Source organism: Lonchura striata, chromosome 1, assembly GCF_046129695.1.
Source record: "Lonchura striata isolate bLonStr1 chromosome 1, bLonStr1.mat, whole genome shotgun sequence".
NCBI classification, from domain to species: domain Eukaryota; kingdom Metazoa; phylum Chordata; class Aves; order Passeriformes; family Estrildidae; genus Lonchura; species Lonchura striata.
This window is the reverse complement of record NC_134603.1, coordinates 12,417,721-12,488,574: the sequence shown is the minus strand read 5'-3', so window position 1 is coordinate 12,488,574 and position 70,854 is coordinate 12,417,721. Positions and strand designations below refer to the sequence as shown.

Below are 70,854 nucleotides of genomic sequence, written 5' to 3'. Positions count from 1 at the left end.
GGAGCTGATGAACTTTTAGAGCACTCCCTGATTTGAAAAAATGTGGCAGGTGCTCAACCCTTCTAGAAGTTGCAAGAAAAAAATCTGTTTAAAAACCCTCTTTTCCATGGCTTGCATGGTTATTAAATGAAGAGCAACAAATCCCCACCTCTTCATGGGGTCGTCATTGCTTTGTGAAGCACCTTGTTGCTCTCTCTTAGGGGATTCCCATCTAGATGAATACTCAAACGCTTGAATATTTAGATGCTCAGACCTCTGAAAAAGCATGTAAAAGTGTATCAGGTAGTGACAACCTTGCAGATCCTGCTACAAAAATTCACCTCCTGAAAATGGAGAAAGAGGTACCTTGGCCAACTCTTGCTAGGAGTGCTTTTGCAACTGTAAAGAAGTGAGGATGGTATTAGGTACTGGTCTAGGAGGGCCAGGTGGTGGTCAGCACCTGATTAGAAAGGGAACATCCCTTCTCCCCATCATGCCCACCCAGAGGCGAGTATCCCATCCTGGAGCTGCATGTGCTGCTCCCTACCCATGACCGAGCAACCTTCCCTCATCTGCCCTGGAAAGGCTCAATGCTGTTTTCTGATTTCAACCCCTCTTCTTCAAAGGGTCCCAAAAGCTTTGTCAGGGTTTGCATCAAAACTCACACAAGACAAAAGCCTATTAGAAATCAGGTTTTGAATTTAATGCCCAGCAACCCCAAATTCCTTGAATTATGGGCATGAGATGAGAGGTTTGTGCAGGAAAGGAGCACAAGGTTGCAGCCAGAGCAGAGATGGCCATAACCCTTGGCATCTCCAAGGACCTAGGGGTCAAGTGAGGGCTCCCCAAGAGTTGGGGGGAAGATGCTGTGTTCAATCCTGCCGCAACCCTGCCTCTTTTTTGCATTCCCCATTTCCTGCCCAGCTGTGCAAGGTACTGCTTGGTCCCACATGAACAAAGAGAAAATCACTAGTTATATGATATAGGAATTAAAAAAAAAAATATCTATTTGCTTTTAAGTGTAAACCTATTACTGAGGCAATGATTTGCAAACATGGGATTATGGCCCCAAGTCAACTTTTTCCCCCCTCAGTTTTGGGTACAGTCATGAGCCTGGCAGGAATCTGTGTCAGCTAAAATGCAAGGCAGCAACTGGCATCTCCTGGAGTTTGGAGCTGAGTGGGGTCACAACAGGATGGAGTTTGGGAAGGCAGCACTGCAGGGTTAGGAATAAACATCTCCCTGGGGCAGACTTTCCATAATTGGCCATGACAAGGCTTCTTTCTCCAGAGAGCTGGAGCTGGTCTGTGAGGAAGCAGGATGAATCACTGCTCCAGCTCAATTTGGCAAATGCCATGATTTAGTTCTGTTTTACACAGGGAGGAGATAATGATATAGACTGAAAGACAGAAGAGAAATCTAGCCAAAGGCTTCTGAGCTGGGAGAGGAGTTTGAGTTCCCACTCATTTTTCACAGGTTTACTCAGGTCCTTAGAAGGAAACCCTGGCAATACCCACTGGTGTAAAAACAATTCCCTTTATCAACAAAGGGAGGGAACAATGGGGACTCCTGAACACAAAGCTCATGCAAACAATAATAGCCCTTTTATTTTCCATTGTTAAACCAGCAGTTGATACTAAATACTTCCTTCCAGCCCTCTACTTCATTAACTATTTCTGTCACTCTTTGCTCAGTTTATGGGAGGGGATCTTAATGTCTGGAGCTGGTTTTCTGTTCAGCCTTTTGTGAAGAGGAAGGTTGAGCATGGTTTCCTCATGCTATTCTGTACCCTTTGAAAAGTTCCACTTTCTTTCAAATATGAAGAAAAAGGGTGTTGTTTCTGCCAGGCTTTCTCTGGATGGTGGTCATCTGTAAAGCTCCTTGCTATCTCAGCAATCTTACCAAGCCCAGTGACCTAACAGCAGTTCACAGCCTGATTATTAATCCCCTCCCTTTAAAAGTATGCACTTAGTGGCAGAACCCCACGAAAATATTGACGGAGCAGAGCTGTTTTGCCAAGTGGCAGATTTAGACTTGCTCTTCTTGGAAAGCTGGCTTCCTGTCACTGGCGTTGTCTCATGGGCTTTTTTCCAGTGGTTTGGAGAGAGGAGAAAGGGAAAAGGAAATTGTTCCTCCCAAATACCTCTTCTCTTTTACATCCCCTTTCCTTCATGTGTCCTCTCTGCTAGTCTACATTTCAGGAACTCCATCAGCCAAAGTCATCCTAACTAACTCCACTGCTATTCCTCATGCCAAAGGAGAAGGAAGATCCCTGCAAAATAAGATTCCTTGAAAAAGAAGGTGCAGACAATCTTAATTTCCATCCCATCTTCTCCTGATTCTTCACAGGCCAGGCAGATGGAACAAAAATCTTCCCTGCACTGTGGAAGAATGTTAGCTCTGAAAAGTCAAATCTGCTTCTTGTTGCAATATGAGAGTTCAGATCAAAGCATCAGTCTTTTACTAATTTCTAATTAGCTGATAGGAAAATTAAAATTTTATTTCTTATGAACTGACTACCACAGCTAACTCAGGTAGCTGCTCCTGGGCTGGCTACAAGACTGGAGCTTGAGGCTTCCTATTCTAAACACTCCCACCGCTGGAAATGGAAAGCTCAGTCAGCAATGAGCAGCACAGGGCTGTGGCAGGCAGCTGAGTTTGCATGACAGCAAAGATCTTGCTTTCCCTGAAGATAGCAGCATCCCCCTTCTCTTTTAAAGTCTGTACAAGGACAAATCCCACACCAGGTTCTTAGCCAGTATCTTTTTCCTGTTTCCTCTTGAGATGCTGGGTAAGGCCTCCAGACTGGACTCAGCAGCACCAACGTCAGCCAGGTGAATACAGTGTGAGCAGAGCTCACCATGGCCTTTCTGGCACAGGGTCTGGAAGGACTAACGCTGCTAGTGCTTTCAAGGTCAAGACTTTGTGTGACCCCATGAAGATTCCCCATATGCTCTCTGCAGAGTGAGGTGGGTCCTTTTTGGGAAGAAAAGCACAAAATATCAAGGTAATACCAAAAGTCATTTAGAGAAGATTAGAACAGGGGACACACTGGAGTGTCAGGCACCCATGGTCAAAGAGTTTGTGCGGCAGTTTTCCCTTTGGTGTCCATGTGTCAGTCTCTGGATCATAGCAGTCCAAGGAATCCAGGTCCTTGATGACATTGTCTGAGGTGAGACATCGTCCTCCTGTAACATACATCTTGTTCTTGATGACAGTGGCTCCATGATGCATTCGTCTGTCCTTCATGTCTGCACATTTAACAAACTTGTTGCCTTTTGTATCATAAGCAATTATTCTCCGGGTGTACCCTGAATGCAAAGCCAAAGAGGTGGAAGAGACAGATGGGAATTAAGCTCTTATGGCCAGCAGAAGGAATAATAATATATTTCATGCTGGTCTTCAATAAAACATATTATAGTAGTACATAATTTGGCAGAATTAAGATATCTAAACTAAGAAGTGATGATTCCTAAGACAGGAATGCCTGGCTGTCTATCTTCCTTTCCTGTCTGTCCTCATCCTCATTGTAGCACCTTGGCCGCCAAGGCTTGATGAGCACCATAAAGCCCATCAATCAGGAAACCAATCTGCAAACACAGTTGGGGCTTGCAGTTACCTGCACATGCCTTCAAACACCTGAAAATATTCCTTTTTACTAAACAGACTCCTAGAGCTTCACTTGGAAATACAGAAAGCAGCAGCAGATGGGATGGGCCTTGTTGGGTTGGAGTTGTAGCTGTCTGCTGACTGAGCTGGTTATGCAACAGCACGGTGCCATCAGTGCTCACTCCACTCCTGAAGCCCTCAGCAGCACATTTGTGCTGGCCACCATGCCAGTGGCCCAGTGGACAGCTCTTCTTCTGAGGGGTGATACAACCTTGTATCAGCTGAGAGGCAAGGGCTAGTAAGATGGCCACTGCCCTGCAGCAGTGGAGGTGTGGAAGCTTGGTACCAACAGTACCTTGCCCATGTAGAAAAACATGAGTGTGGTCTGAGGTGAGGGCAATCTGCCTTACAGGAGCTTGATAGTCTTGGACCTTTGGACTCAGCCCTCCCCTCTTCTCACTGCAAAGGACAGCAGTGACCTCTCCCTGAGGGGTGACACCACCTTGAAGTCCTGTGCAGTTTGGGTTCAATCCTCTGCTTTGCTAAAGATTCTGTGTATCTCATTTTTCCTTAAATAATTCAACACATGCTTCCTCCTGGCAGTCTGTAGTCAGGGAAGCGGCATTAAGGACTGTAGAGGGCCAAATTATCAATGACATGACATACCCGACTGCCATGGGCAGAGGTTGGTCCTCAGGTTGAAAAAGACAGACACAGAGAAGCTTCTTCTTTCCAAGTATTTTGCATTCTTTTTGGGATATTTCTCAATTACTTCCAGGGGGTAGCTAAAAGACCAACCAACACCTCATAGACCTACAGCCCACCCATCCTGACAAGCCATCCATGGCCTTGTGGCAGCTGTGCTTTCCATTCTTCCAAGTGGAGCAGACAGGGAGGACCAGGCTGCGAGTCAGCAAGGGAGGGTCAGGAGCTCCATGCTCCTGGCTTCCTCCTGAGAGCAGTAACTTGCATTGGCTTTTCCTCAGTTTTCTCCACTCAGGTGCTGCTACTTGGGGTAAGAAAATGCCTCATGGAGAACTTATCTTAACTTCAATCACCATGAGGCTCCAGAAGAGAAGTGTATGGAGGGTGGGCACACTTCTTCTCCTTTCCTTCCCAAGATCCAGGTGCTTTTTGAGGGACCACCCCAAACAGGAAGGCTGTGAAAACCCCCAGGACCTGGGCAGGGGAGGGAGAGGGAAAGTGAAACAGAGCCCTTACCACCTACGATGATAATCTGGTCTCCAATCACAACAGCTGGTGCACAGACATTCTTTACTACTCTGGTCTCCATGCGAAACCACGTATTCCTGGAGACATGGTAAACCTGACAAAAAACCAAAGATGTTCACACAGCTGTTTATGTTTCATTTAAACTGACATCTGTAATTACAGAGGAACTTCTGAGTTTTATTTTGCCCAATTTGAGCCAATCTTCTGGCTCAAAACTGCTGGAAATCTGAGAATGTACCCACTTTTTTTTCCTATGTCCCCTTGGAAAGCATTCTGGATCCCCAAGATTTTCTGCTCAGGAGATGCTAGCACAAAGCACTAAAGCAGTGTTTCTGTCATATGAAGGCTTCTTGCACGGCCATTAAATTACTGTAACTGTTCTCCCAAAGGGCAAGCTGATTCATTTCATTTTCCAGTTATCCTGTGTATTCCTTATTAGTCTTAGCAATTTCCTGGGCAAACAAACCTCAGCTTCAGCTAGCTCTGCTGGCAGCCACTGTGTTTGCCCAACTGCTATATATATGCTAGTGACTGGTATGCACTCAGACTGGCAAAGGAACTTAGAGTGGTATCTAAGTTATCGATTTATGTGAGAAAAAGAGCTGTTGCCAGATGATGATCATTCAATCATTTGCATCTGGGTGACACAAACCTTTATGTCATGTTATCTGCTTCTTAATATAGCAAATATTACCAGGGCATCTCCCCACTAACTGATAAATACATTTCCTTCACTCTGATAATGAAGTACTGTTATAAAGCATTTCTCATGTCCTGGTTTCCATCTTAGCTTAATGATCCTTCTTAGTTAAAGCACTTTGAACAGTGAAAAACACTCATGAGAAAATAACATTTCAATGTTGCTAAAGCATCAAATCAGATAAGAAAAAATGTAAGGTATGTTTTTCCTCCTAGTAGAGTGTAATGTCTGAAAGCAGGCAAAGAGCCAGCAACATGTGGCAGGAGCCACATTTTTAACACAACTGTTTATCCAAAATGACTGTCAGTTTAAGTTCTGGCCCTTTGATGAGTGAGTATCTAATCTCTCTAATGATCGTGAGTGTTTGCGTTTGCTGCGAGCGAGCAGGTGCACGGCTGGGACCCCAGCTCAGCGCCAAGTGGAAAGCACTGATTTTGGTGTGATTGGCTACAGGCATGGAGCCAGGCAGGGGGAACTGCTGCTGCCTGCCATGGCATCACCTGCAGCAGCCCTGGCCCTAGGGCCCACCAGTGGCACAGCTGACTGACACCCAAAGCAGTGCCTCTGGGGCTGCTGCCTGGGAAACATTCAGAAGGGGAATATGAAAGAGCTGCAATGCTGCTTGAGGCCATGGATCAACTCATCCTGCCTCTTGCTGCAACACACAATGAAGTTTTTTGAGTGGTTTGATTTCCTCATGAAGGTGATAGACTGCTGAATACCTTAGAAGAATTGCAAGCAGGACTGACCATTACCTGGATAAGCCGAACAGGGTTTTGCATTATATCTTCTCCCCCAAAGAGGTAAACCCTCTGATCTTTGGCAGCAACAGCAGGGTGAAGGACAGCAACAGGCATGTTTGCCATGCTCTCACAGGTGTTGTAGACACTATCATATCTTTCCACAGAATTCAGGACTTCCTGGTTTTCACCAATTCCACCGAATGATAAAATATAATTTTTATATGCCAGGCTTCTGTGGGAGTAACGTGGAACAAGCATGTGCTCAACCAACCTCCACTGATTGAGTTTGAGGGAGTAAATGTAAATATTACCACTGACCAGACTTTTCTTATTGCTAACAGGCATCCCTCCGAGCACAAAAATATTGCTGTGTAAACTCACTGCAGAAGCTTTGTAGAGGCGCATGGGAAGTTTGGCCAGGCTCAGCCATTGGCTCGTCTTGTCATCATATAGCAGGACATCCCTCATTGTCTGCTGGCTGTCCTTCCTGCCACCAATGATGATGAGGAATTCTTGGTTGGAGTACCTGCGAGGAACATGCATCATGGGTTTGATGTCAGGCGTGTTGGTGCTGTACAAAGAAAACATCTGTCTCCGGGCCGACTCCAGGATGCTCCTGCAAGTGGGTGAGGACTGAACGAGTGAGTCATTAGCAATGAAATGGAAGAGGAAAGTTGGATGGACGTACTGAAGTCGGACCTTCTTGAACAACTCTTGGATGTAGCCTTGTCGTGCCTGGAGGTCATGCCGGATCCAGACCGTCAGTGCCTCAAAGACCTGCTCCTCTTCCCCACAGAGTTCATCATCCCCAAGGTAATCGATGAGCTCCATGAGACAGAGGTCCTTCAGGTCCTCGGAAGAGGCCACCACAGGAAAACATTTCAAAGCCATAGCCTTGGCTTTCTTATTCAAGCTTTGGCAGTTCAAGACTTTTGCCAGTCTGATCATGCTCAGACAGTTGTCAGGGGTCAGCTTGTCTTGCAGGTAGGTAGAGCAGGCCTCAAAGAGCTTAGTGTACTGCAGCATGGATGCAGTCTCCAAGAGGCACAAGACATTCTCAGTGGATATTAGAATCTCCCCAGTGTAAACATAAAGGATAATCTGATCCAAAATATCAGCATCGATGCCCTTTAGAATGACTTTAGGCTGGTGACTCTCCCTGAAGTTGTTACAGAACATTGCCTTGAAGTATGGACTGCTGGAAGCCAGCACATTTCGGTGGCAGGGGATTTCAAAGCCCCCGGAGCAGAGGGTAACATCGGTCAGCATCCTGCTCTGCCGCAGAGCATTCAGCTGCCTCAGCAGTTCAGAGGAGAAGTCCTGGTCTTTGAAGACAAAGTCTTCAGTGGATCCCTCTTCCATAGCAAAATATGAGAGAGATGAATTCTGGACTTGGCAGAAAAAGCCCCAAGTTCTTAGCAGCTTTTATTGAAAAATTCAGCTCCAAGGGAACAAATAAGGACTTTGATGTTGCTGTAAATATCCGTTCACTATTACACATAAAAATGGAACATGGTTTAAGCACAGTGGGAAAATAATAAAGAAGCCAAAAAGTCGCTAAGACCCTTTAAAACTTTCATAAAGTTATCAGATAGGTTGCAAGTCTGAGGTCAGCACTGCCTGTGTCATTGGCAAGAAGCAAAAGCACTGAAGTTATCTCACTGATTTTGGATTAAAGCTGGAGGGCTGAAGCAATTGTTTTGTCCATTTCCATCATGTTGAATAAACGCACTTAGACATTTATTCACTATTTTAAAGTATTAGCAGTTTAGTAGCTTGTGCCTCTTTCCTCTAGAGTTAGTCACTCCCAAAGAATGCAAATCTGGCAGAGCTGAGCTCTGCAGCAGGACGAATGGAACCCTAGAGGCTGGGAATCTGCATTAAAAGTTATTTATTAACTCTGCTTAGCTGTGGATTTTTTATGTTAATCAGACACACAATGACTAAATTAGGTACCACGCAGAACAATATGATGAGTATCTACGGTCATGGCTTAACTGCTCAACCTGCAGTGGAACCGAAGGGTAGAAACGTTTACCTTCTGTTGTCCTTCACTGCATGCACTTACTCTCTGTCGTTTATTCTCTGCTGAGTTTTTCCACAGCTAGAGCCTGGACAAAAACCTATAAACCCACGGGAGGTTTCTTTCGGTAGGTAGGTGACTCATAGAGGGCGATTTCTGGCCGTGTTTATGCCGCAGTCCGTTTGCCCGCTGCCGGGCGCTGCGCGGCATTGTGCACATTCCAGCGCTAAGAATAGGCGCGCAGCGCTCCGCGCTCCGAGCGCATGTGACATTGCCGCCGCTGCCTTTTGCAATGACCTGGCTGCTTCTGAGCATGCCCGAGTGGTGTTTTTCTGGCAAATGTTTACATATAATAAATAGACACGGAGAGGAAAGTTCACTTATAAAAGTCCTGGCTGTCCGTTTGGAAACAGTGGCAGGACGCTGTCCTAAAGTGCCTGGGAACTCTAGAAGCCTGTAAACAGTCTGCAATGCCTGGCGCTACGCTGTCACCGTCGTTTCATGGAGAAAGGCGGAGAAAGAAGGGCTTCGAGGGACTCCGGTGGGACGGACAGTGTCTCCACCCTATGGAGCATCAGCCTGTTGCAGTGTGGTGGGAGACGCTGATGCACTGGCACCCCTGCATCCAGCACTGCTCCAAGGTGGGAAGGGAACGCCCAGCTACCTTCATCAAGCAGAAAGGGAAGTTCACTCTTGGAGCGATTTATCTTTATGATGCCGCTTGATATTTCATATAGAAAACACCAGGTTGTGGCCTTTTGTCTAAGGACCTCAGCTCTCTGAAACCCCTAGCAAAGAACATCTCAATCAGATGGCTTGAGGAAGCTCAGTGTTACAGGTGGGAGGACTGGAGTAGGTTGCTGCAGTGAGTAGCAAGCTGGAAACCAAGATTTCAGAGTGGTAATTCCCAGGGTGGAACAGAGCTCCCCAGGGCACACACCTTGATGGGGTCCCTCACTGCAGATGGCTGCACATGAACAAGCTAAGCTCCTTTTGCAGGCAGTGAGGTCTAGTCAATACAACTGAGTCTGCCAAGTAATTCAGGTCACCAGTATGTGCAACCTGTATTTGGGCAGGTGAACAGTCCTCCAGGCACTGCTGGGTGTCCACAGGTGCTCAGCTGCCTCAATCACACGTAGGTGCCCACATTTAACACTCCCATGGTAGGCATCTATGATGATGAGCCTAAATCCATTCTCAGGGCTGGGATCATTCAAATGTCTTGTGCCAGGGGAGGATTCTCCAGAACCCCAGCTGGTGACTTGTCAGGGTCTTCAGCAGGTCAAGTGTGATGTGTTCCAGCTCTATACCACATTCCTTCATGTTTCAAGAGAAATAGAGTTGGCTGCCCTTGCCTGGGTAACTGGATTGGGCTCCTCATCTCTGCTGAGATTTCTCCCTTTGTTCTAGGGTGGGGTTGAATCCAAAATGTAGTTTCTAAGCATCAGTACAACAGGGAAACACAAAGTTAAAGCAAAAGTCCTTCTCATATTTTCAAAGGCAAAGCTCACGGGTGAGTCATGTCTGTATTTAGTCACAGCAAGGCAGATGAGCAAAAATCATTAGGAGTCACAGTGCCCTCATATCAACTCCCATGCCATGCTGGTGTTTGCAGTCCTCCAGATGTACCTGCCTTGGTGTCCATGGTGCAGCAGATCACAGGGATGTGTACAGCCTGTTCCTCTAAAACTGGCAGCTTTGCATCATGGGCATGCTGTACATGGCCTTTCTGAAGTGGTGAAATGCCTGAAGGCAATCAAAACCCTGAAGACCCAGCCCCATGTTAAAGACAGAGTGCAGTCTGGCTGATGTAGCTTTTTGGAGGCTGCCCACACAATCTGTGTGTGTGTGCTCACATGTGTATGAGGTGAAGTGAGGGAGGGGAAGAGAAGGAGCCAGGATTTGAGTCTTGTAGATGAGTCACTTTGAGGGTAAACATGGCAATCGACAGCCTTTTCCCTTCTTCTTAAGTAAAGAAATGACCCAAGAATGATGTTGAGGTGCTGGGGAAAATGTACCCTCCCTCCCTACTCCCTGCTGCTAACTCACCAGCTGGACATGATCTTGCTATAAATATTTAGAGTGGCATTAAAAACCAAAGGAAAATTTTTTCTCTCCTTGTCCAGGGAACATTAGCTACCCAAACAAAACGCCCTCTCGCTTTCTTTCTTGTACTGTATGCATATGCTCTTGTTGCAGTCCATTCTGATGATTGATGTAGCTTTATATCTCTCTTCTGGCTCCTTGTTGCCTGCTTAGTTCTGCCTCTTCCTGGCAGTGGCTGTGGATTACTCTCTTAACCCTTAAAGAAAGAAAAGATGCTATCTGACTTTATTAATGACACAGGTTTATGGGGTTGGGGAAGGCTAGGTAGGATGTTCTTGTGCTTCAGACACTGATAAATGTGGCATTTATTTAGAAGATCCCAGGCTCGATGGCTTTGCACAGTTACGTAAATTCCTGCTAGCCCAGAGTACAGAGTGTGCTGCTTAAATAGCTTATTGCTTTGGGGAGGGTGGTGTTGCTCCTTGCTGAATCCCCACACAGGTCCCTGCCAATTTAGAGCCAGGGCAGCTGAGCAATGAAGCTCCGGCTGCTTGCCTTACAGCTCTCTTCATATTTTTTCCCAGAGATTATGGCTTCAGACACATCTACAACAAAGTGGGCACATCAGCACCGCTTAGTTAGGATTTTCTTTATAAATAGACTAGAAATCACTTTTCATGCCAAGGACAATATGTCCTATATGGCCCCCACTCTATGGGGGATGGGGGGAGGGAAGGGGAGGTGAGGCATGCGCCCTGCTGAGAGGGTAGAACTGTTTCTGCTGGGGGACACTCTAAATTGTCAGATAAAATCTGTTTCTAAATTATTTCTTGAGGAAAGTTTTCTAGGAATGTATGGTATTGACTGAACCAGACCTGAGTGGTCTTTCTTTTAGGAAGACAAAATTACCATGAGAATGAGATCTTGCACAGATAATGGTCTTGTCTGAACAGAAATGGGAAAATGGCCTCATTTACAGGGTATGTGACCCAGCAGCACCTTGAGTTGTGATGCTGCAGGTGCCCCATAGCCCCTGGTGGTCTGGAGCTACCAGGGGCTATTAAAAACGGTGACCCTCTATAATTGCTGCTGTACAAGCTCCATCCGTGGCCAATTTCTAGAAAATAGAAGCATCTACCAAACAACAAACACGTTGTTGTAATGCTGTATACTCATTCTGCTACTTCTGCTCTTTCTCTTTAAGTGTTTAAGAGGCATCATTCAGTTTTGGAATTATGGTGATTGAACCTTTGATCTGACCCAGAGAAGCTCTTCTTGAGTTTTAATGGGATGATGAAATGTCATGCACTAAGCAACAGAGCGGAAAAAAAGCTGTAATCTGACCAGCCAGCAGACAGGTGCACAGAGATTGGTGATGTCAGACAACTTCTAAAACTCATATACTGATCCTATTACAACTCAGGTGAAAATGAACAAATATGGATAAAGAAAAAAGAATGCTCAAGACAGAGACTTCACTGAGCTCATTCAGTATTATGTGCACTGTCATGTGGTCTCAGTGACCACCAGCCCTCACAGTAATCAAGAGACAGATCATACCTTTACCCAAATTTTCAGTCTAAATTGACAGGGGTCAAGAAAAAATATTCCTTATTATGGTCTTAATAAAACTGGGAGAGGGAACAAAACCCAGGATTAACATTTCTCATTGTATAAAGAGACAATTACAGGGTTCATAATTAATCAGATGCCACGGAGAGGATGGGAAGATGACTCGGGCACCAGTGGTGGCTGGTTGGGGTGACAGATCAGCCTAGGCTGGGAGAATATTAGCTTGCTCAGGGACTTGTTCAGATGAACTTTTGAAATCTTGAAGGATTCAGATTTCACAACCTCTCTGGACAACCTGCTTCCATATGTCCAATCAGAATTTCTTGTTTTGCAATTTATGCATGCTGTCTCTTGCCCACAGAAAAATCTGCTAACTTTCTTCTGCCGCTGCTACTTGCCAGCTATCTGATCTCTCCCTATTCTTTTAAGTCCAGATATCCTTATGGTCTTTCTCTCTCATTCTTCTGTAACTATTATGTTATTAATTTTCTATTTAGCTCCTCAGGAAACATGTTTTCCCTGAGTTCTATTGCCACAGCTGCCATTCACATGGATAGAATACTTAATGCTGAACTAAGGCTTATTTTAAGCATCTGGGCTTGGTTATGATTTTGTAGGCAAGGGCAACAGGCTACATCTATAGATACCGGTCTTGAACCCCTGACCTAAACTTATAGAGGCATGGTGACAAATTTTATAGCATTGGAGTCACAGAGAAACATCCCAAGAGTCACTGTTTGCATTGTGTACAGATAGAGAGATACAGCATGTAATTCAATAATGACTTTGGCCCAGTATACGTGGGTGTGAAGATATGTGGGCTTCTGGCTTGGTTTTAGGCCAATCTCTAATTAAAGAGTGAAAGATTAAGATGAAAGCAATTGCACTCTTCTTTAGTCAGAATGACCTACTAGCGTTAATTAAAACACTCCTCAGGCAAAAATAAATTTGGCCGCCAAAGTTCTGTGCTTCACATTAAATAAGGATGTAGCTGGTTTACAGGGTGCTGAGCTTCTAGAGGTTTCACAGAAACCACTCATACAGCTTTGGGCACTTTTGCTGGAATATTTTAAAACAAGTCCTTTGCCTAAACCAGCTACTTCATGTGTATTTCAGACACTCACTGGCTTTTTCTTCGAACTACATAATTTGAGAATGGGTATCTTATCTTGGTGTACAGCATACAGTGTGCTGGAGGATAAAGTATCACCCTATCATTGGACACCAAAGTATCTTCATCCATCCTTTCTATAGTCTCTGGTTACAGACCCATGGCAACAGTAACAAGAAGATACTTAGATCCTATATTGCTCTGTTCTTGCTGAGTCTGAACACTAAAATGCCTATGAAAAAAGGCATTCAAGTATTCAGGATCTGCCCCTGCTATTTTTAGGTACTAGAAATGTTCCCAAAGAAGGATCAGGCCTTTAAAATGCCATAACATCCTATTACACCTGTGTAAGCCACCAATCATTGTTCTTAAAAGCTACACATCTTTCCCATCTTTCATTTGTACTGCTCCATCTTACAACTAAATGGCCAGGTGTTACTACTGTGACATTGATCCAAGAGGGAACCAGGTCCAGTGCTTCAGAAATACTGTTTTCAATGGGAATATGATACCATCGATCATCACACCTCAGAGGGCCTGAAAGACCCTTCATCATGAAGATTGGTGGTGCATTTAAGAGACAGAAGGCGCCAAAGAGAAACACTCATGAACCCATCTCCTTGTCCTAAATTCTTCACTCTCCTCTTCTTAGTTGTCAGGTTCTCTTATATTATTTTTTATCTACATCTTCTCTCATATGATTATCAGATCTTAGGGTAATTCAGGGAGGAAGGGAACTCCAGCGGTCTCTAATTGAAGCTCCTGCTCAAAGCAGGGTGAGCCATGAGATCAGACCAGGAAATATCCCAGGATGAAGACCATGCATCTGTCCAGAGGCCCATGTCTTCCCCTTAGGGAACAGCATTTCCTGCCTGACATCTACCTCATGAAAGATCCTCCTCTTGCCCTGTGATGCTCCTGTACCATATGCCAGGATGTGGTGCTAGTGGGGACTGCAAGTCTTTCCTTCATGGGATAATTTAGGAGGTGACTGCTGAGAGAACAACTCACAGATAGGGAAATCACTCTAGTCTTCCTTGTTGACAGCAGGACTTTAATCAAGACCTGACTTAAATCATTAATTCACAGCCCTCCGGTTGTTTAAAGAGCTGTGATAATGAGCTGAGAAGAAAATACTATCCATTTTCTCTTGGCAGGACTGTAATGGCATGACATGACATTCATTGAATTTAGGAAAGAGAAGGGATAGTCTTCAGAATGACAGAAAGACAGAAAATCTACCCAGAAAAAACAATGACAGAAGATTCCTCCACATATGCAAACACAAAGAGGTCCATTTATATCTAGTTTTTCCAACATGTCTTTATTGCTTAAGGGTATTTGGCAAGACAGCCATAACATAAACTTCATGTCCAACATTACTTGGCAACATATTTCCCAGCTGGAAAGAAAATAAATTGGATTTTTTTCTTTGTGCTAATGCCACATTTTTTGGATGTTTTTTTTGGAAATTAATCAAGAGATGGCTGCTCAGCATGCCTCTTCATTCTTGATGGGCTTTTAGTGCAAAATTGCCAGCAGCAATTGTCTGAAGTCCCCAGAGGTGTCAGATCGGACAGCTTCAGCTAACGGCTTCTTGTACATTTGCTGGAACTTCTCCTTTATTGCTGGCAGGTCACTCTGAGGAGACATCAAGAGCTTCTTTAGAAGAGTGGTGAATGCTTTGAGTAACATGCCCTGCTCCTGCCAGCACCCCTGGGGTCTGATTCAAGGCACACCACACCAAGTGGGAGTAGGAGAGGAGAACGCAGGAGGTTTAAAAAATTTGGAGGACTTTCAGTTTAACATTTGAATTTGAGGTAATCCCATGTCAGATAGTGGTGAGAGGATGCTAACTGTGAAGAGGGCCTGCAAGGAAAGTTATGCCAAGGCTGGGAGAATCTCTGCCCAGCAATGCTGTGCCAGCACAGCCTTGGTACTGGAAAAACTCACACAGGTTGCTGTGAACTCTGAGGTCATCCCCTGGTGGCAAACAGGGAAAGAGGCATGTCCCAGGAGTATGGCTAAAAAAGGGTGTTGTTCCACCTACAGAAGTAATTTTCTGGTTACTGGTGGAGGAGAAACAAAATCCTTGTCTTGAGCTGTCCTGTAAAACTGCACCTAAAGCACAGGTCTGATCTTTATCACTGTGGGTTTTAAATGTTATAATGACTGGACTGTGTCTTAATAGAGAGAATACCCTGGAGCGTAATTTTTTTCACTGTGGATCATTGAGAAATATGCTTTCTTCATGCCTGTGAAAGGCTCCTCCTCTGTGTCGATTGAAACAGCCCTGGGGTTATAACCTACACAACTTACAAGGAATACTTAAAGACTGTGCTTAAATATCTCAACTGTCTTGTGAAGTTTTGTGCTTTTTAAAATGACAGTTAAGTCCTTTGGCTTTTTATTTCTCTTTCCTTGTCCCCATCTGTTTTTCCCAGCTGGAATCAGAGAAAATTGGCAACATATGTTTATAAGCAATTCTCAAATTGGAAACTGCTGCTTTATCATTAATTAACTAAGAATTACTTATACACATCCTACTGGGGCCAGACCTCCCCATGGGTTAGTTTTAACCAGGTACAGTTGATTCCACTTGAAATTGCCTACATGCTTCCTGGTTTAGTTCCTTTGAAAACAGAAATAGATACAATATCAAAATTAGAGGTGCCTGGGTACAGAAGCAGAGTGTGACCACTGATGTCACTGGGCTGAAAAGGGTTTGCAGAGCACATGATCTATCAGGACTCACTCCATACCCTCTAGATTTGTATTCTCTCAGAGCTGATGTGGAGCATTACAGAACACAGGGTACCCTACCTCAGCCCTTGTCACAAGGATGCGAATCAAGGTCTCTTCATCAGTCCCAGCTCCTTTCATCGACTTGTGCAAAAGTGTGGCAAAGTAACCTGGGCAATCTTTGGCACAACTGACTATAGAAAACAGTAAGAGGCCTGGTTATATTTGTACATTTACAGTTTGTGATACAACTTCAAGCAGAATTAAATAAGTAAGAAAGAAAAGGAAACTCTGGTGTTTATACTTAGATGTATGAGCTGGCAGGGCTTTTAATTTGAGACTGATCTCCTATCAGTATGCAAGAAGAAATGTCCATTTTCCCACAAGAGATTACCAGCACTGAGTACTCAGCCATTCCACAGTGAAAATGACATGAATAAGAATGAGCATTTACTCCTACGGGGTTCCTCTTGCCCATCTATTCTTGGGGTAGCTGCTCACTCTGCAGATCACAGCAGGAAGATCTGTGAGAGCTTAAATCCAGGTGGGTAACAGCAATATCAGTGGGCTAACTGGAGACAGGGTACAGGTTTAAATACTGGTCAAAGCCAACCCTAGTACTAAATGGCTGTCAAGGACCCTGTACATTTTTGTGGTGGCTGGCTAGCACACTTCTCATGGTGCCCAAGCATCTGCTGGAATTTATCACCAGCCGTGGTCTCAGGGGCAGCTTGGAGGTGGCTACCCTGTGTTAGATAGCAAAAAAAATCAGCTTTTCCTGTGGAAAGGAGCTATGTCTGGTAAGTTTCAGTTTTAAAACCAAGGAGTCCTACTCACTACTGGAAACTGTCTCTTTTTTCCCTGGCAGATATGTTAGCTCAGTTTAGGGGTAGCAGAATGGCTGTTGCCAGGCTGCACACAGACCCCCAACAATCAATGTCAGGTGACAGGAAGAACTAGAAAAGAAAGGTCTTGAAACTATTGCTTTTTACCTAGAGTCAGATAAGCCTTCTCCAGATCTCCAGATGTTTCACTTTTAATGGACTCTTCTATGTCCTTCCCACATACCTATAAGAACAAAGAGGAGCATAAGAGCTTCTGTCTGCACATGTCTTCTTCCTACTGTCCGAACCAGCATCAGATTTGGGATCCAATGGCAAAAGGTCAATCCAGATCCTTTAGAACCTTTCAAAAAGAGTAATTTGAGGGTAAATGAAGTTCTCTTGTATAAGTGCTCATAGAGTCACTGGCACCAAGAGAAGGTCTATGCAGCCAGGTAAGGCACAATGGTTAAGTGATGGATAATCTACATTATGCACTCCCAGGTACCTGATGGCTTCTAGGACAAAGAAGCTGCAGCTTCTTCTTGAGTGACCTCTGGTCAGCAGAAACTGTTCGAGCTTTCTTTAGCCCCTCTATCAAAGGATTTGGATGATTCCCACATAAATAAGGTAATTTTTGGAGCTTTATCAACTCTGTGAAGTTCTGTTACTTATTGTCTTTGGCTTCCCAGGCAAAGTTTACAAGCACTGTGGTTGTCCCAAAGTTTTTGTATTATTCTGTAGGGAACTGGAGAAGCAGACTGTCTCTTCAAAACAGAGTTTATCCTGACCTTTGTGAACTTCAGGAATGTCAAAGACTTTTACTTTTCTCTACTTTGTATAGCAGGATGTCCCTGCACAATTCAAGACTCTGACTTTTAGGTCAGAGATGGGAGACTGTGTACAAGGCAGCAAGGGCACCACATGAGGCTTTTGGGCATAAGTTCTGTAAAGCACCAATCTGGTTTAGATCTTGCCCTGTGTATCTCTCCAGCTGAAGAGAAGGGCATGTTTGCAAGATTTGGGCTCTGATCTTGGCCTACTTCTACTTCGAGTGCAGCCAGGCAGGATGTGGTGGGTTGGTTTGGGCAACCTGATCTGCTTGGCTTTAGGAATCAAAAGCCAAGGTAGCTTGGCTATAGGAGCACTGAACTGAACCCCCAGGGTTTGGACCACTCCAAGGGAGAGAGTATCAGTTTGTGACTGGGTTTGTTCTCCTGCCAGCAGCAGCCCAAACCTTGGATTAAGCTGCAAACATTTTTGTAGCTATTGGTTCCTTATTATGCTGACATTGAAATATGGCTTTGACTTGAGCTCTTTTCATCTTCAGTGCCTAAGACTACAGTTTTCTGATGAACTCAGAGTCTTCCCAGGGAAGTTCAGGACTGAGAGCCAGTGGCTGGAGGGAGACTCTTTCCTGAGATGCCACTGCTGAGCTTCCACCTTGCTGCTAGGAGGACCTTGGAACTCCCATTGCTTTGACTTTCAGAGGTAATTTCCAAGCAAGATATCTCCATATCAGGTCAGGTTCAGGCCCAGGCATGAGTAAAATGTCCCTGCTGGGTGACACAGGGAGAAGTACTAAATAGCCAGGATCCTGCTGCCTACTTTGCCTTGTGCCTGGAGACAGTAGAAAGCACAGCAGAGCACCTGCACAGCCATCTGTCCAGTGTGGGCAGAGAGGAAAAGGCTGGAGATAAACTTCTCCTCAGCCAGTATGAGTGTGTGAAGTGGTGGGAACAGGGGGAGACACCTTGCCAGGCTCTGTTTAGGAGAAGAAGAAAAGACCAGAAAAGTAAATCCTTCCTTCAGGGCAGGAGTTTGTGAACCTGTTCCTCCAGGAGGAGGTTCACTGCCTTGCATCTGTGGGAAGGAACAGACATTGTGACATTTATTTGGCTGAGTATTGTGTAGGTTATGAAGGGGAACGGGATCTTCACTGGCAGAAGATACAGCTTCTCCTGTAAATCACCTATGTCTGTATGCTCAGGATACAGTTGTATAAATATGTTTTCCAAGATTCTTAAAGCATTCAAGAAGTTATAAATGGCAGAGAAAGGATTGTCCACTCTACATAGAATAATTTAGGTTGGAAAAGTCTCTTCTGATCATTACATGTTGTTGTAGGGTCTGCACCTTTATGTCAGGGCCTATGCAACCTACATTGCAAAAAATAAACTCACCTTTTCATAGGCTTGAAATGTAGCTCTCAGCTGGCTATAGCTTCTCTTTGCTAGAACCACATTGAAAGCCAGCTCCTCTGTTCCCCAACGGCCTTCTCCTGCCTTCAAAATCACATGTCATTTTAGGGAAGCATTTGTTCATACACAGTATGAGTGAGGTCAGCCAGAGCCCTTGGCCCATCCAGCTCCAGCCCGTGCTCGTCTCCTTGCTGTCATCATCCCCGTGCTTGGTTTGCTTAGTCCCCCTGAGGCAGCCCTTGCTGCACAGCACAGGGGAAAAGGGAATTTTGCACAACTGCACTTACTTTATACAGATCTGAGGCGTCTTGCTCAGCAAGCTCTGCATTGACCTGTTGGGTCTCGTCTCGGGCTGCCTGCCGAAAAGGAGAGAACGGTGAGAAGCACCCACCGAGCGCAGGTATTCGGGCTGGGGCGCTGCTGCCATCTGCTGACACGAGCCCGGCTGAGCCCTCGGGCCAGGCTGGTCCCCGGCTCCGCGCTGGGCCCTGGCGAGGTCGCAGCGCGGATGCTCCGGGGCAGGAAGGTGCCCGGTACCTGCGGTGAGGCGCTGATGGTTTTGTTCTTCACAGGGCCGGATAGGCCCTGGTAACTGTGACACGCTTTCCTAACCTGTGTGCTCTGAGCATTCACCAACACGGACATCACCGCGACAAATTATCAGTGAAAAAAAGGAAAAGGCAATAATGTATTTGCCACTCCTGAAAGTCTACAGGAGGTTGCGAAGAGCTGTACCAATGCTTTCCAGAATGAGAATCTAAACTGATGTAGTCAGTGATGTGACTGTTACGTCATTAAAGCTTCTTTTATCTATTCAGTCTTTTCATTTCCCAGGGCTGTCAGATCAGATGACCAACACATTGCATTTCTTGATGTGCTCCCTTTTTCTTAGTTATAATGTGTCTTTATGAAGGTGTTGATTTTTTGCTTTATATTATGAAAGGGGTTACAAATAAAATGTGTTCTAATGGAAAATAAGATTTTTGATGAATGAAAAACTAACATAACAGCAATTTCTTTCTTAGTTGTTCTGTATCTAAATTCTAAATACCTTAGCTGAGATGCAAATAAGATTTAGTGGTTTGGGGAAAATTCAGAATAATGGGCCATGACCTTGAATGAATATTCCAGCCTTTACCATGGTATGAATAACAGTAAAACAATAATTTTATTTTCAAAGGATCTATTTATAAAATTATCTGTGGTTTCATAAAAAAAAATACATATTAAAAAGCCATAGATATGAAAGGCTCTTATATTGAAGAATGCCTTTTGTTTACTGTAATTGCCTCATTATTATATTACATATCATTACTGCATTATTATAGATACCAGACAATACTTATTATTATTATTCATGGAAAAAAGGAAATATCTCTGTCAGACAGGAAAGTCCCCAGCCTTACCTCTAGCACCATGACTAATATCTTCCGTAGGGACCCACTGGTTTCACTTTTAACATCAGACTCTAGATCCTTATCAAACACTGGGAAGAAAAAAAAATCTGTGAGAGTTCAACCAGTAAGAAAGGATTGAAATGAAGAGATTTGAAAGATAAAACTACTTACTACGTTTGTAGGCCTCCTTTATGTTTACAATTTCCTAGGAAAACAAAACAAACCAACCAACTAACCAACCAAACAAAATATGTCTTATTAATTAATAAATAAATGAGCAAACAAAACACCAACAAGTCAGCACCATGCCTGTAGTATGTGAGGTGCAGCAACCATGGGAGTGGGAGAACCCATGATGTGCTCCCAGTCCCCATTGAGGACAGCGCTTTGAGGGGTACCTGATCCATGCAGGTGTCCCTCTGGTTTTCCCTGCATTTAGGCAAGAGATAACTATTTTTTTTTTTTTTTTTTCACAAGGATCATGTTCCTGTACCTCTGAACCATCAGAGCAGTGTCAAAGCTGCCCTTTAACATGTATCCAGGGATTCTTCTCACCAGTGTTGCCTCTGTGCCATCCAAGGCAGGTAGGAGTAGGAAAAAGGAAGGAATGTGAATTTTATTGGTCTTAACTCCTGTTAGTTTCAGCTCTAGTATGGCAATCTTACTGCTGCAAACACTGGCAAGAAGAATTTCAGCCACAGAAGCTGGACTGATCCCTGTTCCTCCTCACAGGGATCCTCTGGGTGAGCTGCCCTGCTGCCCAAGGAAGGTCACACGTGGTGGCCCAACCTTATTGTTCCGTGTGCAGAGAATCTCAATCAGCAGCGACTCATCTGTCCCAGCGCCCTTCATCGCCTTCCGAAGCTCTCGGGCCTCGTACTCGCAGGGCAAGTCCAGCAAAGCCAACACAGCCTTTCCAAAATTCCCACTCAGGTCTCCTTTCAGGTCTTCTTCCATCTCCTGTGGGGACAGTCAGAAGGGTTAGTGCAAAAGCTGAGGTGAAGTTAGAGGATTTCTTAATTTGTTTCAGGAAATCTAATGATTTAAAAGCTCCTTCTGTACCAAAAAGTGACTAAACCATTTTTAAAAGGCCTTACAATACACAGACTTTATTTTTACAATATAAGTTCCCTAAAAATTTAGGCTTCAGATTGGCTGAAATGATTGTCCCATCTTCAAATACCAGCCAATATCAGTCCAGTTATGACTCTTATGTAAACAAATGCAAACTAGTGTTTTGAAAAGCTGAACAGAAATTTACTCTGAAACAAAATGCAGAAGCTTCCTCCTTCGAAAGAGCTGCCACATGGATCAAAGGACCTTCTCTGTCAGTTTTGATTAAAACTGACTTCCTGGAAAAAGCAGCAGATTTCTGCAAGGTGCTTTTGTGCCGAGCAAACAGCATTTTTATACACATACACCTGCATCAACCTTAAATCAAAATTCAGTAAGACCCTAGAGGAGAGCTGGCTAGAGCATGCCAAGGATGCCAGCTGAGGATGTATTTGAACTCCTGTCTGCAGCAGACATTTCCTGCAGAATGGGAAGCACTTGACAAGGTCAGAGCACTGGATGAGAAGTCCAGCTCTAAGTCTCTTATTCTCAAGTTCCTGCTTGCACAACCACACGTGAACACGCGACTGCTCAGGTCAGAGGCTGCCATCTGTGTTGCAGCAGTTTCAACACACACACCACAAATGCTGCAAGTTCCTGGAGCAGCAGGAGGGAGATGGTACCACTTGTGCCTCCTTCCCAAGAGATACAGGCTGCCCAGGAAAGTGAGAAGGGTTGCTATGAGCTATGAGCTGATGTCACTGTGATATTCCTCTCATTATAGAACAAAATTGATAGTTTTAATGTAACCAAAATCTATATCACGCTTGCTGTAAATTTCATATATAGAAGGCTTTCGTTCATCTTCAATGCTGACTGTCTTATTGACACTGATTAATAAGCAAGCAGAAACCAATTTAATAATAAGGTCTGGAGGATCCAGCTGTTTACTGAAATAATATTTTAGAAGCTTTATTTTTTTACATAGAAAATCATTAAGGCAGTTTATGCCTCCTGCAGAAATCAAGTGCTCAATGAAACTTTTTAGTTTTGCAACATGTTCTACTTCATCACTGGAAGAAATCAATATTACTTCTATTAAACTCAATAAAATATAGTGTGTGAGATCAAATAGTTTGTCTGAATTTGCATCTGGTCTAAGTGGGACTCTGACTTAAAATTTCCCTTTTACATTAACTTCTTTTTCTGAATGTGCTGAAGATGAGCACAAGCTGAAATATTTTCTATTTCAGTTACAAATTATTTTCTAGCTCTCCCAGCTTTGATTAAAATGTTCTGATCTGGTTAAGGCTGACTTCAAGAAGATTCTGAGGCCTAAAATTAGAAATATAATCAGTATTTTAGGAGATAAAATAAATTGCTGAATCAGAAAGCAACTGGTGTCCTCCTTAAATGCAGTATGCCCTTGATATTTTCAAAACCAGAGGTCTGTAGGCTGTATTTTCAGTGACAGTGGTTTCAAACAGAGAGGCCACTTATTTCAAGATACCTTGCTATACAAATCCTTGTACTTCTGTTTTATTTGTTGTCTCTGCTCTGATGTTCTACTTGATAAGACTTCAATAATTTTTTTTTCATTGGTTCCTGAAAAAGAAGTTGTACATAGGGATTTTATAATCCAGAATCTAATGCAGAGGAAAGAAAATGCGACCTCTAAAGACAAAAAAAAAAAAAAAAAAAAAAAAATCCTGTACATATATCCCCAATGGTTCCACCTTAGGATTTGTAGCATCTAAGATTCTTTTGAGGATAATTTTAACTGTATTCAGCTACAATGTTCAGACCACAAAATAAAATGTCACCATCTCATGCTGTTCATACCAAAGAAATTGAGTCTTCTGTTTGAGAAGGACAGAAACTGCTCCTAAAATCAGGGTTATGGCAGTGCCCATAGGCTGACATATATGTTTTGTTAAGTAGTCCCAAGTGATCAGACACCAGATCCAGTTTGTTCTGGGCATGAATGCTGTGCTGGCACAACAGAGTGAGGGCAGCAGGTCAAGAGGCTGGTGCAGGCGAGGATGTGTTTGAATCAGCTCATTAACCTGAAAGTTGCATGTACAACCTGTAAAAAATTGGTTTTAATTTTGCTAAATAAAGTCAGGAAAAAGGATCTGGAACCAGCCTGGATGGTCTCAGTCTCTGCCAATGCTGTTTTGCTTGGCAAAAATCAGAGAGAAGTGGGAATGTGGGATGCCCAAAGAGAAGCAGCTGCTGTGCTGCCCATCACAGAGGGGAGCTGAACACTCTGCCCCTCTCCAGGGGAAAAGCCCTCAGTCAGCTTTGGACTCTAACTTATGGAATGGATTGCAGAAGCTTCCTAAAGGCAGTGACCTTGCTCTTGCACTCTGTTGCCCTCTGCCATATAAACAGATGTTTCCACACAAACAGATGTTTGCACCAAACAGAGCTGCTGGAAGGCATTTGTTACAGCTAAAAGGAGACAGGAGCACAGTGAGCACAGTGATGTAAGCTGGATGTACGGAGGACACAATAGGGCAGGTGTCCCGGCACAGGTGTCCCGTGCACTTCCATCTGAGGGCCAGCAGATGGACTCAGGAATTGTTCATGACAAGCGTTGGGGTTGGGAACGTGAGGCAGGACAGACTCATCACCCGGCACTGCCCTAATGCCCACAGGATGGCAGAACAAAGGCATCAAGACATCTGCCAGGTCTGCTGGTGCCCGCACATCCTGCTGGTGGTCACTGCCCACCACTGTCCTTGAGCTCTGCCATCTGATGCCTTTGTGTGGCCGTCTCTGGGCTTTGTGCTGTGCCTCATCTCAGGGAGCAGCAACCAACAAGGGTTTCTGAGTAGCAAGCAGCACAAAGGATAAAGATACAAATTATACTGGTATTCAGCAACAGCTGATACGTTTTCATCCCTCTATTGCTACCAGGTACACAGAGGACAACCTTAGGGCATCTTGTCCAGTTCTTCCTGCTTAGATCCAAGGCAGAAGGCATGGTTCAATTTTAGAAGGAATTATACTCCTGTTTGATAACTTTGGGTTAAACTCTCAGTTAGGAGAGTCCTCTGTCAACTGTCTTGAGAGGGCTCAGTTGGTATGACAGGAACAGTTCCTAAAATTCAATATTTAACTAGCTGATTCTGAATGTCATTGCTATACCAGGAAGAAATGCTTAAATACACATTAACTGTGAAAATAACTAGAGTGAATCAATAACTTATTGATCTTGTGTGCTGCCTGGATGTTCTTCCTTTACTGAACATTGTCACCTCCGTGGACCTTAGGATCCCATGAAATACTATGCATTCCTCACATCAGTGCAGTCAGGCAGCTTACTTCAAACCACCTCAGAAGACAGTAAGGGACAGTAATTTTCAGTTAAAAATCACTGGTGAATGTTGAAATCACTGTAAATTCCTTTCTGCTGATGGAGCTGCAGTGGGCTATGATGAAATATGGAGGTGATGATGTTCTTTACTGGTCCCTGGAGGCCTGAGAAAGGATATATAACCATGACCTTAATCTAACCTGACTAGCTGGACTTCATGACTGTCAAATTAGTCTTGGCAGCTTGATGTCTCTGTCAGAGGGAACAAATACCATGTTTACCCTAATGCTCTGGAGACATGCAATTATCAAGCTAGCTCTTACCAGTCTTTGAGGAACAAGGTGGCTTCCCTTCCCATTTATCTTCCTGGGTGTGAATGTTCTTTGAGTCAGTATTTGACAGAAAGCATAAAGACTACCTAAAACTGGTTGGAACAGTTGGTTTGCCTAAGTTCATGTATAGGCTTTTTTTATAATATTGATCTGCCCTTTGCACAAAGTCCAAAAATCTACAAAGTCTTTCTTACCTGCTCCTTTGCAGGCACTGTGTATTTTCTTGGCATCTCTCTCTGCATCAAAGCCATGATGGTGGCTCTTGTGGGTTGACTGGGAAGACAGAGACACAACAGACACACGGGAAACAGTTTTGCATTAGAATGGCAGCAGTTTGGGCCAGGTCCTTGCTTGCTCTTTGTTCACACCACCTAAACCTTGAAGTTCAGGCTGGGCTTTGCTGAAATACTGTATCTATCCCAAGGGTTCCTGGGATGTATCCACAAATTGCTGTCACCACATAAAAACCACAGTGGTCTATACAATTTTGTGACCACATATATATATTTGTATATGTGTTACCCTGCATAACATGTCACCATATGACATACACGACCTATATAACTTTGTTCTACCATTTCTGGCTTATTAAAAGAATTTAAGGATAATAACTTCATACTAGACTTCATACTAGACTATGACATCTATGAAGATGTCATACTAGACATCTTCATGCCAGATCAAATATCATTAGTTTCTACCACTTTAACAACAGTCCAATACAAACACCTTAGCAGAAGCAGGACCTATCTCTGAGTACATTTTTAAGTACTGTGAACACTCCCAATCATCTGGATAAAAACTGCTGCTGAAAACTGTTCTTGTATTGATGCATTCATGCAAACTAGATAATTGGAGATACATAATGTGATAAAGCTGGGGTTCTTTGTTGTTGCTGAGGAGGTTTTTTTGCCTTTTTTTTTTTTTTTTTTTTTGGGGGGGGGCGGGTGGGGCAAAATAATACAGGTGGCTACCTCAAGCTAAATTTACAGGGACAGGATAATAACTCAAAGTCCACAGCCACTGCAGCAGTTTACAGCCTGACATATCAACGTAAACAGAAAACCATGTCTCCTCCTTCTGATCTTAGTTAGCTGCTAATCTCTCAAGCTGTGAGCCACGGGGGCTGCAATGCTGGTACACCTTTTATTCTGCTGTTTCTCAGGAAAGGGTAGAATTATCTGAGACCACAATGACAGCAACAATTTCAGCTCCTCTAACATGATTACTCAAATATTTTACATGTTCAAGCTCTAAAATAGTAGTAGAAAATAGGTTCTGGGCTCCTAAATCAAGAAGCACAAGCCAATCTGCACACCACAGACTTGGGGACTAAGTGGGCACTGGCAGTGCTTTGGCATTTTCATTTAAATAGCAACATGTGGATCAGGCTGCTCACTTTGCAGGGCTGCCAGGCTCTGGCACCACCACTGTTAATTAAGAGTTATGATACTGCAGGGCATGGCAATCTGCTTTTAAGCCCTTCTGAAAATGCCACCAGCCTGCTGAGAAGCAGAAGAGGTTAAATGGCTGATTAACCTCCTTGTCTCTGGGGGGAGCACAGGGCAGAGACCATTCCTTTGACATTTGGCACAACATCATTCTGCTTGTGGAATAAAGATAATTTAGGCGCATGGCTGTGGGCCACACTCTGCCACATACCCATAAGCAGAGAACAACATGTTCTATTTACAAATACAGATACAGTCTGAAAGTCTGTTTGTTGGTATGCTTCAAAAGTTTCAGGCTATCACCTACTAGTTCTGGTGAAAGAGCTACAACTCTGGCTAAAGGCATCCTCTGTCAAAAGGCAAAGGGTCAGCTCTCAAGGAGAAAACCTCAAATCCAGTCCCTACACTGCTTTGCCAATGTGCCTTTGTGACTGACTGAAGCAATTTAGGTACCTGGCTTTTCCAATGCAGTTACCAGCTAGGATAGAACCTCCTGTTAACGGTAGCCAAAACACAAAGTTATTTTTACAACTATGACAATTAATAGGGTACAATAACAATGTAATAATTTCTCTTCATCTCTACCACAGAAGGTAACACTTTGCCCCATCATTATGATAACTGTTGCTTTTAAAGATGTATCCTACTGTATGCTTACACAAAGTATCCTAAAACTTCAAACGAGATGGAAATAGTTGCATATACATAACATTTTCTAGTGGAGATTTTATTTAACAGTCTTCAAATTTACCAAGAGTTTGAGTCAAAATGGAAAGGGAAAAACACAAAGTTAGAAAGCAGACACACTGCTAACTATTCAAAATTAATTCCATTCACAGTTTTCCATTATGGCAGAGTGTAGGTGCTTCTCCTTCGATGGCATCATGTACAAAGGAAATGGACTGACAGGCTGAGGGAGCTGGGGTTGTTCAGCATGGAGGAGAGAAGGCTCCAGGGAAATACCATTACTTTGGCTCTGTACTGTTGGTGTGCTTATGGTAAATCTTGCTGTTTGTGTTAGGCAGCCAGTACTGAAGTTGTTCTAGAGTTTTTTGCAAAGCAAACCAAAAGGACCAAAGAAGCAGCTGAAAAAACAGAGAAAATGGGAAAATTCTGTAGCACAAAATACAGAGAAAAGTGCTAACATATAAAATGTACATATTTTGCTACTTTGTAGTTATCCAAGTGCTATTCTAATTTATAGACTCTCAGATTTCCTGCAAAAATAAGAGTTGAGAACTGTTGCTTCCCATTCACTGCCTCATGACCTGCGACAGATGGTGCAGAGGTGAGAAGAAGAAGACTTCATCTGGGATTGTCTCTCACTTTTCAGACCTCCAGCCTGGACAGAAACACCTGCAAAAACACACAAGGCCAGGAGCTGGTTTGTCCTGTGCCTTGCCTTGGCCACCAGAAGTGCTGGGCTGTGGGAATTGCCCTTATCATGCTGGTGCTGCTGCCCCTGCAGCTCCCACTGCCCCAGCCCTCCTGCAGATGCACCTGGCCATGGTCAGGTCATGGCAGGACTTTGAGAGAGTGGATTGCTCTCTCATGACTTGATGGCTGATCAGTTATCCTCAGGTTTAGTGAGCCCCTCATTCCTATGTACAACTTGTACTGTAGGTGTTGTGTTTTTGTGTAGCATAGGTGCAACAGGCAGGAAAAGGGTAGCACCAGAAACTAAAATAACATTGTAAGTTTATGATTATGCATAAATAGAAAAACATTTCTTTTCAAGGCAAAAATCACGCAGGAAGGAAGGCCTGCTTCAATGTTCAAGACATGTTTGTTTTAAAGCACCAGAGGAATTTATTGAGTCAGCTCTGCTAAAGCATCAAAAAAATCACTGCAAAACATTAAATTATGCATCTGGGGGATACCATTCTCTTACTGTGTGTAATACCAGCATCATCTTTACAGAGGGAAATCTGACACTGTGATTTTTCTTCTGAACATATGGGCAGAACCACTTTAATGTAGTTCTTTTTCAGAGTTAGAATTTAGATTAGATTAGTTACTGACTTAGAAGTATTCTAGCAAATTTGATAAGAACATGATGTGGAGTCTGAAATATCAGGTAGACAGACTACAAACAGCTTTGAAGCTGGACACAGTGTAAGGGAACTTGCTTTCACAAATTGGTCCCACTCCATCCACTCATTTATTTAATTCTAATTTTTCTCCTATAGTTCTATATTAATTAATGTGGCCAGAGTTCTGATGGTAAAAAATATACTTTTCACTTCCAGCATAGTTGTATTTATAGCCTGTGTCAACTTGTTTTCTCTTATCCTGAATAGTTTTTTGTCTCACTCAAGCATGTTTTAGACAATAATCTGTTTCCCTGCAGCTTTGACTAAAATTGCCACAGATTTATTTATATTAAACTGGACAGTGTATAAAAGATCTAAAGCTAACTTGCCTTGTTCTGATTTGTTTTAAAGCACACCAAGTAGTTTTTGCTATTTTAATTTACATCTGACTTTAGGAAGCTGAGTCTATGAGTTTATGATTGAAAATGAGTTTATAGTTGAAGATGATCTGCAATTCTTAGAGAAGCTTTGTAGATGTTTCTTTGATGTTTCAGCATGTGGAGCCCTTATGGAGCCCAAAAAAACATTTAGCAAAGGTCAGCAAACCCAAAAGGATGGGGTGGGGGTCGGGAAGCAAGAGCTCTGATGGATTCAAGGCATCAGTAGAGTCGTTAGTAGGTTGCTGCAATACATTACACTCCTAAAAATCTAGTGCTTTCTTCAGGATAAAGACTATTAGGCTTGCAATAGATACAAAGTGCTCATCTGTCAGTAGACAAGAATAGAAGTGCTGTCATGAACATGTCAGGTAGTTTCCTGTATTGCAAAAGAGAGCCTTCTCTGAAAACGACTGATAATACAGCTTGAGCAATCACAGCTATTTTTCCATTTCCATGATCTCATGCAGATGCCACAAGCCTGCTCAGGAACAGGTTTAAGGAGTAGTCAGAACAATGAAAAGAGCAGCTGCTCATGGTGCTGGTCGCCTGCTGCAGTTCTAACAGAGATTGATGCTGATGATGTACATGGATAAATGGATAAATTCAGGCACAGACCCTTAAAGAAGATCACTGGGAAGAGCCAGGAGGAGTGTGCCTGCTGACCAGAGCAGATGAAATGCAGCTCCAGTAGCTGTAGGCAAAGCTCTAAAAAGAACTGGATTGATCCAGGTATGCTGAGTGCCTAACCCAGTCTTCATTTTTGCCATGTACTATTTATGTGCTTTATTTAGTGGATGTCTAACTTCAAGCTTCTCTCTGGCTGCTGTTTAACAGAAATAAAAATTCACTTAAAAGTGGCAGCAGACAGAAAGGGCAAACTGACCCAGCCATGCTCTTTACAGCATTAACTCATACATTTGAGTGGAATCAGGAATAAAACTTAGGGCAGTTGTTTAAACACAGGTCTCTGGTGCTGTTAGAGATGTCCCAGGGTAAACTGCCTGTCAGACATCAGTGATCTCCTGTGGGCCTGCACCCATCAACCCGATGTGAATGTTTCACATACCTGAGAGCATCATCAGTGGATACTAGAGGTGGGCTACACAAACACGCCAGTTTTTCTACTCATTTTCTTCTTCTTCACATATATTTAATTATGTTCAAAAAATGTATTGGAGAAAAATGAGCTTTTAAAAAGAATGGCATAAACTAGTTGCATGTGCATCAACCTGAGCTTTCCTTTCTATCAAACAAGTGAGCACCAGCAGCCTCTCTGCCTGATTTCCAGTGAGTTACAGTTCCTGTCTTCCTGAATTTGGTTCCTCCCATTGCAGTCCAGCCCATTGTGGCTGAAACAATTCCTACAATGGGCACAAGCACAAAGGCCCAACACTGTGGATTCTCTGGTGTCTCAGAAGGGTTGAGTTCATTCCTCAGTCTTTTGTTCAGGAGATTTTTAATACAGTCTCTCTGTTCTTAAGATTTACAGAAAAACATAACAGGCATTACTAATTTTGAGATTAGCACCTTGCTAGTAGATTAATCTAAGGTTGTCTTGTGAGTTCAAATGATTTTAGCTAGGATAACAGATACTGCAGCATCTTGCATCATCTTCCATCCTGTTTTTTTGGGGAGCCAAGTCCCAAACAATCCATAATGTCCTAAAGGTGAGGACAGGAATACCAGAAAAACAAACAAACAAGTCAAAACAATTGAAAACCCATCCTAGATAGGAAGCTATAGAAACTGTTGCTGTTTCTCAGTTCTCACCATGCACAGTCTCTGAGCCACCAGTTCAAAGACCTTTGGGGAGCCTCGTCTCCAGCTAATGAACCATTTCTCCAGCTCAGCACTGTGAGAGCTGTCAGGACTGGTTTGGGCAGAGCTTCTTATTCTTCACAAATATTTAATTATTGCTGTAGGCAATGGTTAAGTGAATTGACATCTCAAGGTGCCTTCCAGTTCTGTGATTCCTGTCTTTATCTTTTTTGTGGAGAAGGAAATTTATTTTCTCCATATACCAGGAAATATTCCAAACCATCTAATCACCTTGTTAGTGTAACAAACAACAGGACCAGGGTGTGCATCTCATTGGTTAAACTGTATCTAATACACTTGGATCACAGAAGATAGCTTTTGGCAAATCAGCACCTACATGATTAATTTTTTATAAACACACATATACTCAAGATTAATTATTTATCTTGGCAGAAGTCTTTAATGAGCTATAATGCAACTGGAATCCAGGGTGAACTAGATTAACAGTAATGACTAGGGGAAAAAAAAAGGACATGTTCTTAGACCTTGTGGTTAAAACCTTCTAGTCAGGATAACATCCTATTATCAGAAGAATCTCTGAACTCCCACCCAAAGTAGTCTTTAAGACAGCCCAAACCTTGTCACTCATCTCAAGCACTCCCATCTATGGAGAATAATAAAACACAAGAACAAACAAAGGAGTAGGCTGCTGCATTTTGATCCTGATCTACTTCCAAAGGCAGACTGAAAACATGATGCTACATTTGTATTTCATCGATAATCTGATTTACTAAAACAAACATTCCCAGTCACAAAAGGTTGACCTGCTGAGAAAGCTTAACACCATCAATCAGAAAGGGCTAAAAAGCAGATAAAGCCCATTTCACCACAGTGTGTGGGTACTCCCACGAGAAAAACTTCCAAATATTACAGCTCTTTAATATAATGGCTAAGCAAAAGAACAAAGAGCAATTACTGGTAGGCAAGGTAAGGTCCCATCTAACTGGGAAAGGCCATTCAGGGCAAGGGTATCTCATCATTAGCAGATAATGAGTTCACTGTCTCCTATCATCCTTCCACCAAAGTAAGGGATTCTCCTGCAAGCTCTTCTTCAGTAAAGTTAAAGTAATGGAGCTCAATCATTCAGGTAGAAATTTCTCTGAAATGTAAAGGCTTTTGCACACAGGTCAGAGTAGGTGGGCACTAACATCCAAAAACAAACAGAAGCAAGCAGCTGTGGCGTGTTGGCAGCAGAGCAAGCACTGGGGATTGTGCTGTGTAACAAAAAGGTGGGGTTGACAAACACATTTTTGACAAATGAATTGGTAAAGTTCAACCTAAAGACATGTCCTTTTGTCTGCAAGGTTCCTTCCTTCTTCACCTGTTTTGTAAAATGTACCTCTCATTTTTGTTTTTTTGAGCATTTTTCTCTGTCAACCACAATGTGCAGCTGAAAAACTGCCTCCTTGCCTGCTCAGAGAATGGTATCAGTGTCTCCAAATGCCATCTGCCATCTGTCAGCCAGGCTGTCATTCTCCCAAATCCTTGTGGCTGTTCTGTGTCTAACAGCTGCATGACAGCAACACGCACCATCAGCTTGCTTGCTCCTGATGGTTTGGTGCTATCAGGATCAAAACAATTTCTATATTAATTCTATACTGGATAATACAATATGTATAAGTTTTATGGAGTAGTCAACAGCCTTTGCAATGATTCTATTACTCTTTCCAAACTGGGAGGTGCAAACCTTATTTTCTACATCTGGGACTAAACCTGCAGTGACAACAAGATCCTAATAGAATCAGTCACATTTACTTTTTCCTATTACAAACAAGTGGCAATAGTGAAGGTAATTGCTCTGACAGTTATTTAAACTGCAGAATTAAAACCATCTTTCTCCTACAACACCCCTCCTGTTTCTAGTAGCTGTTAATATATCATCTATTATTGTTTTTTTATCCAACTTATTCATGTTCATCACCATTACAGAGAAACCCACAATTAAGCAACAAATGTAAGTTTGGGGTGGTTCTCTCATGGCTGAATTTTATACTGTCCAGTTTTAATGTTTTCAAAACTTTTTGTGGCTGATGGAACACCTTAACACAAAATCTGTTAGGTACCAGGGCTACCTGTTTAGCATACCAGGGAATGTCACATCTGCAAAACTGCAGCTTTTCTCTCTAGAGGGCTCAATCCAGATGCTTAGAGACACCTCTGAGATGTGTGAGAGCACCCAGCACCTGCATGGGGCTGGCAGAGGAGACATGGGGCTAACAAGGACCTGACTCACCCAGCACCTGGTGAGGCTGCTGAAGCCAAGGCAGGAAAGGATGCAGGAAATCTTCAAAGACACCATGCCTGTGGTTAGACATGAGTCATGCCTCACATCACTTCCTTTGATTACTTATCTTGCAAATGGAAGCCATACAAAATGCAAAGAAATGGCTTTATTCAGCACAGATAAATCTAGTATTTCAAGTTGGCAGTATTTCATTGTTATGATGAGGGCAGACTCCTTTTATTTTACTGACCACACCTGGTTGGAAGACACTTGGATAACAACATATTTTGCCTCTTTTTTCAACTGATATACCAGATTTTTAACTCAAGTTTTCTAATGTCTTATTAAAAATCTGACACTCATTGCCTCCACTCAGACTTATGATGAGCTAACCTTGATGGAACTGAAGTAAATTCTTTTGTATGCCAGCATGAAAGCTAACATGACTTAAGAACACATACACAGGGCTCAAATCCATGGGCACAATCCTTGGGAACATCATGCTTGCCCTTGCATGTATTTTAAAGCTCAGTTATTTAAAGGGAGAAGAACTTGAAGGATGTTGCACCCCATCAGGGACATGCTTCACCCCTTGGTCTCTTCTTGCTTCTAAACTACATCTCTGCGAGACACTCTATCTAAACACCATCTGTACATTCATACACACACAGAAGTGCTGTTACTATACAAACATGCATGTTTAGTGTCCAACAAACCAACTGTGACTACAGAACTTGGAGGTTTGTATATCTAACACCTTTCTACCTCACAGGAAGGAGGTGTAGGAAGTTTCAAGATACTCCTGATGAGTCACCTAAAGCAGCAGTAATCCCTCCACTGCTTCAGACACCAGCTGGAGTTAACAATAAAGGCAGAATAATTTTCTGGATAGCAACTGTTGAAAATTTTATATAATTTGAAAGTAGGTAAGTTCTTGCTTGACATAAGTAGTTAGAGTTGTGGGGCTATAAATTAAACTTTATCTGAATCACATGGCTGTGTTGCATAAGTCAAAGATGGATTACAGAGAAATTCAGAGCTAATAATCTGATAATTAAGAACAGTAAAGAGAGATTGTAGTGAAATGTGAACAACCAGGACATTAATAGTAGTTAGCATAGACAAAGCTAGCAGCTTAAATATTACTTAAAAATTAATGGCTAGAGTGGACAGCCCATTGATTGTGGTATATGAACTGTAACACCATATTCCAATGTGGAATACAGAACTGACCAAAACCCCCACCAAACTGACTGCAGGGCATGTGAAGATGACCATGTAGCAACCACCTGGTAACAAACCAGAGAACTAATACAGAGGAAGAAGACCCTAATATTACCATTGGTGTGAAGTGTTGCATGAGGAATGGGGAGTTTAGATAGTGAGGGTTTACTTGCCAAGGGCTTTCTTTGTTCAGGGTCCCTCTTTTGAGGCATCTAAGCTTGAGCTACCAGATATCATTAACTGCCTTGTGCCAATAACCCAACTAATGGAGATGAGTCTAGTGAAAAAACTTCTTTAATAGTAACAACAGAACTTGGTAGAGTATATAAAAACTAGAGAGTTAAAATTAAACTCTAAAACTCTAATCTCTAAAATTAGAGTCCAGATACTTTGGATTTTTAAATGTAGATACTTTGGATTTTTAAATGTTTTTGTAAAACATAACTGCTTGACCTATTTACATAATGTAAAACATAAATGCAGCAACTCTGATATTTCAGATGGGTTCTATTTTTTTTTTTTCCAAAAATGCATCATAATTTTTTCATGGGTAGATGATTGCTAACACCTACTACAGCAGCACTCATAGGACAGCCTCAGCTCTAAAAGAAACAGCAAATATCCTGGATAATAAGAGACCATGGAAATGAAAAGAATCTGCCATAGGTCTTCCCCAGTGGGGGGTAGCTAAACAAGAAGTTATTTCTGTCTTCTGCTGACTGTGGGCTTATGGCCAGGGACTGAACAAGACTCGCCTGTCCCTGAACACTGGTCTGCCAGGGGAAGCAACAAAGAGCAATTGTGGAGTTTCATGATGAGATAATAAAATCATGCTCTGGTAATACTTGTACTAGGGAAACATTTCTACAAGGACAGTAATGTTTATAGGCAACAGAGAAGTCCTTGTGAGTTTTGTGAGCTTATGTCCAAGAGGGCTCCTTGGGCAGATATCTTCTCCAGGTAATACTTTTTGACCTTTAAGTTGTCAAAACCTATGGCCCACAACAACCTGCCATCCCCTTTACTACAGAGTCCTCCCTGGAAGAAGGTTTAGTCTGCTTTACAATGAAAAGATGACATTCAAGGGTGTTGCAGAGAATCTCAATAAATTTGAATTAAAATAAAAGAACTCACCCAACTCCAAGATTAATTAAACTCACAAACACCACGGAATCATGCATAAACAGTATTCATGGATTTTTGAGAGACATAATATTTTAAAAAATTACACTATTTCACATAAGTAAAAATCAATCAAACTTTTCAAATCATAGAATGAAAACCATTGTTGCTATTCCCAAATTGTCCCCAAAGAATCTTCCTTATAGCAGAGCAGCTATCTAGATTTCCAGGTGGATTGACTCTATTTGTGTTAATATTAAGGACATCATATGCACAGATAAGCTTGATACAAGACTGCAAACACAGAAAATAATTAAGAGACTTTAAATTGTGAAGGATGTGCAGCCAAAAACATTGTTTGATTGGAGGAAAATTCCAGACCAAGTTCAGAGAGCAAAAAGCAGATGAAAATATGCAGATTTGGAGTTGTAATTTTGCATCAGGTGCAGCTCTTAACTGGAAGTTCAGTTTCTCAGAAAAAAGTACACTTTAGGGTTAGTTGGAAGATTTTTCTGAAAGCATTTTTTTCAGTAACATTTGATACTTTTGTTCAAACTATCATGTTCAGGAAGATATGAATTTTGATGAAAGCTCCATTTTAAAACAAGACATTCTGATAGAGCTGAAAAGTTCAATTTTAACATCCACATAATGGAAGCTTTTCACTGAAGAATTGTTAGCTTTCAATGAGAAGTCCATTTAAAAATTATAGTTAAAAAACAGTTTTAAAACCTGAAGTCATTTAGCCAAATAAAATACCTCATTTGACACAGATGATTAATTTTATATTTCTCCTAGGAGAAGCTATTAAATAAAAATTTAGCTTCTGAAATTTCAAAGCAGATAAAATTCAGTTGTATTATTCAACAGATTGACAGAACTCATTTTTACCCAGCTTTCTAGCACCAGTATTGACCACAAAAGAGAAGCTGCCTCTGTGCATTGCAGAACCTCCCAAAGCCACCATAAACCACAGCAACAGGTGCTGCAGCAGCACAGTGCCCCTTTCATCCTCCACAAATGAAGTTCTTACTGGCTCATCTGCTGACAAAGGGGCAGCCCCTACAGCTGGTTTCCGTATATCCTCTGCGAGTTTGTAAGACTGGCTCTGGAGGTTTAAAAAACACAATGTATGAGACACTCGTGAGCCTGTGGTTACAAAACATGAAATTAGGAGAAACAGCAAACTGCAGCTGAAAAGCCCTGGCAAGAACCTCTATTTTATTTTCTGCTCTTCCAGAAGCAGTTCTCTGACACAGATTTTTCCAAGATTACCTGTAACTTTCTAGGGACAGCAGAGAGATGCAATTCCCAGTTGAGTCTGGGCTGAATGATGGGATTCTCTTCCAACATGGGATCACCCCTGTTCCCACTGTAGCCTGCAGCACAACTGTGGTGTACTGAACCCACATCCAAACTACCTAGTCCAGCACGGAGCTCATACACCTGCTAAAGCTGAGCTGCAGGGCTGTGATCACTCCTGCCATGGATTCACCCCCTCCGGACAGTTTAACCGTGGAATGGAGAATGTTTGCCCTGCACTGCATTCCATGTGCTGTCCACTGAAACGTCTCCAGGGTCAGGACCCTCAGGAGATGCCTGCTGACAGCCCTACGACGTGCTGTGTCCTGTGCAGCAGGAGCCTTCTTGGCCTTGTCTCCTGCAGACAGGTGGAATTGCTGGACACAGGCAGTGTTGCTGATCTGCTCACTCCTCTCCCCTTATGGGATCATTGTCCCATTCACAGGGAGACAAAAAGCTCCTTGGATCTGTAGTTTTTTGCAAATGGTATAGGGTGTTTTGCTCACTCTGCCCAAGAAAATGTCCTGGGGAGCTGGTCCAAAAGCATCAGAACCTTGGCATGTCTCCAGACCTTGCTGAATTTGGATTTAAAAAATAGTTACATGGGAATATAAACCTTACAGAAACTCACTTTAGTCTGTATCAGCAAGCAGACTGTCTTCTATTGATACATACTGCAAAACTGCATATATTCTGCATTTAAGGAGAAAATGCACTGCTGAATACTGCTTTTATCCACTAGTTTCAAAATTAGAGCTAAGACCCCCATCTTCCTCAGCACAAGCTGCTTAACTTGCAGAGGAACTAATTATTCAGAGCTGTCACACAAAAGTTTTTGACAGTCAGGTAATTTTGATGTTAAATGTCTTAATGCAGACAAATGTTACCAAAAATTGTCTCAGTCAAACCTCATACTGCAGTAATTTGATGCAGTAAATCCCAACACCTGGATTTTAATGAGAGCCTTCTGTAAATACTACATTTTGAGATTACTCCTGTTCCTGTTGTTCTGTGATAAACTGCCAAATTTTGAAAGTATTGGCCTTTGAGACAAGAAGTTTTTCATATTTCTTTAGGGAATTATTTTAATATTGAGAATGTTCCAACACAAATTTGCTAAACTAACTAAAATTAGTTTCTCCATGACATCCTCTGCATAATTTATTTTTCTCAAAATGACAATGCTGCCCTGTTTAAACCATTTGGAGCTTTAAAGGACTCAGGACTTGTGTGTTACAGTTATAATTTCATTATTCATGTACTGTAATGAAGCAACGTTACCAGTTGCATAGAAGTTTCCCCCACAAAGTAGATTTTGAGTATAAATCTTCACTTGCAGCTGTATTAATGCCATATAAAGTGAAAATTGACAAAAATAAAACCAGGATATTATTGTATTCTTGACAATCCAAATTAAATAAATACTTACATGTGAACTGCCCATTTTTGCTTAGCCTGAATGTGGAAGGTACAACTCTTCTGCTCTTCAATAAAACAAGCATGCAGTTGGAATAGCTAAATACTATCTAAACCTAGGTTAATCAATAACTTCTGACATTATTTAAATTCTAGGCATTGCAAGGTAGGGTGTATTCATGTATTCATGATGGCTTTATTATCCCTACTATCTAATATCACATCCTGTTGTGTCATGGAGATGACTGGTTTCTCTAAGGAAAATCAGGATTTCACAATGTAAGCTTCACTATGATATATACCGATTTATCTAATTGTTATTACAATGATTTAAAACATAAAAGTATTGTAGCATCCAACACGAGCTTTCCAAACAGAGAGAAAGATGCCTCCTTTGAAGGTTTTATATCAGATCTTATGGAATTTAATGGTATTTAATATGCCACTGAGGACCTTCAGCTCCTGCAAAACATTTTGAACAAAATCTCACTGCTATAATTTGGTTTATGTGATCAGATTTTGGTAGTCAGGGGATTTCAGGGGTGTCTTTGGTGGGAGGAGACCAGGGGTTGCCCTATGCTGGACACAGCCAGGGCCAGCTGACTCTAAAATTAACTCTTCCCAGACCAAAGTTGAGCCCCACCAATGATGCTGGTGGTGCCTCTGTGATAATATATTTAACAAACAGCAAAAATTACATTATTTTTTGCATTCAAAAATAATGAAATATTATCCCAGGCAGGAAACACCACACTGCAGTGTGGAACTAGACTGATAACACTGCTACTCTGTAGATCATTGCTGGTGACCCCCGAGCGAGTCTTTGTTCTAAAGGTAACCACAGAACTGTTTACAGCTGATGGGTCTTAACTGAGGCTAAATGGAAGAGGAAATGAAAATCTTCAGTCTACTGAAGCAAGTGAAATAGTGCACACTGAAGTGGTAACAGTTAAAAACTAAGTGAAGCTGAGATTTTTGTAGAGGATTTATGGTAGCAGTGTGCCCTCATGGATGAGCAGTGGGTGCTTTGTCTGTCACAAGAAGATGCAGAAGTTTCCCTGGAGAAGGTACCTGATTTTCTGTGTGACAGAGAAACACAGATTGTGGATTACATCAGAGCCAGAAGGGATACTTTCACCAGCCTTGAGCACAGCATTGGTATGAGCTGTGAAATGGCTTTTACAGTGGTACTGGTGCCTGGTACTCCTGTTCAACTCTGCAGATCTCTGGGGAACCTGTGTGAGACTGAGAATTTTCAGAAAGAATTCTAAACAGTATTTAGAGATTTATTCAGACAAGTCAAAATGGGCACAGGTTTGACCAGAGACTGATCACACACTATCAGGGACCAAAAGATTCTCAAATATTTACCAAGACATTCAGTAAAAGGGAAAAACTGCCAGGAGAACGGATGCCCTCATATGTTAAGGGCTTGAAAACTGTAGTGGAAGTCCCAAATAAAAAAAATTCAGCCAAAAATAGAAACAAATTTGGCTAAAACCAGACATTTACAATGAAATTGTCTCCAGTGTCCTTGAAGGAAGTCACTGGATATAGCACTTCCAAGGAAATATTCCCTGGTAACTATTTAATCTTAAAATCTGATCAACAATTGCCAATTTGAGTAAGCAGCTCAGGGGTACCGCATAAATCACTCATGAGAGAGGGACAAAAGTAATCTTGGAGAGCAAATGTTCTTCACATGTTGCTGAAGGTTCACACGTTGACCACGAGCTGGTCAGGCCAGCCAGGACCAGAAGGAATGTGCGTAGGAGATCACAGCACCGCTGCTCAGTTCAGAGAGAGCTGCACTGATGCTGCTCAGCTCCCTCTTTCAGAGCACTGCATTTTACTGGCAGGTCCCCACCAGCCCATCAAGTTTGCTGAGCACAATGGAAATCAACTTCCGTCTCAGGAAATATAGGAAGTGACTAGAATATGCCAAAATGCTACTTCTGTTTTTAAACAAGGAGGAACTGGCTGCAAATCCAGAAAGTGAAGGTAGTTTGTTTGAAAGTGTAATGGAGTTATCTTGTTGCAAGAAAAAAGAACAGAAGACTTGCAATAAGGGAAAAAAGCAGACTTTAGAAAAGTCAGTGAACAAAAAAGTAATGTCTTTTGAGATGGTAATCTCAAGAATGAAGGCTGCTAGAAAAACTGGAATCAAATGTATTAAAACTCAAGAAGCGAATTTTTTCTATAGGAAGAAAATATAAGAGGTATACTATAAAAATGTTTATAAATAAGATTATTTCTGCCAGAAATTAATGCTTTTAAGTAAGCAGTCATGCACCAACCTGACTAGGTTAAAAAAAAAACAAACCAAAAAGAGAATAGTCAGTGACACAGATCAATTGAGATCAAACCAGGGTTGATTTCATATGACCACTAATTCATGTCAAAGAAAGTCATAAACAACTGGAGAAGGCTACACATAGTGCTCATGTTCCAGGATGAATCTGCTCATTGCTGCAACTGCCAGAAGGGCTATCTGGAGAAACTGTAAATTGCACAACATCCTACACATAATGCAACATAACGTAAGGTAACATAATGTAACATAACGTAACATAACGTAACATAACGTAACGTAACAAACATAACATATATAACAAACATAACATAACATAGCAAACATAATGTTATGTGCAGTAGATATAATTTGTGCCATTTCTAATATGATATATGTGATATTAAATATTTGTTAGAGCATACACGTTTGTATTAGGATTCCCCCCACCCTCGCAGGCGAGACAGGGTGTATACTGGAAACTGATTTACAAGTAAGAAGGTACGGCTTGCCAGGAGATGGGCCATGTCTGGAGAGATACGGTAACCCCAGGTGCTGATCATTCACATGATATCATGGATATCATGGAAATCCTCAGGCAGATACATGTGAATGCAGCGTTCCCGTAAAATTTCATCACGGGATTCAACAACTCCAGACACTGAATTGTTCTCCCTCATCATCAAAAAAAGAAAATCTTATTAACATATGAACTCCAAATAGAAGAAAAGACTGATTGCTGAAATCTTGGCCTCAGGCAGAATTTTCCCTATAAAAACTGCTTGTGCCAGGATGGAGGCGTGTGGGCATAGAGTAAAACCTCTGCTGAGGCTGACCTCTTTGTTGCACACCCAGGGCCAACCCCGGGCTCAGCTCTGTTCTTTCCTTGTGGCTGGCTAAATAGAATTTGATTGCAAAATAAATATTTTGTTTTTTTATTTAATTTGGCTGGACAAATTTTCATTTATAACACATAACATAACATAACATAACATAACATAACATAGCATCTATCTATCTATCTATCTATCTATCTATCTATCTATCTATCTATCTAATCTATCTATCTATCTATCTGTCTAATCTCTCTATCTCCATCCTGAGCAGAACTGGGAGGGAGTGCATGTGATTGCAATGATAGCCTAAGGTTTGAAAAAAACAATCAGCAGTGTGATCGTCAATGCTCACTTTATTTTACATACATGATTTAAACCAATGTGATTATAACTTCGAAGACCTCAGCTGAAGTTGTAGGAGTTTAGACTTTTATCTATGACCTTCATTTAGAATGCAAATTTGAATCAATGGTCAGCAAATTCTCAAACACATTAATAAACACAGAACAATTTTGCTGTATGGTATCATTTTTGGCACTAAATTAAAATACTGTTAAAAGTCAAGTACTTTCACTGTTCACTTCTAATCACAGGTCTGCTCAGTTACACTGCCTTTTGGAAGATCTACTCTGTGTCAATAGTTTCTTTGTAGTTGTCTTGCTTTTTCTTCTCTTTTGCTAGTCCCTTAACTGAAAAGTCTGAGGCAGATGATAGCAATATTATTATATAATAATATTAATATAATAGGAATACTTCCTAAATTACTGTTATTCTGAGCATCTGAATTTTTAGCTTGTGGATTCTCACATCTGTGTCTTATTGAAAATATTATTCAGGTGCTGGTGCCCCTAACAAGAAAATTTACCTGAGAACCATCCAAGAAAAAAATTGCCCTGCCCTACTTAGAGGTGTATCTTAACTGCTGGTATCAAAAGCAAACAGACAGTACCAGCCAACAACTCACACCATCTGGTTTATGTGGCAATGGGCAAGGTAAACCACATTTTTTATTAATGTCTTTTCACAGCTTATTCATAAACCATTGTGGGTTGTGACAGAGAAAGGCTCTTAAGAAACTCAACAACTGGCATTAAAAAGAATTGAGGGATGAGGTCAGATCTGCAGGCTGTGACTGCTCCTGGACTGAATCCCATTGGTGACATGAGCAGGGAGGCCTTATTGTAGATTCTGGAAGTTGTGTGAGCTGCTCCTCACTGCAGGGAACCCTGTGCTGGCACCGTGGGGCACATGCAAGGGCTGAGGCTTTGTGTCTCTACAGTTTCATGTCAATGGGATCCTGAAGATGCCAGTGATGCTGAAGAAGGAGAACCGGGTCTGTAGTTCTCTAGGATTTACTCAAATATAACAGAGCACTCAGTTTCTTTCTGCTGCTCCTGGTCCCCTTTCAGCTGTCACCACTGCTCCAAGGTTATTACTGAGAATGCAGCAACCAGCCTTGAAATATAAATGGCACAAGGGACCAGGACTTCACATGTCTTTTTTTCTTTCTCCTTATACATAAAATTATTCACTTAGATGGTGCAAAGTATTAGAAATAGAGAGCCCGTCCCACATCAGTAATTCTCCAACAGCAAGAAAATGCTTGGCACTGATTTTGACACAGGTAAAATTTTAAATGATGCAGAAGCACCTAGATCCTAAGATCAGGAGGAGCACCTGCTGCTGTTCTATTTGAAGCAGTGTCTTTGGTGACACTTCACCCGCTCGGGACCCCGCACAGGATGGGATGCTCCTGGTACTCAGGGCTGCAGGTTCTGTCCTCGCACAGGGGGACACACGCAGCTGTGGGTGCCCAGGGCCATGGCTCAATGCAGTGATCCATTCCATTCCATTCCATTCCATTCCATTCCATTCCATTCCATTCCATTCCATTCCATTCCATTCCATTCCATGCCATTCCATGCCATTCCATTCCATTCCGGGACAGGCTGCCCAGGCAGGTGGTGGAGTCACCGTCCCTGGAGGTGTTTAAAAGAAAAACTGGATGTCATAGTCCGTGCCATGATCTATTTGACACCGTGGCGTTCGGCCACAGGTTGGACTGGATGATCTTGGCGGCCTTTTCCAACTGAACAGATCCTGTGATTTCCTGCCGGGGAATACTCGTTTGTGCCCCTGCATCTGCCCGGGTGTATCCCGAGCGGCACTGGGAGGACACTGCTGTTAAACCGAACCAAGCAGGCGGCAGAGGCACTTCAGGCTTGGCTCTGTCCCCGGATAGTGTCAGCGCTGTCGGGGGTCGCAGGAAGGTGAGCGACCGCCTTCCCGAGGCACCAGCGCCGCGCCCCGAGCGCCGCTCCCGTCCCGGCCGCGCCGAGCGCCGCCCCGCCCGCGGAACTGCGCGCGCGGCGCTTCCGGGGCGGCCCGGCCGCGGCGGGCGGAGGGCAGGGCAGGGCAGGGCGGCGCGGGGCGGCCCCGGCCCGCAGCGGCTCCTTCCCGGGGCTGCGGCTCCTTCCCGGGGCTGCGGCTCCTTCCCGGGGCTGCGGCTCCTTCCCGGGGCTGCGGCTCCTTCCCGGGGCTGCGGCTCCTTCCCGGGGCTGCGGCTCCTTCCCGGCCCGGAGCGCCTCCCGGCGGCCCGGCCCGCGGCCCGGCCTGCTCGCCATGAACATCGACGTGGAGTTCCACATCCGCCACAACTACCCCTGGGCCCGGCTGCCCGCCAGCGTCAGGCAGGTGCGGGCCGGGGCAGCGCCGGGGGACGCGGGGCGCTCGGCCCTGCTGCCCGGGCGGGGCTGTGGGGCTCTCCGCGGGGACGGGGGGTGTGCACGGCCCCGTGTGGGGAGCGGGGGCTCCGAGCCAGTGCGTGCTGTCTGTGGGGAGAAGCGGCTGAGAAAACGGCGTGTGCTGCGTGTGCGAGAAGCGGGGAGCGTGTCTGTGTCTCTGTGTGTGTGTGTCTCTGTGTGTGTGTGTCTCTGTGTGTGTGTCTGTGTGTGTGTGTGTGTGTGTCTCTGTGTGTGTGTCTGTGTGTGTGTCTCTGTGTGTGTGTGTGTGTGTGGCCTCGGGGAGGACGGGGGTGCCGCGGGCTGCCGTGCGGTCCCAGCGGCCCGGGGGAGCTGCGGCTCCTCGCTCAGCCGCTGCGGGTGTCAGCTGAGCCGGGTCCCCTGTGCCGCCCTGAGCCGGGCAGGACAGGAGCCTTCGGAGGCTTTGTGCAGCCCCGTGCTTCGGTCGGCAGAGGATTGTTTGCCGCAAGTGGCTCATGGAAAAGAAAACCTCATGAAATTTTGATTGCCTGGATTTAATGGACCTCTGATAGGAAAGAGGAGGTATTGTTAGGAGTTGAGAGGAGGTTCTTGTTCCAAAGTCTTACACTGCTTTGAAGCAGATGCTGTTAAACAATTCCTGCTCTTGCACAGAACAAGGGTGGAGAGGATGAGTAGTAGCTGCAGGCCACGAGTAATGCGATTTCCTGAGTTTGAGATTCCAGGAGCAGTAAGAAGAGAATAAATTATTTTTCTTTACCTGTCCAGCTGAGTGCCATATTGGCTTTGTGATTCAGGATAGAAAATATGCCAGTATTTACTGCATTATTTACTTTATATAACTTCTGGAATACTGTTTTGTCTACTTTATTGTTAGTATAGTCCTTAATATTTTTGTCCTTTCAGCAAACACTTGGCTCCCTCTTTAGATATTTAATCAATTCCAGACCCTGTCTCTGATATCAGGTGTTGCTTTCCCAATATCTGTTTATGCAGTTTGTGTGCAGTTTTCTTTTTTATCTCATATGTGCAGTCAAGTGCCTTTTTGTCAAAGAATCTCTTTTAATATAAACATCAATGAGGGAATCAAGAGAGGGAAGAGAAAAACCAAACAATCCAGATCACTTGTTGCAGATGGAGAGTCAAAGAGTAATATGGGGGATATTGAGGTGATAGTTTTTGAAATAAGCATCTAAAGCATGAACCAAAGTTCTCTTTTTATCTTCTTTCATGATAGTCAAATAATGTGCTGTGCTTGTTCCTTAATCTTGTGACCTAGGATCACTTGATAGTTTAACTTCCGCAAAGCTGCAACTTGAGCTGTTTCACCTTTTTTTTTTTTTTTTTGTGAAAAAGGTTTCTTAGGTGCAGCAAATAAAGCTTCACATCATGCACCATGCTTGTTTGTGCTACATTAATTCTGGATAATTTGTCAAGGCTAAATGACACCGAATGCTTGGTAAATGTTTGATGCATCATGTCTGATTTGAAAATCAGATGATCCCTTTTTACCAGAGTGGTACTAGGAAAAAAATAACCTAAAAATGATTGCTTAAATATGCATCCTGTGTAGAGACCTATTTAAAGGTATTTTTGAACTCATAGAGAGACTAAAGATACTGTCATGGTGAACTGGGGGACTCCCTGAGCAAAGGCAACCGCCTGTATGTGTTTCCTCATAAGACACTTGGCGGTGGTTTAACTGAAAGGTGGGGGGTTGTGCAAGTCAGCTGAAAGACCTTTATGTTTTCAAGGGTCTTGGAAACTCCCAGAGGGAATATGAGAGGCAAGTTGTACTCTACAGCATCCGCAATCAGCTGCGGTACCGGAATAACTTAGGTGAGTAAAGAAGCAAAGTAACTTCTGAGTCCTGCCCCATTCTTCTGTGTGGAAGATTGTCTCTACTGTAAAACTGCAAGAACAAGTCCAGTTCAAAGGTTGAACTGGTTTTCCTTCCTTGAAAATAAATGCTTCTAAATAATAAAAGCATGAAAAATCCTGACTTTTGAGTCCATTTGACAACTTTTGTAGCAAAGCACTCATGAAGGTTACTGAGTTGGCAGGTAGAACTGAAGCTCCTACTGTAGTTCTGCTACCATTTTCCAAGAAATTAAGATTGGGTTTGGCTAGTTAAGCTGGTCACTAGGTTAGATGTAGACAGTTATCCAGACTTACAGGAGCTTTTGGCTACAACTTGTTTGCAGACTTTCAATTTAGTTCACATTGACTGAATCCATTTTTCTTCCCAAAGCAGATAGTAATTTCAATACTTAAAAGATCATTTTCTACAACCTGCATAAGCGTTCTATCTCAATGGGTCACTTCCTGGTGACCTTTTAGATAAATCTGCTCCTTAAAGTCTCTGAGGCTACTTACATGATGTGTAGAAATCCTTGGATGCTGGATTCCTTGCACCCCTACTTTATTTTGCTTGTAGTTTTCTGTCAATTGCCATTTTGCTATTTTTAACCCTTTGTTATAACACTTTTATACAAAGTTGAACATCATAGAACATTGAAGCTTTTTCTCCCCTTGTAGTTAAGCATGTCAAGAAAGATGAACGTAAATATTATGAAGATCTGTTAAAATACAGTCGAGATCATCTCATGTTGTACCCGTACCATTTGTCTGACATCATGGTAAAAGGTCTGAGGGTAACACCATTTTCCTATTACACAGGGATAATGGAGGTGAGTGCAGAACTGTGGTGGGAGGGTTCTCCATTTGAAGTGTGGGTAATGGCCCAGTAATGCATATGAGGCAGTGTCAGGTAGTTTTTTTGGTTTTGTGTGGACCTGCCAAGAAGTAAAGAAAAAGTAAGGAAAGTTTGTAGAGAGCTGCAAGCAGTGTTTTCTCTTCTGCCCCATTAGCCTTTCAAGAGCTGGACTTTTGTCATATGGAGCTGGGGTGGGACTCATTCTGAGACCAGACTTTCTCTTTTGATGTTTGAGATTTGTGAGTCTTCGCTTAAAACCGTTAAAGAAATACCTAATTTCAACTGTGTTGGAAACTTTTTGAGAAGCCAGAAGCAGATCTGTTTTTATGAGAACAAGGATGGTTCTATTTTCTGTCAGCACTCTGGCAACCTTCTTTTATTTTCGTTGGATATTTGAAGTGCTTTTATTTTATTTTGTATATAGCCATTGCAGACATAATGGATTAGTTGTTTGTTTATTCTGTTATTACTATTAGCAATTCTGTGTGCTGGTTTGTTTTTGTGAAGGGAGATAAACGATTTTGTTTGTTAGTCTTTCAGCCAGCATTTTTCTTTGCAAAGCTTACATTAAACAGAAGTCTCATATTTTATGTATTCAACTTACTGTGTAATTATCAAATAGTTGTTTGATAAGGAAATGGACTTTTATAGATCTGTTTAAATTTAATTTCATTCTCAAAGTAAAAAGGACAAGGCAGAATTTTGGACCTGCTTCTCTGAAACAATTACTTTCTTCTTGCAACTTAAAAAGTTTTACTTTCTTTTTAAGGATATAATGAACAGTGAAAAAAGCTATGATTCTTTACCCAACTTTACTGCTGCTGACTGTAAGTATTACCTAGATGAATTACTGCTTTCAGTGAGTTAGAAATAAGGAGCTTCTGAAAATGGATTTGTGGGCATGTGTTTGCTTCAATATGAGCATGTGAATGAAGGTGCAAAAACATTTAAATAGTGATATTAAGTGTGTGCCCTTCATACAGAGTTCTGTCAGTATGGCAGGACTGGAATTGTCTGGTTAAAATACAGCTAGGCATGGTACAAAACCGTGCCTGTGTCCTTGATTGTCCATTCCTACTTGCCTGCATTTCCTGTTGATGTACATCAGCAAACTGAAGTGCTGATCCTTTCCAAGTATGTTTTTTTTGGCATGTCTTGGGCAGAAAACTTTAGCAGGACACTGGGAGGCTGCTGACACTCTTGTGAATTGGCATCAGTGTGGATTGAGGGATGATGTACCAGAAAAGAGGCAAGAGGATCTGGTATTTTATGACCCTCTGGACATGCCAGATGTTTCTCTTAGACCTGGGTATGGGATGAGGATCTTAGGAAAGCAAAAACTTTGAACCTGGTAGAGGAGAACAGAAGCCTACTCTGAAGTCTTAAAGAGCAAAATGTAAACTGATAGCACAGGGATGTTATTAACCTGCCACTGAAATGTTTTCTATATTTAACACATAATTCCTCACCTTTGGTGTGCATTCATGAAGTTATTTTTAAGGATAGTGTGAAGTCAGGTGAGGAGTAGCCTGCAGCTTTAGTAAATGGTTTGTTTCAGTTTTAGAAGGATATTCTCAGATAACTACTAGTTATCCTCTCTGTAATGTTCACAGCAGAGAAACAGATGAGAAAGAACTTACTCAGCACCATTTTGCTTGTTGAAATCTAGTGTTAGTCAGGAGTTTGAAGAAAGAGAAGGTCTTCCTGTTTTTGTTTAATTTCTGCTGTCCCCCCAACAATTCTGTTACCTTAGCACAGCTGCAGTGATTGCAGTGTTAGTGATTTAAAACTTCCTTAATTACAGTTCTTTTATAAATGCTAGTGTTGAACTAGAAGTTGGAGTTAAAGCTGAGACTGAATATGCCTTAAAACTAATAAATAGTTTTCTACTGTCTGTTTGTGGTTCCTTAATGATTGAAAGCTAAAGATTATGGAATTAAATTTTGATTCAGTTTAACTCAACTATATCTTAATCATATTCCTTAGAAGATTAAGTAGCTTTTCGTGTCTCCAGTTCTTAGAGTTCTAATCCAGTGTGTGGCATGGGCTTTGTTAAGGGAATGAAAAGCTATTACTATTAATCTGAAGTTCTTGATGGGAGTATAGGAGGAAGGAGTTGGATTATCACCTGCCACCCTGTGACTTGAGTGATAGGGTATTTCTTTTTTTTTTTTTTTTTCCCTTGACCTGTACACAGTGAAAGAATGGGGAGGGAATGTGGAATGAATTTAGCTCCTATAACTGTCCTTTTAGTTTGGATAAGAGTAAATAAAAAGGTTATTTAAGAAGAAGGTCTGATTCTTTGAAGAACATTGAATATATTTTCAGCTTAAACATGTCTTAAGATAGATAAAACCTCACTTATTTTTCAGGTCTAAGACTTCTTGGCATAGGAAGAAACCAGTATATTGATCTAATGAACCAATGCAGGTCTTCAAAAGTAAGTTTGTCTTTAATTTCCCTTCCCTTTCCTTTACTCTTCTGTCCCTCTACCCCATATTATTTCATAGGAATTGAAAAATAGAATAATTTTCTGGTCTTGGTCAGTTTAATAGTGTGGCTAATTGAATGTGATGTGGTGTATTGTTAATTTTGTTTTGTCAAATTAACAAAGAGCTTTTTGGGTTATACTTTCCTTATAGTAAAGGAAAAGATATTAATTACTATGTTTTAATTTTTGTTTATCTTACAGTTTTGGAGTTGTATTTTATGGTACCAGATAACTAATGTCTCCTGGCCACTATAAGCAGGGAACAATACTACTGGTTCTGAAAGAATTATTCCATGTTCCTATGTGTGCCACTGAGATCAGTTTATTCTGGAACAGTGATCCATCTAGGTGGCAATTCTTGGAGTTTATTTTTCTCTAAGACAATGTAATAAGTGCACAGACATCCTTGGATGTGAACAGCACACATGGAAAACACTGTGATGGTTGATAGAAGTTGAGCCTTTAGTTTGCAACAGTTCCTTTCTTTCTTTGGGGAACTCGGATGTGCTCTTGCAAGTAGCTTCACAGTCTTTTAACTAGAAGTGAGCTTACCAAAATATGCAGCTGATAGTGAACCAAAAAGTAATGACTGTGCAATGAAAGAGAAGCTATATAACTCTATAAATAAACACTATTCTCCAGTTTTTTCTTTCATGGGTTGACATTCACTGAATTTTGTTAGCACTGCACTTATTGAGAATGCTGTACTTTGTTCCTTAAAGTAAACTAAATATGTTCCTAAAATGTGTTTTTTGAAATCATGGAACTTGTTTAAAATTCCCTATTTCTATACTGTGCTCTCTTACCTGTTCAAATTGGAAGTGTCACAAGTAGTTTCAATTTTTACTTGATCCTATTACAATGGAATAGTGTGGATTTTAATTAGCAACACATACAGTATGGATGAGCTTATGAGAAGATTTAACAATATCAGATGGAAATTTTTTTTTCCTTTCTATTTCCATGTGATCTGAGAGAAGAGAGAAACTTTTGCTAAATGACAACGCTAATAGCATGCATGTCTCCCAGTCTGTTAATATCTTGTACTTAAAAATGGGTGTTCATGCAGATCAGTTTTATAAAGGTAAATGAATGTCTGTGCATGTGAAGTGCTCTTTATTACTATCTCAAATGGACTGTACCACTGCAGAAATTTTTCAGAAGGAAAACTGCCCATGATCTGTTGCCTGTGAAGCCCGTGGAGATAGCTATAGAAGCGTGGTGGGTCGTGCAGGCTGGTTACATCACTGAGGATGACATCAAGGTAGTGTAGGATGGATTGCATCTCTAAATGTGGGTGAATATTGATAGTCCCTGAAATCAGGGGCTTTCTTTCATGTGAAATACACAAAGATTGTTACAAATTTGCAGGAACTCTCTTATGAGTATCTTAGAGATTGTAACTAATGGATTTTTTTTTTTTTTTTGACATGTTCTGCCCTCTCTCCCCTTTGTACTTTCTGCACTATGTACAGTGTAGAGGTGATTTTGCATCCACCAGTCTGTGGTAACTTATGTGCATGACCATATGATTTGTAGGGAACAAACAACAAAATATGTTTTCTTAAATTTCATGTTGAAGCCCTGACAGGTCAGTTTTGACTGTATCTTCAGCTTCACTGTAATTAGTATGGCAGTGGATTTGATACATATTTTCTTTATTTCTGTTCTTTGTGTCTGCTTAGTTATTCATTGTTTGCATGTAAAAAGCTTGTGAGATGACTTACTGTTTCATCCTCATTCTGCTTTCATTTCTCACAGGTGGTTTTTTTTCAGTCATTTGATCTGGATTTATTTTCTTCTCTAGAAGTTTTTATGTTTAGATTAGAACATATTTAAAGCAGTGATGGAATCTCTTTTTTGAAATATCTTAGTCTACTCATATTCGGACATCCCAGCAACCCAGGGTAGTTAATTTGAAGCCAATGACTTTGATGTTGTAATGGGCCTCTTTCTAGCATGATTCAGTTGTGTGGCTGAACACTGTTTGGAAGATTTAAAGAACAAATCTTTTTTACTGTGGAGTTCACTTGCCAAATTCTTGTGCAATTAATTTCCTTTCCAAGAGCATGCATAATTTTGTGTGGGAACAAGCTAAAAAATTAAAGACTTTTAACAGAAACTGCAGTTAATTCTTCAGTGTAAATATTTTGGCTAGGCATGTGGGTTACTTCCTGTACTCTTACATTACTTATGACTGATTTGAGGCTTAAGTGTTTGGGAGTTGAGTGGCATTAAGTTGCATAGACTTATTTCTACTAATTTTTTTTTTTTTTTAACCTAGATTTGTACTACATCAGAGAAGTCTGCTATTGATAAGATAATTGATTCAGGCCCTCAACTTGCTGGTTCCTTAGACTTCAATGTAGTTCACAGTAAGTTTTAATGAACATTTCTGATTTTAGATCTTGCTTAGTAAATTCTCGTTGTGTCTGGGAACTAGGAATAAAGGTGATGTAAGCAGCTGAGGCATAAAGGAGAGTTGGGGGAAAATATTCAAAAGCTTGTACAGACTACAGTCTAGATCTTGTAAATGATTTAATGGTGAACAATTAGCAGCTCTGTTATTGTTTGAGTCAACAAATTCTTTTATTAGAAGCTGACAAGTTTGTGGGGGAAGAGAATGTAGATGAGAAAAAGATAAAGTAAAATTAAAAATATCAGAATTGATAATCCTGAGTAATTAAAGTGCACTCCTTGCTTTCCAAAGGAGAGTTTTTAAGATTTTTGTACTATTTTAATACCATAAAATGGATCTGTCTTGTTTCACAGAAGTCTACAGCTGTTACTGGCTTTCTATTTCAGTCTAACAAGTAATAGGTATAGACAAATCATATTAGGGAGTAAAAATTCACTGATAAAATCCTCCTTGAAAAAGTCTTGTCCATAAGGGCTACAAGCACTCAAACCTGCACACTGCAGTTTTTAATGAGAAATTGAGGGAGAATTCCATTGCCTGTTACTGAGCAGAACAAAGCAATTAAAAAGCGAGGTAGGTAAAATTCATACTCTTGAGGGGATCTGAAACAATAGAAGGCTTAATAAAATGTCAATTCCAAAACCACTTCATATTCTTCCTTTATAAATGGCCTGTTGTTTTTGGAGAGTGTTATAGCTCAGATTTAGTAGGTTTAGAAGGATCTAATGTATGGAAAAAGAATGCACATACAATTAATGTAATTGGACTGTGAGAAAGATGATATTTTCTCAGCACAGAGGACTGCTGAATCCAAACTACAATGCCACAAATACATTTCAGGTGTATAGATAAGGACGGGTCAGTCATAAGAGCTGAATCTAAAGGAGAGGCAGTGTAAGCCACACTCAGCATATTGATGACTTGTAATGTCATCCTGATCCATTAAAATTGGTTTGTTGATACAGATAATTTTGTAAAGCTGTGTATGTTACTGCTGGAGATGGACAGTGAATCAACGTGAATCCAAGTGAGTTGATGGGTTAATGGAGGCATTTTATTTAAGATCTGATTGAGGATGGTAATTTAACTAGATACACTATAGTTGTACAGGCACACATTATAGCTGCACTCTCTGTGTATGTAGAGCTTCCTGACAGTTCCACTTCAGGTGTTCAGTAGCACTTCACCTGAGGGCTCTTGGTCACTTCACTGCCACCGGTGTAGATGCACTGGTCTTGGGTAACACCAAAGAAACCGCTGACATTAAATTTGGCTTATTTATGCTGTGCAGTTCGGCTTTATGCTTTGCCATTAAAGTGTAGCTAATGTTCAGTAAGCATTTAAATAATGCTCTCAGGCACATGGTGTGATTCTTGCGTGTACTGTGCAGGGCCAGGAGTTGGACTCCATGATCATGATGAGTCCTTTTCAACTCAGCACATTCTATAATTCTGTGATAGCTGTTACAAAACTTAGACTCTAAAGATAACCATGCTGTATTTTTTCCCCTTTCTTAATAACTTCTTGCTGGTTTCTCTGCAGAACTCAGTTGAGATGCTTAGTGCTCAAATCAGTTTCAAGCTAGGAAAGTGCAATTTAAATGTTTACTATATTGTTGGCCTTGTTGTATGCAGTGTCTATCTACATCTGTTGCAGCTTTGCTGAGTCTTTGTGTTGAAAGGCATGAGAAGTTCCTTTTGCAGTTGTGTAAAAACACAATGTGTGACATGTAAGGACCACCAGAATTGATGTGTTTTAATTTGTATCCTTGCTACCATGTGTGTGACTTCTGGCCTGAGCAGCCAAACAAAGCCAGCATCCTCAGCTGGTAAAGCCAGTTGAAGATAAAAATCCCACTTCTCGACAGTACAGTGATGATGTTGAAAACTAAGTTAGCATTTAGGCAGAGATTTGCTCATGTTTTTTAAATTGAGCTACTTTAATCTTTGGTCATTTTGCTGTGCTGTCCTGGAAGTACTTGCAGAGTTCCAAGTGTGCTGCGTCAGTCTGCAAGTGAGAAACTCTGGTTTAGGGTAATAGGTGGTATTAGGGTATTAGGACACCTGGTTGGTATTAGGTGTGGGTTATTGATCTGTCCATTGCAAAGAAATATTCTACTGGGGAGGCTATTAGGAAAGACTACTTCAAAATTAATTTGCTGGTGGGGAAGTCTGCTTTATATCTTCAGTATTTTGAAAAATGCTATTTTTCTTTTTTTCTAAAATGTTGTTCTTTTATTTAAAAAGGTTTGTATAACAAAGGATTTATTTACCTTGATGTACCAATATCTGATGACAGTTGTATTGCAGGTAAGTAAATATTTCATGTTATTATACCTGTGTTTTCTCAGTTTCCTTTAAATTGTCCTGTAATTATCTGTCTTGGAAACTGCTTGTCTGCAGCTGCATCTGTGTGCCCAAACAAAACATTTGAGCTATGAAACTCTCTACTGACTAAATGTTTTCAATCCAATTAAAACATTGTTTTTATAGTATATAGGATTTATTTCAACTTGTCTTAGGTTGTATTGAATGCACATTTAGGTACAATGAGAGTCTTTTATGGGAGTCATGGCATGAATTAATAAGTACCCTCCTGTAAGTTTGTAATGAAAAGGAATAGAGAACTGTAGTTACTTTACCAAACATACCTAGGTTTTTGACTGCTCTCCAGACAGATGTAAGATTTACAAGTTCTATTCTTCATGAGTATTGTCACCTCAATTAGTCACAGACTGTGCCTGGGGACTGTGTAGGAGCTTAGACTAGCACAGCATGTGAGCTGCCCTTTGAGCAGCTTCTTATGCTGTGAGAGGTCTCAAGGGTTTCTGAATTCACTATAATCTGCAAAGGCATAAGTTGTTTGGAACTTGGTTACGCAAAAGTACCTGGCATTGCTGTATAGAGATCATTTAAGTGAAAGTCCTCTAAATAGAAGAGACTTATTGCTTAGATAATTGCTCTGAAGTCTCAGTTCTAGAGTATGAGGGTGGTGTGGTTTTTTTATGTCCTGCTCCAATCACAGTCATGATTTAATCTCCATCCACGTTACAGAATCATTTTATGGGCTGGACACTGGAAATTATCTGTAGTTGATGAGCTGGGAAGTGCAAGGCTGTGATGGAAGGTAGCATGGCTTTAGTTTCTATAAGAAAACATCTTGACAGCATTACTTTCTTAGGGAGTGGGGGAATTTTAAATGCCTCATATGCTATCTTCAGCTTTTTATTCTTTGTGCCTGGGAAAGTCTCAAAATTGCAGGTACCATGAAAACGAAAGTGTAAACTAATTTTTCTGTTTTAGTACAGTTTCAGTTCAATAAATTAAGTTACCAAATTGTGATTTTGAAAGTAAATCTTGTTTCAGTGCCACCACTTGAAGGTTTTGTGATGAACAGAGTGCAAGGTGATTACTTTGAAACACTACTGTACAAGATATTTGTTTCAATAGATGAACATACTAATGTGGCAGAGGTAAGTAAAATTTGACCTGTGTCTGAGAGACAGGAATACTTGAAAATGGACCAAAGCACACTGTTAAAACTGGCTGATATACAGTGGTTTTTTTTACACATACTGCCAGGCTTAAGATGCAACCTGTAGCTTCTATAGTGCTTCAGTCTTGAAGGAGTATCTTCAGTTCAGTGAAACAATTACTTTAGATGAGATGGATTTATACAGAGTTGATTGAAGTAGGCTTTTATATGAGTCAGAACTGAAACAAAGTCTGTTTTTTCTTATGTGAGAAAAGTTCAAGTAATTTTTTTCTTTGGCAGTGAAAGCACACAGGGTGTTGGCTTAAAATAGGAATGTTGGTTTTGCATAAGCATAGTTTGAGTATGAGAAATATGTTTTCATAAGGTCTTCTCAAAACTTACTGAATACGTATCTGAAAAATACCCATTGAGTATATCCAGGATTGTTTTTACTCATTGCATGTCTTCTGACATACATGGCTAACCTAAAATTATATATACAAGGTTAGCCTAGAAATTACAAAGTGGAAGATAGCCTCATATTTGTTCTGCATGCTTTCAAGTGGGACAGTTATGAAGCTTCATGCTCTTTTTTTCTTCATCTTTGATGCAGATAAAATTGTTTCAACCAGTACAGGCTGGGTTTAGAAATAAGACCAATAAAAAGATGCCAAATCCCACATATAGTGATTACCTGCCCTGTTAATACTGTTTTGCTGACTTGTCTTCTTGTCTGTTTTTATTTTTAAGCTGGCAAACGTGTTAGAGATTGACTTATCTTTAGTAAAGGTATGTGAGCACAATGCATTAATTTAACCATATACAGAAATTTCACTTTCTTGCAAGCTTGGTTTCACAGAGCAGTTCCTTACTCTGTGTGTGTGTTCTGCAGAATGCTGTGTCCATGTATTGTCGGTTAGGCTTTGCTCATAAAAAAGGCCAAGTAATAAACCTGGATAATCTTCATCCATCATGGAAGAATGTTCCTTCAGTAAACAGACTGAAGTAAGTGTCTTTACTCTGGCTTATTTTTCTCACTGAAGGGAAAACTTAGAACATCTATTTTTAAAGGTATTGGTTGCTTTCTTTGACTTCTGCAATAACAAATCTCGCTTGGCTTTCTAATGCGTATAATGGCAAGAATATGTGATCTTCATGTCAATCTGAGGATGAGGAATGGTAATTCAGCATGTAAATTCACAGTACTTCATTTGGTGCTGTTACTTAGCGGTGGCTTTTTTACTTTTAGGTATGTAGTTGCTCACATTTCCAGTAGATGAATGTGTATTTGTTTTAGACTCCTGGGGCCAGAAATAACAGCTGTCAGTGTGCTGTTACAGAGGCTGTGGCTCTTGGCACTGCTGACAGTGAATATGCACATAGAGATTGCTTGCTGTTAAGACCCACTGCAGTTCTGTCAGTGGTATTCTCACATAAGTGTGCACCTGTATCACTTCCCAGGAAAGTGCTGTTAATACCAGTCAACAGAGTCCTCCAAGTTGAAATGCCAAGTTGCATTAATTAAGAAGTGTTAGATGCTTTCAGCTCAGTATCTGCTAAGCCATTTAAAATTACTGCTGTGCCTGTTTTCCTTAATGCTTTTTCAGACTGTGAGAACAAAGTGGGTTAGATTTTTTTCTATTGGATTCTTCAGTGATGATGGTTTGATTTTTTTAAGCTCTTTTCACAGTCTGATATTTCCAGCCCTGCAAATAAGCCTTTCTGCTGAAGCTAAAGCAGGACCCTGAGGGATACTAAACTTCACTGATTTAGGGCTTGGACATCTTGAAAAGCATGTGTTGGATAGGCCTATGCATGGACTACTTAGCACTGGAAGGCAGAGATACTTCTCTGGTGCTACAGTGAACAATAGATGTGGATTTTAATTCACATTAATAGGAGTACTTTGGATCCTCAAAAGATGCTGCTTTCATGGGACAGTGGGGAAAACAGAAGTCCTGTACAGGAAGCTGGGTCATCAGCCACAGATACAGATACCAACAGTCAAGATGATCCAGGTTAGCCCTACAGTAAATTTTAATACATTAGGATCAATTATTTTTTTATTTACAGAGTGGCATAGGCTCTAAAGAGGTCTAGAAACAAGTGAAACACAGATTATGTGGATAATTTTGTCATATGGACTACTCAGCGGGGGAGGTGGTGTCTATGTCTTGTTTTGAGTCTTCAGCTAAATAACTTCTTTCTGAAGATGAAACTGATCTGTATTGTGGATATAAACTTGACACAAACATACCAACTAATCAGTAGTTTAGTAGTAGTAAGGGAATTTTGTTTTACTTGGTATAGTGATAACTAACTTTTTCCTTTGTTATTACATTTGATTAAACGTAATGGTGTTTTTAAATAAGACAAATGTGATCATCTGCTTCCTTTTTTTTTCTATTAGCTGAAACAGCCAGTGTGAGCAGCCTGAACCTGTCCAGTGGACACACAAAGCGCATTGCCTTCCTGTTTGATTCTACTCTCACTGCCTTTTTAATGATGGGAAATCTTTCACCAGTATGTCCAAATTGTTTGATGTTTTATGCCAAGAATAAATATGTAAAGTTTTAAATTACTTTGACATCAATATAATACAGCTTTATTTAAAAAAGAAATACTAAAAAAAAAATCTTCTGTATTATTTGTTAAGTAGTAGTTTTGCTTAACAGAGCTTCTACTTGCCCATTCTGTTCTCAAAGAAGACAGTTTTGTTTTGTTGTTTCAGAACTTAAAAAGTCATGCGGTCACAATGTTTGAAGTTGGGAAACTATCAGATGAGAGTCTTGACAGCTTCTTGGTGGAGCTGGAAAAGGTAAATTGTTACATGTTTGACAAAATGCTTTTTCAGCACTTGAAGTGTTAAAGGGCCCAACTTTACCTTCTAAAGATGATAATTCTAGAAAAACAACTGTAGAATCATGTAGGAGAAGTGCTGTTAATTGCTGTATCATTTCATACTAGTCAGGATGACTGGACACTTCTATCCTTTTACCTCAAGAGTGAGTCATGGTTCTGAGCTATAGATACTGTCTTTGTGTACTTTTTGACCATTCCACTAGCATGGCCGAGACCTGCTTTTCATTCAATAGTTGCTGTAAATCACCTTTCCATATAATCTGCAGGGTTATTACTCAGTTACAAAGCTTTAGAATGCTAATTTGTTCATCTTTTCTTTGATGTAATTGATACTAATGTAAACAACCTGCCAGGTGTATGCATTTATTTTGTTTCTTGTTTAGGTTCAAAGCACAGGGGAGGGGGAAGCACAGCGATACTTTGATCACGCCCTTACGCTGAGAAACACGATACTGTTTCTGCGGCACAATAAAGACCTGGGGGCGCAAGCTGTGCAGCCTGATCAACCAAATAATGGTACTGTGAGCATGTCTGGAAATCCTGCTAAGTTGGTTTACTTATCTGCCATGAACTCAGCTTTCTGCCCTTGCTGCTCTTGTAGCAGTCAGTATCCTACTTGTTTGAAAATATTTTGAAATATTGTTAATCATCTTTTAAGCCTGTGTTAATGGGTTTGGTTGTTGAATGACAGATTTGGTTGCCAAGGTTTGCACTGAAGATCCAGAGCAACAGATTAAAGTGTAATAAAGGCAAGACAAGCTGAACTTGAGAAAGAGATTGTTTAAAATCACATGCTTCTGAAAGCCATATAGAAGAGTCAGCTGTTCTGTCAAATAAACATTTTTCAAGCCATGTAAAGGAATGTATTCTTCTAATGGGAACAATTTTTTAGGTTTTTCTTTTAAAATTTAGTTAATTTTCTCAGTATCTCTGTGTTTATTTCCTGTGTTCAGTTAGTTGGTGAGGAACTAGTTCGGTGTCAGACAACCCTGTATGCCTAGAATTGCTAAAATTTTGTACAGTTTTATTAAAATTCATCCAAAGTGTTTAAAACTTCATTGTGGAAAATACATATTCATGGATTAGTAGAGAATGGAAAATCTGAAATGATAGTTTGTGTTTGCATGTTGCATTTTAAATAATTTAAGAATCTTGTGTTTTGAACATAGGGTTCCCCTTGGACCTGTTACGATGTGAGAGTTTGCTTGGTTTGGATCCAGCTACCTGCAGCAGGGTTCTCAACAAAAATTACACTCTGCTGGTTTCCATGGCACCACTTACCAATGAAATTCGACCTATTAGCAGCTGTACACCACAGGTGAAAAAATTTGTTAGATGTGACAAAATAATTAACATGTAGAATATTACTGTAATTAATATAATAAAAAATGTTGAGGAGAAATGAATATTTAGTGAATTAACTCTTTAGCTTATTAACAGTTTTTTTAATTCAAGTTAGAGTCAGTGACGGATATTTTGTTCTTGAATTTATATTAATAGAAAATACTGTCAGCTTGCTGTGAGGACTTTTGTGTCACTGGACTAAGTACCTAGAATATAGTTAGTGTAGAGTAATGCATTTTATTTCAGTGCTCAAAAACTGGATTTATATTTCTTTTAAACTGTTTCTTCTTGAATGATGGTTGCAATCTGAAGTTATTTGTAATTTCTTGAATAATCTCTCTTCAGCATATTGGGCCTGCAATACCAGAAGTCAGTTCAGTTTGGTTCAAATTGTATATATACCATATAACTGGACAAGGACCACCCTCCCTGTTGCTCTCTAAAGGAACACGTCTTCGAAAACTCCCTGATGTTTTTCAGGTAGTCTGTGTGTGTGGATTTATTCTCCCTTCTTTCTCCAAGTGTTTCAAAGATATGCTGTATGCTAGTTTGAGATAACAGTTGAAGTTAGAGGTACAATTCTTTGTAGATGATGCTCCTTTTCTAGAAGCAAGTTTTGTGCAACATTTTGATTTTTCTTTTAAAGTTCTGATAAAGGAGTGCTACTTATATCTCTCCCTTTGTCAGAATGATACTCCAGTATATTTAATGCCACCCCTTTCAAGTTAAGTGTAAAATGTGGTACTGCAGTTTTAATAATTGAGGTTTGTTAGCCTGTCCACAGACAGTGTTAGAAAAATATAGAAGAGCTGTGTGGAAAGATAGATACCTAGTATATTGTGCTTTTTTCTAGCATCGTGCAAGAAACATCACTTCTACATACAATTCTGCCTGGTTTAGAAGATGGCCAACATGATCACTTCCAGTTTGTCCAGATCTGTGCTAGAGACTTTGGAGTTATTTGCTGTAATTCTCCCTACAATTTAAATGACAGAATACTTCAATAAAGGTTGCATTAGGTTGGAAAAAATGGTATTTGTGGCCCTGTAGCCTGACTTGTAGCAGTGTCTGCAAGCAGGGAGAAGCAGCACATTATGTAGTACTTCCTTGTGAGAGCTTTCCACTCTCCTGCATGTTCTGGTCTGGAACTCCCTGGCTGCATGTTATTTTCTGTGCACAGAGATTGTGACTGAATTGATGACTCTGCACTGATGAGATGATTTCCTCAATTCCTTCCAGCCTGGAATCCACCTAACCTTTTATTATCCATACAGTGCTTTGGCAAGGAGTCCAACAAAACAGCACAGGTGATCAGGTTCTGCCTGAAAGATTTCAGATGCTGCCTTCTCCCATTCTGTCTCTGAGATACTAATAAAGACAAATGTACCTCAGAGAAGCACTGCTGGATATTCTGTATACTAGACAAATGTTGGTGGAAGTGGCCATGACAGCTTCTAAACTTGCCTGAACCAAAACCTCTTTGCATCTATTGACTTTGATTTGAAATACTGTGGGCATTTAGCAGTGTTTGGGTCTTGCTGCCCACAATGGAATTTTAAAATAGTATTGTTCAATTTTATAATTGTAGAGAGGCCTCTAAAGTTTTTGTCTCATTTTTTTCATCTTGTAGATACGTGAGGAACTAAATATTGTAGAAAAGTTTGGAGACATTCAGAGAGGGAGTGTATTCTTTGGTGTACCTATATCAGCAGTTGTCTCTAGCACTAGAACTTGTAGATTCCATTCCTCAAACCTTTCATGTATCCCTTCCCTTTATGATTTCAAAAATTTTGTAGATACCTGTATTTCTAAGATTTACTGTAAGATCACACAGGATTAAGTGAATCAAGTCTTCTAGAGCAGAAGGTATTTTGTAAGGCCGTTGGTAATGACCTTGATTCAAACCCTAGTTTGTCATTCATTTAAACCACCTGTACATGTATGGATTGTGCATTTTTGTTAGTAAAGAAGCATTCAGTGTGGTAGCCTGGGAAAACTTCAAAATACTGCATGAATCTCAGTGTGCTGACAGGACACACAGATTTTCTTGAACTAAATGATCTCCCAGTCTGGATATTTTATCCTCTTTGGGAATATGAGTGCTTTTCTCCTGCTGCTCCTGTTCTGTAACATCACTTTCTTAGGGAACTGTCAAGATATTTCTAGAAATCCTATGGAGATGCAGTGGAATTCAGTCTTGAAAACTGAGAAACTAGGAAACATTTAGTGGTTTTGTTTTCTTGTTCCCCACCCTGCCCTTGATAGATATTTTAGGGATTGATTTATCTTTGTTCTTTGCTGATAGTGTTAGTTTATCCAGCTTATATTTTGCTTTTAAATGTGTGTAGGATTATATTAATCTCCTGTTTGCTGGCCACATACCTTTACAGGATTTGGTGACAGATACTCGTGTCCATAATAGAATCTTTGAGGTCAGCAAACCTCAGTATCTCAAAGGTCTTTACCAAGAATTAGGAATATGAGTGGTCCATGGTTACAAGTATAGCACTGTAGAGCTGTAGTTACCTATAATAACCTACTAGTTGTAACAATATGCTAATGCTTAGCTCTAATATTTCACTTTATGTGCTTAGATAATTCATTACTACTACTCACACTCTGAATTTCTCTCTTCCAGGGTTATGATCGCTTACTAATTACGTCTTGGGGTCATGACCCAGGAGTAGTTCCTACTTCAAATGTGCTCACAATGTTGAATGATGCTTTAACTCATTCTGCTGTTCTAATTCAGGTACAGAGGGCTCTGTATAAATTATGAAAACCTGCATAATTTTTTGAGTTAACCTGTTCTGTGGTAGAGGATGTTAACAATGTAGAAAAGTTACACTTTTCAAGAGCTGAAAAATACGTTTAACTTTTGTAGGCAGCGCTGCTGTGATTCAGTGGTGGTTAAGACACGGGTTTTGAACTGAATTCACACTATGTATTTGTATTACTGGCAAGCATAACGAGTTTTGGTAGCTAAAGTAGGGGAGATAGTAAACTGGGATGAAAGTGAAGGGTCCACAAGGGTTTTAGATAGCCATAACTGGTATATTGAACTGTTATTTAAGAAATACAGCTTTTCAGACTGCTTGGTATATAGCTCTTACAGTAGAATATGAACAAAACATGCTGTTTATCACAAACAGCAGAATGAGTTGGGGTTTTCTATTTGGAAGAATTAAAATTATTTCTTCATCAATATCTTTGGTATAGCTGAGCTCTTAGAATTAATAATATAAATAAATAGATATTTTAATATTGTAACAAACATAAAATTACACATTCTCTAAGGCCAGCTTGTAAGCAGCCTGTGACTGCTGAAAAATGTTCTGTATGCAGGGATGGGAAGTCCCTTTTGTTCCAGAAGTACTCAGCCCTTAGAAAATACTTTTATAGCCAGTAATTGGAGATAAAAAATATTCCTCTTCAGTGAAACTTAACCTCACTGTGTTTACCACATGCATTTTAAGAGCAAAGGTGGGGTACTTAAATTATTCCAGCTGAGCAAGATGTTTAATGCTTAAATACCTCCATTAGTTTGTTTGATCAGCTTGGATGCTACTCCTTAAAAGGGAGCACAGGTAGGACTGAGCTAAGGTGATGGGTATTTTTTCTGATCTTTATTTAATTTCTTGATGTTCAGGGTCATGGCATGCATGGAATGGGAGAAACAATGCATATACCTTTCCCATTTGATGAAGCTGAGCAACAGGGAGGTAATGGATCATCTTCCAAGTAACTTCTACATTACATTACACATCTGTTGCATGTCACCTTGTGCAGTAAGGTTGCAATAATCCTTTTCAAACAAATTTCATCTTATGAGTTATATGAGAAAATGGAAAGTTTTAAATGGTTGACAAGTCTGTTCTGAGCTTAACGATATCACCTTACCCTTTCTATCTTCTCTGACCTAATTAGAATGTATTTTCTGGCCTCTCTTATCTCCTAACACAGATGTAAAAAATTATTAACTAGCATATTTATTAGCTGCATAAATAATTCTTCAATATAGTATATTGTGCATTTCTTAACTGTAAGACAGGTGGGACCAAAACTGAACAAACATACCTTGATTATTAGTGCCAGAAACCTACCATGGAGGTTTTTTCCTCAGGAAAACTTTGCTAGCAAAATCTATTCCTTCAAAGTCTGCCTAGCTCAGCTGATTTTGAAAGGCAGGAGTTTACAAGTTCTCAATACTCCTTGGTGAAAAGGACAGAAACTTTCCATAGTTGAAGCTATAACCTCTCCAAGTGAGAGCAGTCATAAAAGTATGAATTTCCAGGTAGAAAATCTAATATTATTTAGGCTACCACTTAGTTTTATTTCTACTTGGCCCAGACTTATTCTAACTTCCTAATTTTGTTTTTACTAGGTTCAAACTTTGTTACTGTTATACTTGCTGTCTCTGGTATGTCTGGTTTTTCATCTAGTATCAAGTTGGAAGAAACCCTGAAGTTAGAATCTCTCAAATTCTGACATGAACAACTCTATGTTGAAATTTGTTGTTGTTAGCTCTAATGCTGTATTCTAATTCTTCAGAATTTCAGATATGTGAAGCATGTATCTTGAATTGCATCTGCTATAAAAGATTCTGATACTGAAAGAGCTGGACATGTGATTCCTAGCTAAACCTTGTGTTTTTGCTGTCTGAATGTGTCTGTGTAGGAGAGAGATTGTTCATATTTTTTTTCTCCTTGGCTCTCTTACTATACTATAAAATACTACTTCATGCTTGATGTTATCCCATATCTAACAATGTGATCACTAAGTTGTAGCATTACAAGTAGGAAAAATCCAAATAAAAAACTTTGCCTTGGCCTAGAGAGGAACCCACATGGTTATGGGGAGGCTTTTAAAATACACTGGAATATGTTTTGCTTCCTCCTTAGACTTCTCTCGTGTGAACATGGGCATTCATACAGCTTTAAAAATACTGAGAAACAAAGTGGACTTGCAGCATTTTTGTGGCTATGTCACAATGTTGAATCCTTCAAGTCAACATGCTAGCAGAAAGCTGAGCGATGCTTCTGATGGAAGAGGTTGGTTACCAATAATTCTTTATTTGTGTCCCCTTAATTTCACATACAGTCAGTTGAGCAAAGGATTAAATTCTTTGATTTGTAACTCTACAAAATGCTATCCAACTCATATAGGAACTATTTTTGAGTGTAAATCTATTGGCAGTATGCTTACTTGCTAATTTTTCTTTGAGACAGGCTCAGAAATACCAAATACAGATTGAAAAATGACTGAACTATAACTGTTAATAAAGGGAAGAAATATTCTTTTAAATATAAAAATTTAATTGTGACATTTTTATATGCCAGGGCTTAATCTTTCATAAGTGCTGAAGATCCCTAAATAATTCTTCAGTCCCAAAATGAGTCTGGCCCTATGTTTCTCCCTATCCCTTCTTCTAGTTTTCTAGATTTAAAGTTCTTGGGTAAAGGTAACTAAACTATTCATGTGCATGTTTATGTAAGAATTACTTTGCCTTTAGGAGAGACTGAACTGGCATCAGGATCTGATGTAAATGGGAGCACAGAATCATTTGAGATGGTAATAGAAGAACCCTCAATGGATTCTGCAGTCAAGCAAAGCCTTGAAGGTAAAAACATGACAAATGGCTTGTATTAAACATTACCTTGTTTTTTAAGAATCTGAATTGTTTGATTATTCTCTGGGAGAAGTCCAATGTGAAATTCCTTTTCAGATTCTCTTAAATAATTGAGCAGTTCAGTAAATAAGCTGTCTTTAAAAAGCATGAGCTGTTTAGTCGACCCAAACCTAAAATCTTTGACCTCAGAATGATCTTTCTTGCTTTCTTTTTCTTACCCATTGCTTATCTCTTGTTCTTTCTGTAGTACCCACAACTGAACTGGAATGGGTTCCCCTGGAATTATGCTTTGGCATTCCACTTTTCAGTTCTGAGTTGAATCAGAAAGTCTGCAGAAAAATTGCAACTCATGGATTATGTAGAAAAGAAAGGTAAACTAATTTATTGGTTGCAGGTTTAACAGATGGTGTGTCTGGAGCTTCTGCAAAAAGAGAACCTACAGCTCAATGACTATAGACTAGAACTGAGTTATGTTTATAGAGTAGCTAATTCTGATGTGTAAGGGAGTTGTTTTTTGACTCATAGATGTGTGACACTAGTCCTCAGTTGTGGTAAGATTAAGATTAGGCTTTTTTTATAGTTTCTGTAAAGCAAAAATTAATTATTTGTTGTAAACTGTCTATAAGCAGATCAGGAAAAGAGTAAATTGGGGTGCCTTCCTACTTGTTTTCCTTTTCTGGCCTAGCAAAGGCGTTTTTTCTTCCTCCTAACTGTTGTAGAGTGGGAGAGGAAAGCTTCCTGGTAATGCTTTGATGTAAAATGCATTTAGCTCTTATGGGAATTTTCTTTACTGTTGGTATCATACTTGATAAGTTGAGTCATGGCTTATGATCCAGCTATATAATGCTTTTTACTGCAGCTTTTCTTTATGAAAGATTATTCTTTCAACAATGGGATTTTGAGGTTTGTTTCTTTTGTTTTGTGGGAGAATTGGTGGGGCTTTTTGTGGCTTATTTTTTTGTGGCGTTTTTTTCCCCCTAAGGCATGGTTCTGGAAATCAAATATAAGGATGCTTGAAAATAAGGCTTAAGGCTCTTATAGTAGTTGACTTGCTTTTAATCAGTGTGTCACTAATAAACTTCTAAAAAGTTGTGTTACCAGACTGTCCTAGATAAGAATGAGTCTAGTATATTATTTATTCTACATAAAATAATATTTTTCAATTGCAGTAGTTTCATTTTATTCAGTGTAAATGGTGTGGAAAATAGCTTTTACCTGACTAGACTCAAAAGCAGATGAGTCAAGCACCTCTTCAATGATGACAGTATTATCAAGCTTTATGTGTGAAAGCTTTTGTCACATGATTAGGTACTACTGGAGTTATTTGTGAGCAGGTTAGTATAAGGTTACTTTACTGGTAAAATTGGTGTACCTTGACCATAGCTTCTTTTGTTTTTTACAGCCTTCAAAAACTCCTACATTCCAGTAGAAAACTGTCTCTTCAGGTCCTTAATTTTGTTCATTCATTCCAGGTAAGGAGCAATAAACCAGATGCTAATTGTTCTTTTATCATCCTTTTCTGCCCTCTTACTTGCCCTTCTTGGGTGTATGAAAACATACATGGTTTGCTTTATTTGCCTTTTCTTTAAATGGTAAATGTATTAAGCACTCAAGAACTATTTGAAGGACAAAGGAAATACTTCCATATCCCTTTTTTAGCCTCATTTAATACTTGACTCACCTCTGTGGCTGCTTCTGCTGCGTAATTATTTCATTGTTTTTTATGGAACTTGCTCAGCAAAGTTGTTCTTCACTCTTCCTACTGTAACAGAGCCTACTCTGCTGGTTATGTGATGGGTGCTTGGATATGTTGGTGAGAATTACTGCAAACCAGGGAGATGCTAAATTTATCTGCCTCTAAAATCAGTGTTTCATTAGAAAAAAAAAAAAAATTAATATGGATTTCATGCCAGTTACTTCTGTGCTTGTCCTAAGATCCTCTAGACCTTAGTGTTCAATGAGTGTAAATATGTGAAACTACCTAATCTGGAAGGTTTTTTAGGAGCCTAGGTAGGAAGTAGGGCTCTTGTGTAGTAAGCAAAGAGGAATTTCAGGTCTGCAGCCTGCTCTAATTTTGCATGGAAGCAAGCCATGTGTAACATGGAATCTGCTTAGGTGCTCTGCCTTATGATACTTTTCTCTAAAACTCTGTTTTCAGTAAGATGATGAATTTGCAGGTTACTTAACCAGGTAGTGTTATGGATGGTGTCATCCTGAAACTGTCTCCTGATGAGAATGTTGGAGATTCCCAGTAGATTTGAAGCCCTGAAACCAGCTGTCAGTGTCAAGTGACTCCTGTCCTAATGTGTTAGATGTTATCTCTGAGATACACTTTTCTAGATGATATCCACAAAAAGGAAAAAAAAGGTACTGTTCTGAGTTTTAAGATGAGAAAACCAAACTTCTGGGAAATAATACTCCTCAGCATATGGTCAAATAATTCCAAATGTGTGTATCCATCTTAGCATGGTCCAAGATAAATAGTCTGATAGATGTCCTGAAGATTTGAGAGCTTTCCATTCATTTTTTCTAGGTCTTCAGTTTTAAGCTCCCTGAAGGTTTCTTGGAAACCAAATTATGGATACAAAGATGAGGCTGAGGCATCTGTATACTTACTTAATCGTGTTTGTTTTGTTTTTACTTCCATAATTATTTGGGATGCACTAGATTATACTAATTTCAGAAACTCAAAGTGTATTTGCAGATTAGATTAACCTGTCATATTCTTTAAGACACAGTTTTCTTTGTTTTGCTTTTAGGAAGGTATTTCAACGCTGGATCAGCTCCATGATGCTGGTTCTTCAAGTTCACTTCTGCAGCCAATTTCTGCAGACATGGGTGTTCCTCTTCCAGCCAAGAATCTCATGTTCAAGGAAGGTGTATTATCTGAATGGAATGGATGGGCCCCTTCCTCAGTTTTTTTCAACCACACCTAGGGAACAGGTCAAATAGAGATTCTTGTGCATTGATCACTAAATGCCTTTCTTCTATTATGGTTAATTCCTAGTGCCAACCACTAAGAAGTGTATGCTGCTGCTGCAGCATAACCAATGTAAAAATAGTGTTACAAAATGTGTTGTGTTGCAGTATTGGGGAAGTACTTAAACTGTCTAGAACTTGTTACTCATTACTGCATATCTTGCTGCAAGAGAGCTTTTTAGCTGTCAGCACTATTTTTATCTTGAGACAATCTTTCTTTTATAACTAAACATGCCCTTTCTAGGCTTTCTGATGATTGTTAAATTTCTATGCTGTCACCACAAAATTGCAATAGTAGTTTTCTATGTTCGTTACTCAGACATAAATTCTGTTTAGTTTTGTACTGTATTACTGAAATTTTTTCTGTATAAAAGTAAGGGATTTGGCTCTTCCTCTGAAAGCTCAGTGATACCAACTGATTAAATAAAAGTATCATGATGATATGGGGCATTAAGGACTGTTGAATTCTGTAGTTCAGCTTAACAGTGGAGCCTTGACAAATCGGTACAATGGAAGGAGGAGGCTGAATTAGTGCAGATTCAATGTCCTGCTGATGACCTAAGGCCACTTTGAAGATGAGTGGTGCACTTCCATCTCTGTCAGGATTTGGTGGAGGTATGGAGTTGTGGAAGGTCTGAGGTGGTTATCTCTGTTGCAGAGTTCTTAATGATAATGGATTAATCAGTTTTCCTCTTGGTATGAAACCAGGAGTGTCTGAAATTTGATCCCACTGGGAGACTTTGACTGTAATTTGAAGCTGGTGATGGTTCCTGTGGGAAATTCCTGTTGTCATAAAATGAGTTTAAGGTAGATAACTAGTTCTGTCCTGTTGATTAACGTTTGAAAGAACAGAGCTCTTGTTTTTTCACATCAGTTGTTAGCAAAGGAAGATAACAGCAGAGGATGTGAAGACGGAAAATTCAGTGAATCTGTGTTCTTTGAACTATTAGCTGATGATCATGAAAAATATTAACAGTAAGCTTTTTCATCTAAAATCATGTTCTGGCTCTATTTGTAGGGGATGACTTTATGTAGCATGACTTTACTTTGTTTATATTAGGTATTAACAACTTTTTACCAGCTTAAAAAAGTTTGTTCTGTTTAGCACACAAGGAGGATGAGCAAGGTAGTTTAAGACTTTTCTGCTAGCTCCCTTCTTTACTAGAACTGCCTTGTTTTAAATGGCCAAAACTAAAAATGAGACTTAATCATCCTGTCATTACTACCCTGCAATACACAGTGGGTCAATGATCTGTGGCACAGATGGTGCTGAACAGCTGCAAGGAGAAAAATGGCAACATTTGGGTTTGTATCCTGTTTTGCATTAAAAAAGCATGTCAGAAGCTTGAAGAGGACAAATGTACCAATTTATCGGATAATGCAGTGACTTAATTTAAAACTGTGAAAATCCCATTCTTTTTCACTGGCTTTATGTACATTCCTGCAGTGTAAGCATAGGACTTGTACTCTAAGAAACTGGAAGTTTGTAATGCTTCAGTTTGCTCAGTGCTGCTTTGTTACATCAGTTTTGTTCTGGAATTTTACCAGCAACAGCTGAACTTAGCATTCTGCATATATCACAGTTACATCACCCATATAAAGCTGGTAATTTACACTACTGTGATTTTTTGTACTGGACATACATACTCTCTATAGCGGTTTTTAAGTTGCCTTATTTCCTCCAAAGTAAATTGAAGAGGAATTGGATGTCAGTCTGCTATAAATGGCTGAGAAACCTTTACTGTGAGATCTGTTACATGGAGATGAAGCCAATACCTGGCACTGTAGAGGAATTAAACAGTAGCGACGGCTTACACTTCCAGGGCTATAGATGTTACTTTAAGTGCTACTGTGAGCTGCAGTAGGTGAGCTAGTTTGCTGTATTGTATTAAATTTTGCTATGCACTATCCATGCTAGTATGTAAAGTGATGATAGTGCAAGTTGTATGAAAGTTTGAAAATAGATGAAAACTTACTGTTCTCACTGCATATTCTTCAGTGTTGCTAAGTGAAGGATATTATCTTTTATTACTAGGTTGTCTAAAGTAAAGTTTCTCAACAAAAGTAGTCTGCTCCTCAGAGTTGGTTAATACCTATAAATCTTACAGTTAATGGTGAGAATTCCAGATGTGTTGCAGTTTTTTAGAACTCAAGCCACTCTTATTTAGGGGCTTCAACACTAGTTTAGGAGCTTAAATATTCAAATCTGCATATCTGAAGTTTACTGAATAAATTGTAACCAAAGAAGTCTGTTGAAATTCCTGAAATTCTATTACAGCACTAGTGATTGGGATGGTCAAGAGGCTTCAAACTATGTGACATTTGTTTTAAATATGATGTTAAAACCCAACAGGTCTCAAAGATCTTCATACCAAAAGAATCTATTTTATATTGTATTGCAAATAAAGACAAATTAAATAAATTTCTTTTCTTCAGGTAGTTTTATTGACCAGGGTGAAAAATCACATGCATTACACACTGTAAAGCTGTTTTAAGTTTCTGTTTCAGCAAGATTTTTAGCTTGAAGAAAACAGCTTGTCTTTGTGCTCTGGCACAACCCAAGTAGTATTGAAGCTAGATGGATATACCTGAAGATTCAGGAACCAGCTAAGATGTGTGTTACGTTTGTTTTCAGGTTTTTTTGATCATGATTTATTGCACTTTTTTCCTTCATTATTCTCAAAGTTGCCCTTACTTTCTTGTTCAGTGTTTCAAATGGTTTGTATTTTGGAAGTTTTTAGTACAGCTGTAACTGAATACAGTTGTGCTCTTCTAGTGTGACATTGTTAATATTATACATTGAATTGTACAAAGTCTGCGTTCAATTAAATTATTGACACATGTAACAAATGTTTACAAATAAACTGTGGTGTAGGTCAAACCATGTGCAGAATCCTTCTCATGCAGTAGTTTTATTCTGTGCACAGAATAATGTCCCTGTGTCACCGTAGTGCTCAAGCCCTCCAAATGTCATTAAGCATCTTTCCCCATACACCTGCAGTTCTGCAGCGATGCATTTCCCCAGTGCAAACCCTCTGCTCTGGTGTCGTCTTTCCCAGGCCATGTACTTGTCCTTCCCCTTCTCCTCAGAGGCTGAGAGCATTGTGCATGCTGCATCTCCTCCAGCCACACCTAAACCTTAGTTTTGGGTGCTGGGTATTTGAAGGCACTTGTGCATGT

At 40.6% G+C, this 70,854-nt stretch overlaps 3 protein-coding genes across 4 annotated transcripts; 1 reads left to right on the top strand and 2 right to left on the bottom strand.

Annotated features, from left to right (window-relative positions):
* Positions 1-2,361: 2,361 nt before the first annotated feature.
* On the bottom strand, positions 2,362-8,535 carry KLHL38 (kelch like family member 38). Of its 2 annotated transcripts, none has more exons than XM_021546442.2 (4): positions 8,303-8,535; positions 6,277-7,754; positions 4,810-4,915; positions 2,362-3,290 (listed from the first exon to the last, which is right to left on the bottom strand). In XM_021546442.2, the coding sequence occupies exons 2-4, from the start codon at positions 7,624-7,626 to the stop codon at positions 3,004-3,006; spliced, it is 1,743 nt and encodes a 580-aa protein (XP_021402117.2). In that variant the 5' UTR covers positions 7,627-7,754; positions 8,303-8,535; the 3' UTR covers positions 2,362-3,003. The 2 variants fall into 2 exon arrangements, with proteins under 2 accessions (XP_021402117.2, XP_021402118.2); XM_021546443.2 differs by having other exon boundaries at positions 8,333-8,535.
* Positions 8,536-14,537: 6,002 nt separating this feature from the next.
* On the bottom strand, positions 14,538-37,942 carry ANXA13 (annexin A13). The gene is made up of 12 exons (XM_077785421.1): positions 37,928-37,942; positions 36,230-36,304; positions 25,079-25,157; positions 22,741-22,835; positions 20,967-21,137; positions 20,349-20,382; positions 20,187-20,266; positions 19,068-19,136; positions 18,763-18,864; positions 16,751-16,826; positions 15,840-15,952; positions 14,538-14,657 (listed from the first exon to the last, which is right to left on the bottom strand). Exons 1-12 carry the CDS (start codon positions 37,940-37,942, stop codon positions 14,538-14,540), a joined length of 1,029 nt encoding a protein of 342 aa, XP_077641547.1.
* A 5,642-nt stretch (positions 37,943-43,584) lies between these two features.
* On the top strand, positions 43,585-70,567 carry FAM91A1 (family with sequence similarity 91 member A1). Its single transcript, XM_021546407.2, has 24 exons — positions 43,585-43,734; positions 45,515-45,599; positions 46,299-46,450; positions 47,246-47,303; positions 48,849-48,916; positions 50,118-50,231; positions 51,252-51,342; positions 53,633-53,695; positions 54,752-54,858; positions 55,611-55,649; positions 55,753-55,865; positions 56,760-56,878; positions 57,271-57,383; positions 57,592-57,678; positions 58,106-58,238; positions 58,892-59,040; positions 59,412-59,546; positions 61,705-61,818; positions 62,716-62,788; positions 63,968-64,117; positions 64,579-64,686; positions 64,943-65,066; positions 66,098-66,167; positions 67,455-70,567. The coding sequence occupies exons 1-24, from the start codon at positions 43,663-43,665 to the stop codon at positions 67,629-67,631; spliced, it is 2,514 nt and encodes an 837-aa protein (XP_021402082.2). The 5' UTR covers positions 43,585-43,662; the 3' UTR covers positions 67,632-70,567.
* The last annotated feature ends 287 nt before the right edge of the window (positions 70,568-70,854 follow it).

Excerpts from the sequence above, each read along its gene's own strand:
- KLHL38 (XM_021546442.2), bottom strand. The coding sequence starts at position 7,626 with ATGGAAGAGGGATCCACTGAAGACTTTGTCTTCAAAGACCAGGACTTC. Across the intron at positions 4,916-6,276 it reads ACCCTGTTCGGCTTATCCAG|GTTTACCATGTCTCCAGGAA; the intron begins GTAATGGTCAGT and ends GTTTTTTGTCAG. Across the intron at positions 3,291-4,809 it reads CCAGATTATCATCGTAGGTG|GGTACACCCGGAGAATAATT; the intron begins GTAAGGGCTCTG and ends CTTTGCATTCAG.
- FAM91A1 (XM_021546407.2), top strand. The coding sequence starts at position 43,663 with ATGAACATCGACGTGGAGTTCCACATCCGCCACAACTACCCCTGGGCC. Across the intron at positions 50,232-51,251 it reads TCACTGAGGATGACATCAAG|ATTTGTACTACATCAGAGAA; the intron begins GTAGTGTAGGAT and ends TTTTTAACCTAG. Across the intron at positions 54,859-55,610 it reads AACATACTAATGTGGCAGAG|CTGGCAAACGTGTTAGAGAT; the intron begins GTAAGTAAAATT and ends TTTATTTTTAAG.
- ANXA13 (XM_077785421.1), bottom strand. Across the intron at positions 19,137-20,186 it reads TATTAGTCATGGTGCTAGAG|GCAGCCCGAGACGAGACCCA; the intron begins GTAAGGCTGGGG and ends CCTTTTCGGCAG. Across the intron at positions 16,827-18,762 it reads CATTTCAAGCCTATGAAAAG|GTATGTGGGAAGGACATAGA; the intron begins GTGAGTTTATTT and ends TTGTTCTTATAG.